This window comes from Mus caroli, unplaced genomic scaffold (genome assembly GCF_978045245.1).
Source record: "Mus caroli unplaced genomic scaffold, Mus_caroli_1 scaffold_3, whole genome shotgun sequence".
NCBI lineage: Eukaryota > Metazoa > Chordata > Mammalia > Rodentia > Muridae > Mus > Mus caroli.
The window spans coordinates 73,994,746-74,051,969 of NW_028227258.1; the positions used below are offsets into that span (position 1 = coordinate 73,994,746).

The 57,224-nt window shown below is 52.3% G+C and overlaps 2 protein-coding genes and 2 pseudogenes across 4 annotated transcripts; 1 reads left to right on the top strand and 3 right to left on the bottom strand.

The window, feature by feature from the left end:
• Positions 1–924: 924 nt before the first annotated feature.
• On the top strand, positions 925–14,185 carry Bcan (brevican). 3 transcript variants are annotated; one of them, XM_021158655.3, is made up of 14 exons: positions 925–1,240; positions 3,674–3,784; positions 4,171–4,542; positions 4,811–4,985; positions 5,237–5,364; positions 5,795–6,088; positions 7,170–7,391; positions 7,977–8,564; positions 10,830–10,937; positions 11,323–11,481; positions 12,456–12,538; positions 12,872–13,016; positions 13,244–13,434; positions 13,739–14,185. In XM_021158655.3, the coding sequence occupies exons 2-14, from the start codon at positions 3,694–3,696 to the stop codon at positions 13,832–13,834; spliced, it is 2,652 nt and encodes an 883-aa protein (XP_021014314.1). In that variant the 5' UTR covers positions 925–1,240; positions 3,674–3,693; the 3' UTR covers positions 13,835–14,185. The 3 variants fall into 3 exon arrangements, with proteins under 3 accessions (XP_021014314.1, XP_029331487.1, XP_029331488.1); XM_029475627.2 differs by having other exon boundaries at positions 1,211–1,296; XM_029475628.2 differs by lacking the exon at positions 925–1,240 and adding an exon at positions 3,364–3,497.
• A 7,060-nt stretch (positions 14,186–21,245) lies between these two features.
• Positions 21,246–30,793, bottom strand: Nes (nestin). Its single transcript, XM_029475558.2, has 4 exons — positions 29,866–30,793; positions 28,734–28,858; positions 26,974–27,047; positions 21,246–26,424 (listed from the first exon to the last, which is right to left on the bottom strand). Exons 1-4 carry the CDS (start codon positions 30,649–30,651, stop codon positions 21,671–21,673), a joined length of 5,739 nt encoding a protein of 1,912 aa, XP_029331418.2. The 5' UTR covers positions 30,652–30,793; the 3' UTR covers positions 21,246–21,670.
• Positions 30,794–33,371: 2,578 nt separating this feature from the next.
• Positions 33,372–33,925, bottom strand: LOC110291860 (small ribosomal subunit protein uS11 pseudogene; annotated as a pseudogene).
• A 3,021-nt stretch (positions 33,926–36,946) lies between these two features.
• On the bottom strand, positions 36,947–37,943 carry LOC110290881 (glyceraldehyde-3-phosphate dehydrogenase pseudogene; annotated as a pseudogene).
• Positions 37,944–57,224: the final 19,281 nt, after the last annotated feature.

Here is a 57,224-nt window from a genome sequence, read left to right on the forward strand (position 1 = left end):
GTCCTGTCCTTACAGTGGGCGGCATTAGCTGGAGTCCTCTCTTTAAACTTGTAAGGCTTTGGAGAGGAGTTTGTTTTTTTCCAGAGGTTCTGAAGGCGGGTTTTTTTTTGGGGGGGGGGTGTTTTGGAACTCCATCCACAGCGGGGGGGGGGCGTGATTAGGAAACTGTTCCCTGAGTTGGGGGTGAAGGTATCTGCAGGCAGACAGTCAGCATTTGGGGAATCTAGAAATGGTAAGGTCACAGCCCCCACACCGGCCTGAGGACTGAGGACAAGGATCTGGCTGAGTGGCCTACAGCTGGTGCCAAGGATTTGCCTGGAGTCGCAAGCGAGAGGAGGAAAGTGGGAAGCCTGGGAAAGCAGGGAGAAGCAGCGGGTGAAGTGGGGGTGGGGGGCAGCTGGCAGTCCTTGAGGCCCACCCCCAGGCTCCTGACTGCACACTGGGCAGCCCAGCCGAGGCTTAGCAGACTCTCGCTCTGCACACATTGGTCTGCAACCTGTGACGCCTGCTCCATCACTCACTGTACCACTTGGCACCGCGCGCCTAGACTCTCTTGACTTGTGTTGCCTAACCCGTAGTTCTGCCGGTCGACCTCCACCTGGTCAACCCACTGCAAAGTCAGCATCTCCGCCGGGGAGGGAGAGGGAGCACCAGGGGAGCACAGCCCGATCAACGCTTCCTCAAGAGGGATGGCTGTGCTCATCTGCCTTTTCTCTGGCCTGAGAAAAGGACTTCCCTTTTTCACCCAGCAGTGCCCTCTTTCCCGGGGCAAAGCTCCTGTCGTCCCTCCATCCTCTGCGCGACTAAATTTGAGCCGGTCTTCCTCCCTTTAACCAATGAGAAGTCCCTCCCGTGTTCTAACTCTCCATCCTGCGTCGCCACAGCGCCCTCCATCGCTCCCTCCCCGCCCCTTCTGCCCTCCCCGTTGCAAGTCTTGGGCTCCCGTCCGCGGAACCTTGTCCTACTTCGCTTGTCCTCTCTCTGCCCGCTGTCGCCCGGAACCCGCACAGAGAAGGCAGCGGGTCCCGTGACCGCGCAGAGCCCCCCACGGGGGCGGCAAGAGCCGGGGACGGCGGGGAAGGCGGGGCGCGTGGGAAGAAAGGGGGTTTTGTGAGGCTCCCGGCGAGCTGGCGCCCCTGTCTGGGTCCCGCGCGCCCGGCCCTGCTCGCGCCCGCGCATTGCGCCGCAGTCTCGGCTGCGGCTGCGGGACGCGCGGTGTGCGCAGAGGGGACCTCGCAAGGTGAGTGCGGAGGCCTGGCCCTATCGGTCGCTTGCTTGCTTGCTGTGTGACCTTGGGTAAGTTTCTTGACCTCTCTGAGCCAAAGGATCCGGGCGTGGGCAAAGGCGGGCCGCGAGACTGGCTGCTGTGGGCGACCGAGACAGTGACCCACCGTAGCTTCCTGGGGTCCCCAGGCATTCGGGGGTGCGGTCGGCAGCGGCGCCTCTCTGAAGGTGGGCGCGCAGCGCTCTGTGCCGGCATCGGCACCCTGAGCCACGCGTCTGCTCGCTCACCGTCCTCGCCGCACAGCCTTCAGGAGCCAGGGGACGTCTGAGCTGCGGAGCGACTGAGGATGCCCGGGCTGGAGACGACAGGGGACTGCTGAGCTCGGGTCCTTGCGGTGGCCTTCCTCCGGGAAGTGTCACAGGAGCCACTCTTGGCCACTTGGGTCAGAAATTCATGTCTCAGGGCAGTCGGATCCTCTGGCCTCAGGCTTCCTTCCTCATCCCGTGCTGCCCCAACACGGGTAAAAGAGGTGGCCACAGGGCCGGGCGGGCGTGTGAGTAACTCCTGCTCCCAGCTCCCCTCCTCAGAACGCTCCAGCACCTGGCTCCCTTCATACTTGCCAGCGGTAACCCGAGTGACTGCTCACCCGGCCCGCTGCACAGCACAGGCCAGAGAGCTGCTTAGCAGGGGAGTCTGTCCTGGGAGGATCTGGGAGGACCACTTAGGCTCAGGCAAGCGACTATGAAGGCAGACCCAGTGGGAGATGGAGCCAGTGAGAATATAGGTATGGTCGGTAGGAAATCTTGCCTGACGTTGTAACTGACCCCGGCAGCATCATTAGCCATGTAGTCCTGGGTCCCCGAATACTCCCAAGTCTGGCTCTTTACAGAGTGTGTTCATTGTCTGTGCAGCTTTCCTTCCTGAGGGCACAGTGACCTGGCTCCGGGTTTGGCTCAGAGTTAGCTCTAACCCTCTCTAGTCATCCACCTCTCTTTCCTGGTGAGCCTGTTAGTGCAATGGGATCTCAGAAAGAGAAACTGTTTCCAGAGCTGATGGCCAGGGCAGCGGGGGGGGGGGGGGGGGGGCTGGCCTCTCCCTGTACCCTTCTCCAGTACACTCCAAGTTGTAGGCTTTCACAAAAGATGGGTGGGGGAAGGAGCAACTGGATGGAGGCCAGACTGGCAGGGACAGGGTCTTTGTCCCAGCTGGCTTTTGAGCCAGGAGATCCGGTGGGAAAGCCCGTGCCAGGCAGAGGGGAATGGCTGGGAGCAAAGTGGGAGGGAGGGAGGGAGGGAGGGAGGGAGGGGGCAGAGGATGTTGGGCACCAGGGGAGCTTCCTTACAAGTCCTGGTGGAGAGGAAGCAGAGGGAGAAGCCGCTGTTTCAGCAGGGTTCAGTCTAGGAGGCCCTCCTGGAAGAGGAAGGGTTAGGAAGGGAAGGCTGGAGCTTTACTGTGGGGGAAAGAAACTCCTGGTTGGCACCTGAGGGCTGGGGGGAGGTTGCCAAGGGGGTGAAGTAGGACCATAGTTGCGCTCCCAACCCCACCCCTGCGTCTGTGGGTTTGAGTCTCCAACCCCTAGAGGCTGCCTGGACCTGCAGGTGCCCAAGTCCCTCACACAGAATGATGTCTTTGCATCTCACCTACGCATGTCTTTCATACACAGGAACCTGTCTCTAGGTGACTTATAATTCCTAAGTGTATGCATGCTGTTTAGGGAACAGTGACAAAAATCTCTGTATGTGTTCAGAACAGACTCTTTTTTTTTTTTCCTGCATGTTTGACGGGTGGCTGGTTTGGATGCATAGATTTTGAATACAAGTGCACAGAGAGCTGATTACGCAGTACCACCAGCCACTGTGTTACAAGTATTCGCTGGCATCTGTTATGTGTCTGGTGCTGGCCTATGCACAGGGTATTTTCTGTCGTAGATTATAAATAGGTAAATAGATAATAGACAGTGGTAACTGTGTGTAGATGACAGCTAGACAGGTAGACAGACAGACAGATCACTCAAGCATACAGCCCCATCAAAATGCATAAGGTGTTAATGATGGTGCTTTTTTTTTCCAATTAAGAAGACACAGGCTAGCCGGGCGTGGTGGCGCACGCCTTTAATCCCAGCACTCGGGAGGCAGAGGCAGGCGGATTTCTGAGTTCAAGGCCAGCTTGGTCTACAAAGTGAGCGCCAGGACAGCCAGAGCTATAAAGAGAAACCCTGTCTCGAAAAACCAAAAAAAAAAAAAAAAAAAAAGAAGACACAGGCTCAGAGAGGGTAAGGAACTTGGCTTAGGTCACACAGTGAGTTGACTGAGGACACCTCTTGGTGCTTGGAGATAGGAATCAGAAACAGAGTTAGGGGTGATTCTGGTATGTGCTACCTGCATGGTGGGATAGAGAACGGAAGAAGTGCATTCCGCAGTCTAACAACTTTCCTCTTTCCTCTTCAAGTTCTTCCATCAGTGTGCAGAATGATCCCACTGCTTCTGTCCCTGCTGACCGCTCTGGTCCTGACCCAAGCCCCTGCCGCCCTCGCTGATGACCTGAAAGAAGACAGCTCCGGTGAGTAAGCATCCAGAGGACCATGTCTGCTGCATCTTTCTCAGGACAGAGGGCTGTCTCGGTTTAGCCCCAGCTACATGCTTCCAGCCTAGGCATAAGGAAGGAGATATGGAAGTGCTGTGGGCAAGGGCTGGAGGCAACTGCAAAATAGGGATGAATTGGGGACCCTAGTAAGTAGGGGAATCTTGGGGGTCAGGGTTGCAAAGGAGCACGAGGTAGGAGGCTAAGGGTAGAGGATCAAATTCAGGACCCTGGGCAGTGCTCAGCACCCTGAGCCGGGCAGTGCACCCCAGGCGCCTTGGATCGAGGGGCGGGGCTTGGAGCCAAGCGCACAGGCGCACTACGTCCTGCGTCTGGCTGCAGCCGGCTTTGACCCCTGTCCACAGAGGATCGCGCCTTCCGCGTGCGCATCGGTGCCACGCAGCTGCGGGGCGTGCTGGGCGGTGCCCTGGCCATCCCATGCCACGTCCACCACCTGCGGCCGCCGCACAGTCGCCGGGCCGCGCCGGGTTTTCCCCGGGTCAAGTGGACCTTCCTGTCCGGGGACCGGGAGGTGGAGGTGCTGGTGGCTCGTGGGCTGCGCGTCAAGGTAAACGAAGCCTACCGGTTCCGCGTGGCGCTGCCTGCCTACCCCGCATCGCTCACAGATGTGTCTCTAGTATTGAGCGAACTGCGGCCCAATGATTCCGGGGTCTATCGCTGCGAGGTCCAGCACGGTATCGACGACAGCAGTGACGCTGTGGAGGTCAAGGTCAAAGGTGAGAGGAGAGTGAGATCCCTAGAGAGAGGGAGGAAAGGACTCAGTCCCCCACCCCCAAGGAGTTGATTGTGAGGTGGCTTAGCAAACCCTGCAGGGGAAAGGCACAGGCTGAATAGGGGGCCAGAGATGTGGTGGGGAGACAGTCCCACAAGCTGTAGCAGGAGCACAATCGGACTTTGCCTTTTGTGAACAGGAAGTGACAGAAGAGAGGGGGAGGTCAGTGTGCTGGTGGTCCGGCCAGCTCAGGAGTTCTTTCTTCTCCGCAGGGGTCGTCTTCCTCTACAGAGAGGGCTCTGCACGCTATGCTTTCTCCTTTGCTGGAGCCCAGGAAGCCTGCGCTCGCATAGGAGCCCGAATTGCCACCCCGGAGCAGCTCTATGCTGCCTACCTCGGCGGCTATGAGCAGTGTGATGCAGGCTGGCTGTCCGACCAAACTGTGAGGTGGGCTGGGGATGTAGACCAGGAACTTCTGGTCACATCGGGATGCTTGCTACCTCCACCCTCCATCGAAGTTCCTCAGGATTTCCTGCCTCTGGAAAGAAAATTGGCCTGCGGCTCTGCCTGGGCCTTACTTTCCTGCATCCTGACATCCCACACACACACACACACACACACATACACAGCAGTAGGGTTGACATGGGACAGCCTTCTGGGGGGAAGATGCCAGACATTAGCCTCTTCCTCCCTTTTAGGTACCCCATCCAAAACCCACGAGAGGCCTGCTCTGGAGACATGGATGGCTACCCTGGCGTGCGGAACTACGGAGTGGTGGGGCCTGATGATCTCTACGATGTCTACTGTTATGCCGAAGACCTAAATGGTGATTGGGAGTGACGAGCCCTTCTGCAACATGGCCCTTGGTTTCTTCTGGGTCCTCCACTAGACTTCACATGTCTAAGGGGACAGGCAAATTAGGCAGGCACTTAATGCACTCTTCCAAACACTGTCCCAGAGGCAAGCCTCTGAGCAGACCTAGCAAATAGCAGACAGAGGGGTGGGGGCGGGGCCAGGCCGGGGTGAGGGCGGGGCTGGGGTGGGGGTGGTGAGTTTCAGCAGAGTCCTGTAGAGCGAGGAACTGGGGCCAGGCTCTCTAAGTACTAATTTTCATCTTGGGTTTCATGCAGACTTTGGTACTATCAGGTGGGCAAGGTGACCCCCACGCCAGGAATGAGCTTGCCTAGGAACGTTTAAACGTCTAGGTTGGAAGTACTGCCAACTGCCTGATGACCCAGCTCCTCTTTTTCACTCAGGAGAACTGTTCCTCGGCGCCCCTCCCAGCAAGCTGACGTGGGAGGAGGCTCGGGACTACTGTCTGGAACGTGGTGCCCAGATCGCTAGCACAGGCCAGCTGTACGCAGCCTGGAATGGTGGCCTGGACAGATGTAGCCCTGGCTGGCTGGCTGATGGCAGCGTGCGCTACCCCATCATCACGCCCAGCCAACGCTGTGGGGGCGGCCTGCCAGGAGTCAAGACCCTCTTCCTCTTTCCTAACCAGACTGGCTTCCCCAGCAAGCAGAACCGCTTCAATGTCTACTGCTTCCGAGGTGAGTGGCCTCTGCAGCAGTCAGTGCCAGGCCTGGAATTCAAGCCCTCACCATCTTCTTGGCCATTTGCCCACAGACTACTCCTCAGTAATCTGTATTAGCTTCCTCAATCCTTGTGCCTGCCAGCATATTGGCCAACAGAGGTAGCTGACATTTTTTTCACTTCCATGAACCAACTGTTCTGTTCTTCAGTGAACAAAATGCACGTGGGAGTGGAACGCTCCTTAGAATGTTCCAGATCCTACAGCTTATGGGTGACAGGACTTTCAACACTGAGTGTTGAGGAGGGGGCAGAGGGTGGTACTAGGAAGCCAGCTGAGTGCAGACTCTGAGCCAAGCACTTTGTTCTGAAAGAAGCAGTAAGAGGCATTACTGTGGAGGGACAAGGAGGGGAGATGAAGGGTGTAGGTTTGCTGGTCTGTGGTGACCTGGAGCAAGGGTCACTGGAACAGGTCAAACAGTCCTGTCTGTCTTGGCTAGAGATAGCTCTCTGGGCTTCTCTTGGCCCAACTCTACGTTGGAGTCATTGGTTCTCTACTCTGTGTTCCCTCCCCAGAGGATGAGGTAATTCACCCTGAGCCACTGAGCACCGCACCGAGAGGTGGTCCCTTACCTTTCCTTAGCCTTAGCTGAGCTCCAAGCTCCTCAGACAGTGACCACTGAGCATTCTTCCTGGGGATGGAGTCTATACCCTTCTCCATGCAAGCCTAGCCTGCACAGTACAGAGCCTGCTCCATCCACCCACTCCGTATTCACACTTAAAGGAGCAGCTCACTCAGCCTTTCTAGATCCATCTGAAAGTGAGCCCCCACTTCATCTCACTGCTTCTCAAGTGTTCTTTCTATTGTGCAATGTGTTTATTGCCTATGTCTATTTTCTTCAGGTTTCCCTAGCATTCTCTATACCATACTCAGAGAAAGCTTGGCCTAAAACTAGAAGGCACTCCATTAGCACTCGAGGGATAGGTGAAGCACATTCCAGGACCTGTAGAGGTCTAGCCTGGAGGCTCAGAAGCAGCCCATACCCTGGGAGGATTCAGATGCACACCTAACTTCCCACTGGCCTTTTCCTCTTGCCACAGACTCCGCCCATCCCTCTGCTTTCTCTGAGGCCTCTAGCCCAGCCTCAGATGGACTGGAGGCCATTGTCACAGTGACAGAAAAGCTGGAGGAACTGCAGCTGCCTCAGGAAGCTATGGAGAGCGAGTCTCGTGGGGCCATCTACTCCATCCCCATCTCAGAAGATGGGGGAGGAGGAAGCTCTACCCCAGAAGACCCAGCAGAGGCCCCCAGGACTCCTCTAGGTAACTGAAGCCTTTGCCTTGGGTTTTCACTACCTGAGAGAAGTTGGGGGTAGGAGGGTAAGCCCAAGTGGTCACTAGGGTCATGACTGACATAATTCTGCCTTAGGTATCTCTCCTATCACTCTCCCAAATTTGTTATTCAAGTAAATTCCACACCCAATTCTCTTCAGCTAGAGAAACTTGTGTTTAGAGGGTGCTCTCTGGGAAGGAAATATATTCCTTACCCCAAGATTGGAAAATGTTGGCAGACTGGGAGAGGGAGATGCAACAGCCTTTTCTGACCCAGTAAGAGGCAGTTTGCAGAGCCCTTCAATGCATAGGCCAGGTCAGAGTTCTTCCAGACAGGCAACGTACCAGGCGCTCTACCTCTCCCCCTCCCCTCGGGCCCTCCCCTCGGGGCCTCCCCTCCCCTCCCCTCCCCTTCCCTCCCCCTCCCCTCCCCTCCCCTCCCCTCCCCTTCCCTTCCCTCCCCCTCCCCTCCCCTCCCCTCCCCTCCCCTCCCCTCCCCTCCCCTCCCCTCCCCTTCCCTTCCCTTGCTTGGTCTGGGGCACTGTCCCTGGTGCTGAACTGTCTTGCTGTGGTCAGAATCGGAAACCCAATCCATTGCACCACCTACCGAGTCCTCAGAAGAGGAAGGCGTAGCCCTGGAGGAAGAAGAAAGATTCAAAGACTTGGAGGCTCTGGAGGAAGAGAAGGAGCAGGAAGACCTGTGGGTGTGGCCCAGAGAGCTCAGCAGCCCTCTCCCTACTGGCTCAGAAACAGAGCATTCACTCTCCCAGGTGTCCCCACCAGCCCAGGCAGTTCTACAGCTGGGTGCCTCACCTTCTCCTGGGCCTCCAAGGGTCCGTGGACCGCCTGCGGAGACTTTGCTCCCCCCGAGGGAGGGAAGCCCCACATCTACTCCTGGTGGGGCAAGAGAAGTAGGGGGGGAAACTGGGAGCCCTGAGCTCTCTGGGGTTCCTCGAGAGAGCGAGGAGGCAGGGAGTTCCAGCTTGGAGGATGGCCCTTCCCTACTTCCAGCTACATGGGCCCCTGTGGGTCCCAGGGAGCTGGAGACCCCCTCAGAAGAGAAGTCTGGAAGAACTATCCTGGCAGGCACCTCAGTGCAGGCCCAGCCAGTGCTGCCCACCGACAGTGCCAGCCGCGGTGGAGTGGCTGTGGCTCCCTCATCAGGTAATTCTGCTGAAGGCTCAATGCCCGCTTTTCTCCTTTTCCTCCTCCTCCAGCTCTGGGCCACCTAACACGTTGGCCTTTAATCCACCCTTTTCCCCTGGACCCTCTGGTCCTTTGCCCTCATTCCCTTTCCTGTCTCTCCCCGTGGACCTTCAGTCTTGGATCTTCCATTCTGTCACGTCCGCCCCAATTCTCTGATCCTCTGTCCCCTCCCCCACCCACCACTGACCCTTGGGCCCTCTGCTGTAGCTCACATATCACTGGCCACACAGAATGTCCTCATGCCTCTTCCTGGTGCCCTCACCAGCCTTGAAGGCAGGCCCATTGTCTGCTGTTCCCTCCCTGGGCCCTTTGTTCCATCCCTTTAACCAACCCCCACTGATTCCAGGGAAGCCTGAGAGACCATACCTACCCCTCACCTCTGGGGACCAGAATACTCACCCCAAAGAGCCTTAAGCCACTACTTCTGTGAAGTATTTTTTGACTGTTTCATGGAAAACAAACCTTGGAAATAAATCTGTATTAAACTGCTTTGTACCCAGCTGTTGACAACCTCTCCATCTCCAGCTGTCCTTTCTGCTCATCACTGTGTCTGAATCAGGAATCTCTGGTTCCTTGTACCCTCTCCATCCTCTGTGTCTCCACGTGTCTCTTTACCACTCTTCTTTGGCCAACATCCTTGCTGTCACAGCAGGATGGCAGCTTCTTACTGCTCCCTCTATCTCTCCTTGGGCCATCTACACCTTCCCTTCATACTGCTGGGACCCCAGACTTGACTGTACATATCACCCAAGGGAGTCCTCCATCACCTGCAGAAGAAACCCACACTGCCCGGGTATGATGTGTAGCCTACCCAGGTAGTTCCTGCTTGGAGCTGGTTCTCTAGCTTCCCAAGGCTTAAGCATATCATCTTCCTCGGTGCACCCAGCAAGAGACAGTACTATTATCCCTGTGCCCAGTGCTCCCTCCCTGCACTAACCCTGCACTAATGACCCCCCACTCCAGGAGAAATGGCTTATGTTCTTCAACCCAAAGGACCTGGCTCATTCGGAACAGGGTGGGGCGGGCAGAAAGAAAGGAACTGGTTTCCACCATCTGAAAGAAATCTTCTGTCCCAGAACCCTAAGGTTCCCATCGGAAGTCTTCTCGGGGAAGGCTGAGGCCCTCCCAGGTTCACCTCTCCTCCATGGCTCAAGTGGAATACCACCCCTACATCACAAAAAGCTTGCCCATTTCAGCTATTGCCTTTCTGCCCACTGGCCTTGGAGTGAGTGTAGTAAGGAAGAGGGAACCCCTTAGAGGTCACTGAAGTGCCAGCCCACCTGTAAAGAGAGCCAGAGACCCCCTGGCCTACTGTCAGGAGGTGGGAAAGAAATGCTTTCTGGTTCTGTGGGGTAGAAAAAGAGGAGGGAAAATCCTAAGGGGGTCCCTTACACCGTACTGCCCAGCCAAGGTCCAGGCCCTGTAGCCCACAGCCAGGTTGGAACTTAAAGCAGAAAGGGCAAGGAGTGAGCTTAAGAGTCTGTCCCCCCAGGGTTAGAGGACTGCCCAGGAAGGAGAGGAAACTGGAGAAGCAGAAAGCATGAGGATTCCCGGGGGCTCAAGACTCTGAGACCAACAACCTTCACCCTACTTGAAAAACTGTTAGCAGAGGGATGATCGACATGATAGATGTTAGCTGAGGGATGTTCAAAAGGCTGCTTGGTCAGTGTACCAATTATAGCTGGGGCACTCCAGCAAATTCAATCATCCCAGCTTCTCCTTCCTCCTCCCCTGCTGCTACCACTGGCATGTGGGCTCTGTTCTCAGCAGCCAGTGCTGGGGAGTAGTCTGAGGGACCTAGTCTGCTCTGTTGGTTAAAGGAGCCATTGTCTCTGGTCATCTGGACCAGAATGGAGTGGATGCTGACAGCTCCTTCAGCACCTAGGCGGGGCCCAGAGAGAAGGCTGGATAAGGCGGGTGACCCCGCCTTAGACTGGCAGGAATCCAGGTCTCATAATTGACAGCCCTGGGCTTCTTCCCTTCCTTGGCCTCTTCCCGCTGGTTGCTCAGGGCTCACACTGGTGAGAGTCTGAGCCAGTCAGGAACTGGGAGGTGAGAGTGAGGACAGGCACTCGGAACTTGGGGATGGACTGGAGTGATGGCCAGCTCCAGGCAGAACTGCTTGCCTTCCTGGTTTGGAAGATGTCTGGGCTGGGGGACCCGGGACCCTCCCCTGGAGAGCTTACCCTCAGGCTCCTCCACCTCGCTTCTCTCCCCTGTCAGGTGACTGTATCCCCAGCCCCTGCCACAATGGTGGGACATGCTTGGAGGAGAAAGAGGGTTTCCGCTGCCTATGTTTGCCAGGCTATGGGGGGGACCTGTGCGATGTTGGTGAGTTTGTGGAAGGACGTGGGGGCAGGTCCAAAGCCTGGAGCCTACCCCAATATGCTAGTTCCTGAGGTGGAGGGAGGTCACTGGTTTGGGCCTTGCCATGAATGACTTACGTAACTTCAGGCAAGTTACGTAGCTGGTCTCAACCTTCCTGTCACTGTTCTGTCTCCAGAGCGGGGAGGAGGACATCTTCTCCAGCATGGAGGACTGCACAGGCCAGGGGTGGAGAGCCAGCTGATCTAGCCACTGCCCAAGAGCCCTCTAGGCTCAGGCCTCTGGCTGCACTTGAGTGGCTCTGAGTCCTCCCCTCCTGCTGCTAAGCAGCCAGCTAAAGATGCCAATCTAAGACCTGGCAGCCCACGCCGCTTCCTTCCCTGTGCTCCAGGCCTTCACTTCTGCAGCCCTGGCTGGGAGGCCTTCCAGGGAGCCTGCTACAAGCACTTTTCCACACGAAGGAGTTGGGAGGAGGCGGAAAGTCAGTGCCGAGCGCTAGGTGCTCATCTGACCAGCATCTGCACCCCTGAGGAGCAACACTTTGTCAACGGTGGGTGGGGCCTGGCTTCCTGCGCATGCTCCAGGCCCTTCCCTCACCTTTTACCTCTCACTCACCCGGAGACCTGCTGTGGGGAGACTGGGCCCATGGTGTCCGACATTTGCGGGGCTGCCTAGGCTGCGGGGGGGGGGGTGGTCTCTCCCTGCTTTCCCGGATGCAACTGTTTCCCTAACTCTGTGGTAGCAAGGTTTGCTCCTCTTCTTTCCCTTCCAAAGTGCTATTCTCCACCTGCATGCCCTTGCGCCATGGGTGTGAAGGTTACTTACGAAAATAGGGAGACAGGCTAGAGAGATGGCTCCATGGTTAAGAGCATTGGCTGCTCTTTTGAAGGGCCCAGGGTTCAATTCCCAGCACCCACATGACAGCTCACAACCATCTGTAATTCCCGTTCCCGGGTTGCCCCTCTGATGCCTTCTGGCCTCTGAGGACGATGCCCACAAGTGGTGCACAGACACAAATGTATGTAAAATACCCATATACATAAAACAAAAATTCAAAGCTTTCAAAAGAAAAGAATTTAGGGAGAGCCTTTTTTTTTTTAAGATTTTATTTATTTATTATTTGTAAGTACACTGTAGCTGTCTTCAGACACTCCAGAAGAGGGCGCCAGATCTTGTTACGGATGGTTGTGAGCCACCATGTGGTTGCTGGGATTTGAACTCTGGACCTTCGGAAGAGCAGTCGGGTGCTCTTACCCACTGAGCCACCTCACCAGCCCCTAGGGAGAGCCTTTATGATAGCAAATTTGATTGTCTTCCCTGGTTGGGGGGGGGGGAGAAAGATAGAAAATATGGGTGAACGCGGTCCATCCTTGGCTGCTTTCCCAGCAGAAGAGGCTAGATCTGAGCCGACAGCCACAAACCAGCAAGATTTGGGGAGGTTTTTGGATGGACTCCCCAACAGGTCATCACTGGCCCAGAAATACTGGGCTTCCTGCTCACTGCACCTCTGGCTTTTCTCTCTAGATCGATACCGGGAGTACCAGTGGATTGGGCTCAATGACAGGACCATCGAGGGTGACTTCTTGTGGTCAGATGGTGCCCCTCTGGTGAGGACTGTCACTGCACTGTAGTCTAGGTCACTTCTTGGAAGCCTTTCTGCCCTCAGTAACAGTCACTGCCTCTTCCTCCCTTTCTGGCTGTTTCGTTCCCCTTTCCCCTGGACCCCTTCTTTCCGCGTGCCTCTCCTCTCTGGCTCTTGTCTCCTTCCTGGAGAGCCCCTGTCCTCTTATTCCCCCTCCCTGCCTGTGCCAGTCACCAGACCCTGCCCCTCCATATCCTGGGATACCCCCCCAAGTCCTCCCTCCAGTTCTCTGGGGGCATTTCCCCTGGTACTTATTGGGTTCAAGCGTCTCACCACCTCCTCCACTCCCCCTTCCCAGCTCTATGAAAACTGGAACCCTGGGCAGCCTGACAGCTACTTCCTGTCTGGGGAGAACTGTGTGGTCATGGTGTGGCATGACCAGGGACAGTGGAGTGATGTGCCCTGCAACTACCATCTATCCTACACCTGCAAGATGGGGCTTGGTGAGGGCTGCCGAGGGAAAGGGTGGCCGGGACTGCCACGAGTGAGAGGAGAGCAAAGCTACCCAGAAGAGCCTGTCAGGGTGTACCCCAGACTGTGGGGGGGCTGACACACTACACTGGCCCCCCTTATTGGTCAACTGTGGCCACGCCTTTCCTCCCCGTCAAGTTTCTGGGAGCCATCATCCACAAAGCCAGGCTCCCAGCTTCTAAATGTGTACCCCTTGCAGTGTCCTGTGGGCCTCCACCACAGCTACCCCTGGCTCAAATATTTGGTCGCCCTCGGCTGCGCTACGCGGTGGACACTGTGCTTCGATATCGGTGCCGAGACGGGCTGGCTCAGCGCAACCTGCCATTGATCCGCTGCCAGGAGAATGGGCTTTGGGAGGCCCCTCAGATTTCCTGTGTACCCCGGAGGCCTGTAAGTGACAGGAGGAAACAGGTAGGGGGCACCAGCTACTTGGTAGCCCTAGGCTCAAAGACCCATTATGCCTGTCATTCACTGACTGAGCTTGGAGTGACCACTGCCTCTCGCTGAGGCTAAGAGAAGGAAATAGGCTGGAGCTCTGGAGACCTCGTGGGTGCAGATGGCTGAGAACCTGCAACCACACTTGGGCTCCTAAGGGCAGAGCAAGTGTTTTGAAAAGGTCAGGGATTAAGCAGCAATGACCCAGGTTATTAAGGAGGAGCGCCGTGCAGAGGATGGGTGTGTTTGTCTTCCATAGGGCCGTGCTCTGCGCTCCATGGACGCCCCAGAAGGACCACGGAAACAGCTCTCGAGGCACAGGAAGGCACCGTTGACACCGCCCTCCAGTCTCTAGGGAGCAGGCCTGGAAGACTGCTGCCCCCAGCAAGACCCTCTCACATCAACTGCCAGTGCTCTTCCCCGTGATAGGGAGTGACATGAGAGGGGTGGGACTGAAATTCAGAGGACAGCGCTCAAAGGGGTTTCTGGGAAACACTTGGGTGGCTCCGCCCAGCCTAGGCTCCGCCCCCTCACATAAGGGCCTCAGGTTTTACCCGGTAAGTCCCTAAGTGCCTCAACTGCCCTCTCATGTCAGCTGCCTCCTTGTCCCTCGATTTCGTTAGGGGACACTGTGCTATTCGTTCTTGATTTTCAAAGAGTTTTTAGGATGGAGTTGCCAGCAAAACCAGGTGGGAATAAAGTTGTCTGAACCCAAAGTTTGATGCTTCTGTGTACATGTGGACATTCAGACAGTGTTAGGCAGACCCTCCAAAGGTAGGTCCCGATGCGATTATTACCTTGCAAAAGGTCAGAGAAATCACCAAGAACTTGGAGAATAGAGCAATGCCTGGCGCAAAAGGGTTGCCCAGCCGGTTGAGGATTCACCACTGCCTGCATCAGATCACCAACCGAATGAAGAATTGGGTCTGGGGAGAGGGGGACCCCTGGTGGCCTCATTTTGAGCTCCTGAGAGTGCCTCCGTTCCTGCAGTGCTGAAGAGAAGGTTGAGCAGCGACAAACAGAGGAGGCGGAGGAGGCGCCAAGGGGCTCACAGGCTGTGACCAGTAGAGGGCGCTGCAGATACAGTTATGTAGCTCTAGAGGGCGAAGTGGATCCGGACCAAAAAGGAGCCAGGAGGCCACCAGGGGGCGTCGCGGTCTTTCTGACTTGCGGGGCAGACCTGGTAGGCGTGCGGGGCAGAAAGTTGTGCGGCGAATGCAGGACTTCCGGCTGGCTAGACTGGGCTGGTCTTGGCTGAGTCAGCGGAGGCTGTAGCGATGAGGTCACTGCAAGCTAGGAAGTGGATGATCAGTGCCTGAACCAGCCAGAGCTCCTTTCATTGGCTGGAGTCCCATCATGAGGGAAGGCAAATCATGGCTGCATATCCTCACACCTGGTTCACTCAGCATTGAGGGCCACGAGGACGCATGCCTTATACCCATTAACCCACCTGGCCATTCTTAGTCCTTTTCTAAAAGCCAGGCGACGAGAACAAAAACAAATGGCAAAAGACACTGAGTCCCAGACAGAGGCTTGGGAAGGTAGCACTTAGGACCTGAGACTCTGCTGGCCCTTCTTTCCTAAGAAAGCACCGATTTCTCAAACCTCACCACCTTCATCATCATCCTCCTTCCTCCAGCCCCTGGGCTCATCTGCCTGCCCACACAGCCAACGCAGAATAAGCAGAGAGTACAAACTGGTTCTTAAGGATCTACAGGGAAGAGGCTGGGGTCAGAGTGGACCCTGCTTTATCCTGTATCGGCTCACAGTTGCTCATTCAATGCGTTCTGGGGGTTGTCGGGGCATTTAGCTGGAACTGTAAGTGGATGAAGACCCAGGATGATGGATCCTGAAAAGGAGCAGGCTAGAGAAGAGCCAGAGTCTGTCTTTTGGGTTCAGAACTCACTGGAGCACGGTGGGTGGATGATTTCTATGTAGCATGGTGGATTTGTGGCAAACTGGGCTTCCCGGCCCTTTCTCCAAGATTTTCATCATCAAACCTCTCACTTGGCACAGGTACATCATCTTCTCTGCTCTGTGGGTAAGGAGAGTCCCAGAAGTGGATGGGAGACTAGAATCAGAATCCTCCCTCACCTGCTGGGCCTCTCTGGCAGGGCAGCAAACAGGAAACCTCCTCCTGGCTTGTTGAGCTTCCTGGGGAAGGGGGGGGAGGGGAGGAAGAGGAAAGGGGGTGTCCTGGAATAACTCAGCAGTGCCCTGAATGGACAGTAGCTAGCTAGTGCCTCGGGAGTCACACATAGAGCACCAGCATACCTCTTTGGAGACTTGGAGTAGGGCCACACCCCGGCCACAGCTGCCAGCTGTCACTGTCGGGACCCTGACTGTGTGCCCTGGCTCTCAGCCTCCTCCACATATGAGTCGAGTGGGGTTCCCATCAGGATGTCTTGTTCCCCGTATTTAAGAGGTATTGGAAAAGAGAGACCCACCCAGGGCAGTAGGTAGCAGCTTGAGCGTTGGTTGCCCAGTGGGCACGGCGCTTAGGAGCCTGTGATTTGGCCTTCTGCCAGGTTCCTGCTGCCTCTGGATGCTCTGACACATCCCACCTCCCAGTTCTTCACCATACCCTTGCCTCCCACAGCACTGCCTGACCTCACTTGGGGCCTTTGTCCCAGCCGGGAGGCCCTGGCTCTGTCTGTCCGCCTGACTCCGGCGTGGAGAGAGAAAGGGTCCTATTGTCCTAGTGTCCACAGTGACTTAGCAGTTCCCGAAGACCTTCTAAAAATTCACCGCCCTGTCAGAGATCTTTTTCAGGCTCTGTAGTCAGATCCTGACCCAGAGAGCCTGCGTAGCTGCCTCCTCTCTCAGAGCCTGATGCAACTGGCTCTCTCTTTCCCAAACGGAGGTCCTTCCTGATGTCTGACTTTTATTTGGCTTGCTGCAAAATAGCTAGCTTCCTCCTGGGCAGAAGAACTGAAAAGTTCATGGACAGAGCATGAGGGAAGGCTGGGAAAGAGGCAGATAGGATGTGAATGCTCTCCCACTGGGCCAGTGGCTCAAGTGATAGGCTAAGTGGGTGGACCCTGAGTCTCAGGCTACCCAGATGCCTTGGTGTTTAAGTGGATTGTTAACAGAGAGAAGGCTTCTGACCACTTAAGATTGGAATTAAATACTACTCATATTTAATACTTGTACTGGCTGGTTTTATGTGTCAACTTGACATAAGCTGGAGTTATCACAGAGAAAGGAGTTTCAGTTGGGGAAATGCCTCCATGAGATCCAACTGTAAGACATTTTCTCAATTAGTGATCAAGGGGGGAGGTCCCCTTGCGGGTGGTGCCATCTCTGGGCTGGTAGTCCTGGGTTCTATAAGAAAGCAAGCTGAGCAAGCCATGGGAAGCAAGCCAGTAAGTAACATTCCTCCATGGCCTCTGCATCAGCTCCTGCTTCCTGACCTGCTTGAGTTCCAGTCCTGACTTCCTTGGTGATAAACAGCAGTATGGAAGTGTAAGCTGAATAAACCCTTTCCTCCCCAACTTGCTTCTTCGTCATGATGTTTGTGCAGGAATAGAAACCCTGACTAAGACAATACTCAATGAAAAGCAGCCCAAAGCTCCCTGGTCCATGTTCTGCTGACCCCAAGAGGCATCTGGAGACACTACATCATTAACTAAGATATGTCACTCTGTGCCTCAGTTTCCCCAGTTAGAGTCAGCTGAAGTTCCCTCTAAGGTGTCTGGAACTCATAGCCATCCTGGAGAGGCAGAGCCATTCTGGATGCCTGGGGAGAGGGGAGAGAGGCAAGAGAAGGGAAAGCTGAAGGGATCATTTTGTGCTGAGTGAGGTCCATTAGTGGAAACACAGGGCCCCAGAGAAACCAGGGGGATTTCAGAGCTAGCCAAAGTCTCCTGAGGAGGCACCCCTTTGGGGCCTAAGGCCAACAGATTGTGAGCAGCTGATCCCACAGCTGCAGGGAGGGGGTTCCTCGACAGAGGCCTCCTGGCACCTGCCTCAGTTTATTTATGGAACCGCCGCCGCTGAGTTGTAAGGGTGAGGAGGGAGGTTCATGATTGAAGGGGACTCTGAAAGGGAAGAAGAAGTGCCAGGACCTGGAGTTCAGACACCTGGGCCCCATCCTTTTGGGACAGGGCATACAGAATGGTCACTAGATTATGGGGTGGCAGGAGGAGCCCCTGGGCACCAGGGCTGGAGAGGGCTGAGGCTAGAGGCAGGTTTACTATTCCTGACCTGCTGGCAGATGTTGAGTTAGGAGGTGGTGTGAGAGGGTTCAGGGTGAAGAAAGCAGGGGAAGCTAGAAGAAGAAGCACTAGTTCCTTTGCGTACCAAGGCAAACTGCTGGAGGCGTCACGCCTCGGCTCCTCTGCCCCTGAACCAAGCGGTGCCCACGGCTCTATGGCAGCTTCATGCTCTAGTGTGTTCCTAAGGTGGCTTCTGGGCTCAGAGACAGCTGCTGGCAACCTTTCTTCACTACCTGAACCAGGGTAATTCAGGCTCTTCTCCCTCCTCTCAGGAGGACTCACTGCTAACTTCCAGCCTTCCTGCTGTTGTGCCCACCCTAGAATTTAGCCCCCCCCCCAACAGATGGGGTGGACGGCATACAATAGGAACTTGGGGCCTATCCCTACGGCCAGAGTCTTCTCTGGTTTTCTGGGCTGGGTGGGCTCCCCTTCTACCGGTAGTACAGATAGCACATTCCAGACGAAATGAAACTACATTCCTTTGTCCCCCACCAGAGAGGCTGGCAGGGCTGACGGCAGCTGCATCAGCAAGGGTCAAGTGGCAACAGCTGGCATCCCAGGGCGAGGCTGGGGTGTGGAGTGTGGGCAGCACAAGAATGGAGAAGGGGGATTTTCTTTCAGACAATGAATGAATTCTGGGTTGGCTCCCCCACCCCCACCCTGGAGGCTGAGCGCTGAGGAGGGGATCGAGGGTGATGTCATTCATCTGAGAAACATTTGGAGTCTCTAGGAAGAATTCCCTTCACCCAGTACCTTACAGGTAGAAAACCCAGGCTCTGAGGAATCAAGGGGCCCAAGAGAGTCCCACCCAGGATGGGTGTCCCAAGGAGGACGGCGGAGGGAGTGCTTTAAGAGGCCACGCTTGGCTTGTGCCTTTGGCTGTAGTACAAAGCCTAGACTTTGATTTCCTTTGGAACTCTGGCAGCTACAGGGACAGCATCAGATTGGGCAGGAGGGAGCCTCTGCCCCTGACCTCACCCTTGGAGGCGCCTCAGCCTGCTCAGCCTTATAAGGAAGTGCCCCAAACAAACTGAGGAAGCCACCTCCGCTGCGCCCCCCCTCCCCCCGCCCGACTCCAACTAGCTCAGAGGCTATATTTACCAACGGAGGCCCCAGAATAACCTCCCACTGTCTCATACCGTGGGTGTGTTGGGGAGCATTTCCTCTCTTGCCCCTGCCTCACTCCTGGGGGTCCTCTACCCTCAGAGGCATGTACAGTTGTCACTCAGGGGGCTTCCAGACATCAACTGGACTTTGCTTCCCTGAAGCACTCAGGTCGTGCTGGAACCTTCTGAGAGGCCTTGGCCCTGTTTTTGCCCTCTTGGGCCACATGGTCAGCCTTCTGGGGGTCCCCAGGGCCTCCGTGGGCCTCTCCTCACTCTATACTGCTCTGCTCTATTCCAGCTCCTGCCCCTGCTCTTTCCCGAGTCACATGCATACTCTCTGCTGTCATAGCTCTCTGCTTGCCTCTCTGTCTTGGAAAAGGGCACCGCACATCCAGTTGCTTGCATGCAGCCCTGGGACATGCCTGTCCTGTGTCCGGTCTCCTACACAGCTCCCAAGAGTTTACGTCATTCCCCCATCTTACTGTCCCCTCCTGCACCTTAGCCTGTGCCTGCACCACTGGCAGGCTCCCACTGGTCCCTGCTCAGCCCTTCTCAGGAAGCAGAACTGGGGGGGGGGGGGCATGACACCTGTGCATAAACCTTTCAGAAGTTCATCTTTCTTAGGAAGAATCCATTGCTTCCTGGCTTCCTGGTGAGGACTTTGCCCCTCTGCCAGGGCTTCCTGCAATCTCACCAAGGCTTTCTCTGCTTCTTCCTCCCTTCCCACCACCCTGCCTGCTTTGTCTTCCACAGCCCTAGATCTCATCTGTTCTAGGTTCCCCCCACCACACACACACACCCTAGGAACACCCCTCACCCCACCACAGGCCACTCAGAGTAGCCTGCCCTACTCTGCGCTCCTACTCAGCATGCATCTGTCTCCAGAGACCATTTCAAGTTGGTGGCCTTTGCTCAGGAGTTCCTATACAAAGAGCTGTGTTGCAAGTTGTCAGCGTCCCCAGAGGCTGCACTGTATGGACGGACGGTCAGTAGACTAACAACCACACTGAGGGTCACAACCAGGGTGTCCCTGACACTGTCCAGATCTTATGTCTCTTGCTGCTTGGACACTGGGCCATTTCCACGCATACATACCTCCTGCTGTATATCCTCTTAGGGAAGTCCACCCTTCTGTCTAACTTACATCCCAACCCCTGTATCATAGGGTTATTAGCATCAGTGGCCAGCTGGGATAACTGTAGAGGACCACAGGCTTGTGAGGAAACAGGAAGGGGATCCGGTACAAGGCAGGGCTAGTTGGCTTAGCTCTGTCCTTGGTGTCCACCCAAGCAGTGGTACTGAAAGGCCTGGAGAAAGAAAGCAGAGGATGTCTTGTCCTATTAGAGGGGCAGGCCTTGCCTGCCTGATGCCAACATGCTTGTGTCTGCCTGTTAGCTGGCAAAGTAGACAGGAGGACCTTGTTGTTAGTGTACAGGAAGGAGAGAATGGAGGCTAGGGCTTCCAGGAGGGTGGAGAAGGAGAGTCAGGATCCTGGACCCCAGGGCAAGGGTGTGGATGAAATGGACCCCGGAACCAGAAAACGGGTATGAAGGAAGGGTGTGCACAGTGGAGCCCACAGTGCCAGCTGGCAAGACAGCCCTTGTCCACCCTCCTTGGGAACTCTTAGTCCTAAGGAAAGGGGCCTACTTGACGCTTGTGATGGCCTTGTGGGGAGCAACCAGTCCCTTCCCCTTCAGAGTATCTAGATGAGGGTCTGAGCATTGGTCTTCCTCCCAGCAGTGTTTACCTAAGAGGTAATTTTTCTTTGGGTACCCCAACTTTGAGGACTGTGGGTACCTAAATCCAGGAACCTCTAGAACCTCCCTACACTGCATAGATGTCGGGAGAGAAGGCTATTGTGGGACCTGGTTCTGAGTCACTCCGGCATTGTGTAGCACACCGCACCTGGCAGCTCTCTTACCTTCTCCTGGCCCTGCTATCCACACTTCTTCCCTCTCTCCTGCTTCAGTGCCGTGGGAGGACTCAGTTGTCCAAAGCAGAGGCTTCCTCCGGCCCCTCCCCTGTTCTCCCTGCCCCAGGCAGCCACCCAAAGCTTCCTCTGTGTGGGGCTGGGTTTGAGGTTCAGAGAAACTGTTGACCTGAGGCTGTTGACCAGACTAAAGCTGGCCATGGCCTCGTTCCTCCCTGCCCCCACTCCAACCCAGTCACTCATCACAGGCTAGACAACTGTTTGGGTTTGGGAACCAGGGGGCTAATTATGCTGGAGTCACAGAGGGGCTAGGTAGGAGGACATTCAGTGAGAGGGCCCTGTAATCAGAGCTATGGGAGAGATGCCAACCTGGCCTCCCTGAAAGGCGGCCCCCTTCCCCACCCCACCCCAGGCCTAGCTCATGCGTCCTCTCCCAGCCTCTCCACTCCATTGCTTCTCAGTCAGAAGAGTCCCTGAAGGCTAGAAGAAAGCAGCCAGACTTTGTAGGTAGGGATACAGCTTTATTCAAGGGAGGAAGAGAGAAACAAGATCTAAGCAGGCTGAGATGAGATGAGAGTCACTCATCATTGCTGCCCTCAGCTCCTCTGGGCATGCACCAGACCCTGTTGCAGGTGGTGCTACTGTAGACAGGCAGGGCTAGCAAGCTCTGGCCAGAGCAGCCTCGTGGGAAAGCTCTGGGCCCAGGCCTCTTCCAGCAGGTGAGCCACAGAAGAAAGGGGGCGTTGAACTATAGGCTCAGCTGACCTGAGCCTTCAGGGTGATCCAGGCAGGATCTCACCTGTCTCAGCCAGCCAGACCTCTCCAGGACAGATACCACAGGTCAAGTTATCAAAGCTAAGAGTGCTGGCCCAGAGCAGGGAGGGACATTCCCCCCACCCCCACCCCCCACTAAGTCCTCAGTGCCAGAGGGGCAGTTTCTAATCTTCCCCTGAGGACCAGGAGTCTCCATCTACCCCACTCAGAGTGAACTTCAGCGGCTGGCTTGGGCCTAGACGCACAGGAGACCCTACTAAAGGGGCCTTTAGGGTAGCCTGTCCCTGTAAAGGGAGGCCTTGATCCTTGTCCCCATCCAGAAGCACCTGACCCTCAGCCTGCTCTAGCCCATTCTCCATCCTGCCATTCACTTGCTCTGACTCCAAGCTGGGGCCCTGGCCACTGATATCAAAGGTGTCTCCTGCCCCTGGGACCATGCTGGTCACCTCTTGGGGGGCATCTAAATGGTCAATCGCTTGACCTTCCTCCCCCTCCAAGGAAGCAGACTCAGACCCCTCTGACCCGGAAGGCTCAGCACTGTCCTGAGACACCGTCTCTAGGGCAGTTACAGGAACATTAGCTGCAGCCCCACTCAAGCCATCATCCCAGAGGCCACTGTCACCTACAGATTCATGTTCCAGGTCCCCTCTCTGGGTGATATCCTGGACCTTGACACCTCCACCAGAGGGCCCTGGCCCCCACCATTGAGCCCCTGACTCTGCTCCTTCTTCTTCATCAGCATCTTCTTCCTCTCCCTCCTCCCCACTCTCTTCCTCATCAGCAAACCCATCAGACTCCCCACCCTGATCCCAGCATGCAGGCTGCAGTACTGGGGGCGCTTGGCCCAGATGATTGGACACCTCTTTGGGAAGCCCTGGAAGAAGAGAGGCCTCAGTCCCTAGGTCCTCAAATTCCTCAGATGAGAGGTCAGAGTCATGGCCCTGCTGCTCTTCCTCTGGTGGGTCACTGAGACCCTGGGCAGCCAGGACAGCAGGACTCCAGCCTTCCTTCCTGGCCTCCCCTTGAGGGAAAAGCCTCTGTTCTCCAGCCTGCTCCCATTTTGGGGAGGCAGGAGACTTCAGGTAGAGGCCCAGGGGAGTAGAGTCAGGGAGAGTTTCCCCTAACTCATCTGCCTCACTGTCTTCTCTGCCCTCCTCCCAATCCTGGAGGCCCTCAGGAATCTCCCCACGACCAAACTCTGGCTCATCTTCTACTCTTCCCAGTGCTTCAGTCCCAGCTTCCGGCTGCCACCCAGCCTCCTGGATCCCCTCAGCCTGGGGCTGCAGCTCATGGGCATCTGTCAAGATCGGGATGGGTGAACAGGGTTCCAGAAGCTTGGGACCAGGGACTGTTAGCGCTGCCTGTACACCTACATCTTCCTCTGTCTTAGGGGACCTGGGCTGAGGGGCATGGCTGCCCTCATGGTCTGAGGTCTCCAGCAAGGCCTCCTCTTCTCCCCAGCCCTCCCCAGACTCTTCCCAGCCCTTGCATTCCAGAGTCTCACTGCTAGTCTTGGGTAATTCAGGGATGCCTGAGTCCAGAGCACCTGCCTCTTTTGGTTCCTTTCCAGGCTCTTCCAAGCCCTGAGCTATCTTTGCCTTCACACTTTCCTCCCCCAGGGATGGGTGAATGGACTCCTCCCTGGCGAAATGCCTTGGGTCCTCTAGCCCTACCACTTCCTGCTCGAGTTCCAGTCCAGCTCTGGCAGCCTCTAACCCAAGGGTCACCTCTACGGAGTCTTGTTCACCTGCTTGGGCTCTGTCCTCATCTTGCTCTGTCGCCTCTGGCATTCCCTGAGCAACTGGGACCTCTAGGGCTCCCGTCTGCTCTGGTTGTCCCTCCAGGTCATCGAGGGGCTCAGCAGGGACCCTCTGCTCCTTGGGCTCCGAGCTCCCCAGACTCCAGGCCTCCCCCACAGCATCTTGCAGCAGCTCTCCCTCCTCTGCAGCTTCCTCCTCCCCACCTTGGCCCCTCAGATGCAACTCTGCCTTATCCTCAGTTTCCACTCCTGTAGCCCCCAGGGATGCTTCCTGATCCACTTCTCCATCTTCCACCACATCCTCCCACCTCTGTTGACTTCCAGATCCAGGCAGCTCCCACTCCACCTCTCCCAGAGACCTCAGAGACTCTTGGTGCTGCTCCCTCTCTGGGCCCTCTTCCACTTCCAGGCACTGCTGACTGTCCTCCACCCCTCCTGGTGATTCCACAGTCTCTGGGTTCCACTTGCCCAGAGATCTCAGTTCTTGACTCTCCCTTTCAAGGGGTGTCAGCGCATCTTGGTTCTCATCCACACACCCCAGTGGTTCTTGGGCCTCATCTTCTAGAGGTTCTATTGTCTCACTAGTCACTTCCGTAGACCACAATGGCTCCCGAGTATCTACAGACTTCCCTCTTCCCAGGCACTCTTCCACAGTCTCCAGTGATTCTATGTTCTCTGTTTCTGAAGACTTCACTGTCCCCATACCTCCTTCATTCAGTGACCCTAGTGACTCTTCATTCTCTTTGTCAAGAGATCTGACTACTTCCTGGTCATTTCTAAGAGGCTTTGGTAACTCTGGATCCACCTTTTCTGGAGGGTTCGCTGCCATCTGCTCATCTTCTATAGCCCTCGGTGGCTGCTGGGTCTCTTGTTCAAGTTTCTGTTCCTCTTGGTCCTGACCTGCTAGAGAACTCAGGGACTCTAGATTCTCTTTTTCCAGAGACCCGAAGGTCTCCTGGCTCTCATCTTCAAGAGACTTCCCGGAGTCCTGACTCTCTTTCTCTAGCTTGCTCTCAGCAGCCATCCGCTCCTCTTTCACCACAGAACTCAGTGGGTCATGGTTCTCTCCTTCTAGAGATCTCGCCATCACCTGCTCTTCTTCTTCCTCTGCTTCTGGAGACCTCAGAAACTCCTGGCTTTCTTTTTCTAGATGGTTCACAATCCTCTGGTCCTCTTCTTCTGGAGGCCTCAATGAACCCTGGGTCTCATTTTCAGGTGGTATAAAGTTCTCCCCATTTCTATCTTCAAGAGATCCCAGGGTCTCGTGAGGCTTGTCTTCTAGCAGGCTCTTAATCATGTGGTCATCTTCATCCAGATACCTTGGTGACTGCACATTCTCTTTTTCGAGAGATTCGAGGGAGACCTGGCTCACTTTTTCTAGAGGTTTCACAATTCTCTGCTCCTCCTCTTCTACTTCTAGAGATCTCAGTGGCCTCTGGTTCCTGCTTTCTAGCGGTACAATTGTCTCCTGGTTTTCATCAAGAGACCTCAGAGATTCCTGATTCTCTTTTTCTAGAGGCTTCCCACTCCTCTGGTCCTCCTCTTCTGGAGACTTCAGGGACTCCTGACTCTCCTTTTCTATCAGTCTCTCAAGCATCTGGTCCTCTGCTTCCTCAAACCTTTGTGGCTCCTTATGCTCTTTCTCCAGAGGTCTAAATGCCTGCTGGTCCTCCTCTTCTGGAGACTTCAGGGACTCCCGACTCTCCTTTTCTATCAGTCTCTCAAGCACCTGGTCCTCTGCTTCTTCAAACCTTAGTGGCTCCTGATTCTCTTTCTCCAGAGGTCTAAATGCCTGCTGGTCCTCCTCTTCTGGAGACTTCAGGGACTCCTGACTCTCCTTTTCTATCAGTCTCTCAAGCACCTGGTCCTCTGCTTCTTTAAACCTTTGTGGCTCCTGATTCTCTTTCTCCAGAGGTCTAAATGCCTGCTGGTCCTCCTCTTCTGGAGACTTCAGGGACTCCTGACTCTCCTTTTCTATCAGTCTCTCAAGCATCTGGTCCTCTGCTTCTTCAAACCTTTGTGGCTCCTGATTCTCTTTCTCCAGAGGTCTAAATGCCTGTTGGTCTTCTTCTGGAGACCTTGGGAACCTCTGATCCTCTTTCTCTACCAGTCTCTCAAGCATCTGGTCCTCGGCTTCTGGACCTCCCAGTGGGTATTGGCTCTCCTCTTTAAAAGTTATCAATGATTCTAAGTTCCGTTCTTCTGAAGACCTCACTACTTGATTTTCCTTTCCTAGAAATGAAACTGTCTCTAGTGTGTGTTCAGGAGACATTAATTCTTGATCCTCCATTCTTAGTTCTTCTTCTCCTAAAGGCTTAGATAGTTCAAGAACCCCATTTTCTAGAGTTTTCTCTGCCTCTACATTCTTTTCTTCTAAAGACTTCAGTAGTGTTTGTTTTTCTTTTTCTGGGCTTTTTACTGTCCCCAAGTTCTCTTCTATAGATGAATTGCAATTCTCCTTCCCTGGGGTCTCATGGTTCTGGGTTTTCAGAGACATCAGTGGCTCATCTCCTAGAGCCTCCAGGGTCTCCTTCTGCAAAGGTCCCTGGGAATCCTGGATTTCTTCTGTGTCCAGACCACTTTCTTGTATTTCCTGTGCTAAGCTGTTTTCTACTTTTACCTCTGTGGCTGCTTCTTTCTTTACAAGTTCCCAGATTTGCCCTTCTTCTTCCTGGAATATGCTAGAAACTCTAGACTCACTGGATTCTCTATCTTTATCCTCTAAAATAGAGTGGTGAGGGTTGAGGAGGGGTGGGGCTAAGGGGGTTGGATCATCAGGGAAGTGGTCCGGCTGCTCACCCCCAGGCTCCTCCAGCTCTGGGAGGACACCAGTAGAACTGGGCACTGTGGCCTCAGCCCAAAGAGGCTCTGGAGCCTGTTGCCTCCCACCCTGTGTCTGGAGCAGGGAATGGGGGACATCCTGGGCTCTGACCTCTGCATTTTTAGGACAGGGAGCCTCAGACATAGGTGGGATGGGAGTGCTGGCCAAGGTGGGGGTTCTGGCCTTAAGGAATTCCTGTGTCTTCAGAAAGGCTGTCACAGGAGTCTCAAGGGTGTTAGGCAAGGGGGAAGAGAAGGATGTCGGGCTGAGGACAGGGAGCACAGATCCCAGGTGCTGGTCCTCTGGTATCCCAAGGAAATGCAGCTTCAGCTTGGGGTCTGGAAAAGCAGAGTAAGAAGCACTGTAAGCGGGCTGGTGAGATGGCTCAGTGGGTAAGGGCACTGACTATTCTTCCGAAGGTCCTGAGTTCAAATCCCAGCAACCATATGGTGGCTCACAACCACCCGTAATGAGATCTCACGCCTTCTTCTAGTATGTCTGAAGACAGTAACAGTGTACTTATTTATAATAATAAATAAATCTTTGGGCCGGAGTGCATAGGGACTGGGCGAGCAGGGCAGACTGGAGCCAGCAGAGGTCCTAAATTCAATTCCCAACAACCACATGAAGGCTCACAACCATCTGTACAGCTATAATATACTCATATACATAAAATAAATAAATAAATCTTAAAAAAGAAAAGAAACACTATAAATATGTCCTGACTTCACCCAGAGCAGCCCTCATTTCAGCCATTTTATCCGAGCCCCACTGGTTAGACTGGGGACATCAGTACTGTGGGGACAGGGAGTGAAGACTTGGACTGATGCTGCTTAGGGAAGAGCTTCCAAGGAGAGCTTCCAGGAGCAGTCGGCTCCGCCTCTTACCGGGAAAGCCAAGAGAAGCCTGGGAACATCTTCCAGGTGTCTGCAACCGAGAGTTCTCAGCCTCCAGCAGAGTCCTGGTGGGGAGTGGGGGAGATGGGGTCAGGCCCAGCTGAGGTTGCATGTCCTGCCACTGCAGGATCACTCTTTATTGTGACCATTGTCATATGAAAGCCACACAGTCATATACCCGCAGATATATACTTGGTGAACCCATATTTGAGACACAGGGAGACCCCACATGCAGATTCCCACAGTCGGATGCAGGGCCAAGTGAATTGCTAACACTTAGATCAGACTCCTCAGATCATTCTCCGCCTCCCCACCCAAGGCCAAGGCCGATGACCTCATCCTCCGAGAGGGAGGCTGATTCTCATGCTAATTATTGCCTTTTGTCCACACTACCATCTGGAGGGCCTGAGAAGGAGGGGCTCCTCAGGGGACGTAGGAATTCTCAGGCTGTTCCCATGGGATGGCTCTCTCCTCGGCCCCCAGAGCTGGTGACAGACAAAAGCAAATGAATTCAGCTCCCCTTCTCCAAATCCTTTTCAGACCTCAAACACCAGTGCTTACATTCCTCAGAGCTGCCCGGACCCTTCCCCTCGCCTCAGAAGACTGACTGGGGCCAAGGCCCTCATCTTAGGATCACAAATCCTCCTTCAGGCCAGAGGTCTTTAGGTTCAGAGCTGATGGGAGGAGATGTGGGGAATCCGTTCACGAGGGATTCGGAACTAGTCCCTTGTTTCCACTCATGGCCTCTGAGCACATCTGGTTCTCAAAGTAGCCTTTCCTCCGTCCTCACAGCGTCCTGCCTTGTACATTCGGTCCTTCCTAGACACTCACTGGCTTCCCTTCTCTGGACTCTACCCTCCAGCTCCTCTCCTAGACCTGTCTCTGGTCTTGCCTCTTTGCCAGTGGATTCTGGAGAAGGGCGACATCCTGTCCTGGCCCCATACTCTGGCGGGATATCCTCAGCCCTCAACAGTTGGACTCCAGTCGGGACCTCTTCCGACAGACAGAGGCTGGACACAAACCACCCACAGCTGTTCCACTCAGCCTTCCCGAGGCAGCCAAGAAAGGGGCAGCAGGGAGCTGGGCAGGGCCAGTGACACGAGGGCTTGAAAGGAAGGCAGAAGGCTAGGCGCCCAGCTCTTACCCCAGACACAGATGAGGCCCGGGCCAGGGGACTGGTGAGCATGACCAGGCAATCCTGCAAGGTCTCTCTCCTGAGACCGCTCAGGTGTCCCTGGGATTTGGCATAGACACTGGAGATTGCCTGCCTTTCAAAGAACTCGAGTGCAGGTGACTGTACCCTCTGGTCTCCTCCCTGAAGACTGAGGTGTCTCTTTAAGCATAACCATCTCTTCTAGTCCTGAACCCGGGAGCAGGTGGGCTCAAGTTTATGCCTACCAAGCTGCCAAGCCAGACAACCTCTTTGATCTCTGGGACTCATAAGCCTCCATCACAGACAAAAACATTACATAAATAAATGTAATAAAATGTTTTAAGCGAATCTGAGGGCTGGACAGATGGCTCAGTGGTTAAGAGTGCTTGCTGCCCTTGCAGAGAACAGGGGTGTAGTTCACAGCACCAATGTGGAGCTGCTCACAGCCTATAACTCCAGCTGCAGGGGACCCAGTGTCTTCTGGGCTCTTAAGACACCTGGACACATGTGGCCTATACACAAATACACATAAATAGAACAGTTTTACAGAGTCAAGTTTCGGGGCCCTTCAGCCAAGGAGACAGTCAGCACTGTGTACCTGTATGTAGCCACTTCCAGACTAAGGGACATCTTGAGGTGTGCCAGTTGCTGCCCACCTTCCAGGATCTGAGCGATCTGACTCTGTAGACCCTGCTTCTCCTGCTCCAGGGCTTCCACAGCCAGCTGCAAAGCAAGCAGGCAGAGTGAGTGGGAGGGGCCTCAGCTCTGGGCCAGGATGCTCTTCACTGCTCACATCTTTGTAGGGCAGAGTCCTGTTCCTCTACCTGTGTCCTCGCTGTCTGGAGCACTGTGCTGGACCCCCAGACAAGCACAGAAAACACTCCAGGCCTCTCCTAGACCAGGCTTCTTCCTAGGATGCTGATTAAATGGTAACACATGCTATTGAGAATCTAGCTCCCACGGGAGGAGATGGGATAAAGGAGAGGAGATGGGTTACACAGCGGAAGAGGAGGCAAAGTGGAAACAGAAGGAAAAAGCAATTTATCAAGAGTCGCCTCGGGAGGGCTTGGAAGGAAAGCAGCTGGGCCACCACTGCCCCCCCCCCCAGGCTCCTCATAGCAGGCTGGGTTCCTCCACTTCCCACGTGTTCTGGAATCCTTCTCCCCCAAGAAGAGTGGGCAGGTGGCCACGTCGGGACTTCTGTCTGGGCCAAGCAAGAGGCTGTTTTCTCAGCTGTTGGTCACATCTGTGCAATATGAGGGGGAGGGTGCCCCAGGCCTTTGGAATGTGCTTCAGGGGGCTGAGAAGCCTTGACACAGAGAGGGGCTAGTGGTCTGCCGCGGCTCACACCGCCTTCCTTCACTATGGTTGCTAGGGACCTTCTGGTGCGGAGAGAGCATGTGTTGGGCACCTTCTGATTGACAACTGCATAGTGAGGGGCACAGGGAGTCACCCTAGAGAGGGATTGCCATTCAAAGAGTGAGGAGCAGCTACAGTGGGTATTGGCCTGCGGGCCTTTCAAGGGGGCTGTGCTAGGAGGTCTCAAAATTCCATCCATCCTGCCTGTCTGGACAGGGAAGTCTAGGACCTGTGCTTGCTCTGAGCAAGGACTCCTGAATACAGTCGCCCTTGTCCCCACCCCTTTCCTGAAGGTCTCTTGTCATCCTAAGTACCTCCTAGGGCTTGGTTTTTACCAGGGATAGGGTGGGCGTGTCGGTGACCCTCCTCACCTGGAACTTTTCAGTGGCCTGCAGCCGGTCCTGCCAGCGGCCTTCCAATCTCTGTTCCAGCGCCTCTCTGCGCTCCTGGAGGCTGTCGCGATCAGCCTGCAGCTGCTGCACCTCTAAGCGACTCTCCCGAACGCCCCGCACGGCTTGGCCCAGACGCTCGCGGGCCTGGCCCAGCGAGCTCTCCATGTGAGCCACGCGCTCCTGGTAGTCACGCACCGCACCGCGCCACACTTCGCCTAGGCGCCTGGCCAGCTCCTCGACTTCAGGGGCCTGGACGGGGGATGCGTGGGCGGGCGCGGGGGGTCGGCGCGGCGCACAGGCGGCCTGGGCGTTCAGGTGCGCGCGCTCTTCCTCGTGCGCCGCTCGCAGAGCCTCTAACTCGCGCTCCAGCTCGGCCGCCTGGGTGCTGAGCCAGCCCCGCGCATTCTTCTCCGCCTCGAGCGCGCGCCGGCTGCAGGCTGCCTCCTCGATGGTCCGCTCCCGGGCGAGCCGCACCTGCTGGCACCGGCCCGCCACGCTCTCCAGCTCTTCGGCAAGGTTGTCGCGCTGCACCTCAGCCTCGTGCTTCTCCCGCCAGCGCTGATCGACGAGGACCCGCAGGGCTGCCAGCTCTTCGTCGGCTCGGGCTCGCCAGGAGGCGTCCCCGGACTGCGCCCGGAGTCCCCCAAGCTCGGCGCTGAGCAGCTGGTTCTGCTCCTCCAGCGTCTTGACCCGGGTCAGGTAGGCCTCCAGGCGTCGATTGAGCTCCCACATCTGAAAAGATTCTTCCCCGACGCAACCCTCCATGTCGCTGGTCTGGCCCCCCGAGGGCGAGCGGACGTGGAGCACTAGAGAAGGGAGTGGCCCTTGGAGCTTTTAAGGGGGTGAAAGGGAGTAGCGGCGACAGTGACCCAGCGGAAGCGGAGGATTCCAGCAGCGAGCTGGAGCGAGGGTATTCATACTCCCGCCGGCCGGGCGGAAAAGGGGCGGCCCCTAGGCCTTAACCCTTTAGAGTTCAGTGCAACACACAGCCCGGGTCCCTGCATCATTCCGGCTGAGCAGAGAAGAATCAAATTGTAGCCTCGCCCTGGGGGGGATCCCGTCCGGTGCGGGTGATTTTCTGAAAGAGGCTTGAGATACAGCCAGACACCCCAGAACACCCTAAGATGCACAGAACTGGGCCCCAGGACCTCCTTTCTCTACACCCTTACTCAAATCCTCTAGGACTCAGCTCCTCATTTATAAAATGGCTTGGTGTTGGAAACCTCGTGATCTGTTGGAAAAACGGACGGTGCAGTATTTTGTGTATAACAGTAAATACTCACCCCCAAGAGAGGCAACATTGCAGAGAGACACTGCCCGAAGAAAGAAGAGCCCACTGGTACTGAGAGAAGCCTGCCAGTGCTCCGGAGGCTGAGGTAGGATTGACACGAGCCTGGGTAGTAAACACCACCACCACCCCTTTTCTTCAGATGGTTGGTATGGCTATGTAGATCAGGCAGGTCTCAGGGACGCTCCTGCCTTAGCCTCCCCAGTGCTGGGATTAAATGCCTGTGCCAGTACCCCTGCCCAGTTGATGTTAGCAGACACAATGCCCAGTTCGTACCCGCAGAGAGACGTCCTACCCTACCCTACCCCGCACCAGGAAAAGGAGACTGGCAAGGGAAAGTTTTTCTCCTTTGAAGTTCGTTCCCTCTTGTCATTTAGTGAGGAAGTTACGCGGCTCTCAAGAGAGCCCCCTGGTGGCTAAGCATGAAGTCTGGCGAAGAAAGAAATGAAGCTGTGGATTTTCTACAAGGGACCGATACTTAGGCTCAAATATTTGAATGCTTGCTCCCCAGGTAGAGGACCTGTTTAAGAAGGATTGGGGCCGGGCAGTGGTGGCACATGTCTTTAATCCCAGCACTTGGGAGGCAGAGGCAGGAGGATTTCTGAGTTCGAGACCAGCCTGGTCTACAGAGTGAGTTCCAGGACAGCTACACAAAGAAACCGTCTCAAAAATCCAAAGAAAAGAAAAGAAAAGAAAAAAAGGATTGGGAGGAATGGCCTTGTTGGAGGTGTGTCACTGGGGGCAGGCTTGTGCTTGTGCATTGAGACCTGAGCACTCAGCTGCTGTTCCAGTGCCATGACCGCCTGCCTGTTGCCACACTCCCTGCCGTGATGTTCAGGACCCGCATAGTGAGCTGAGGAGAGACTGATTCCCACATGGCATACTGTGACATGGTGCACCTGTACACACACACACACACACATACACACACACACACCAATAAGAAGAAGAAAAACAATAATAAATCTAAATTCTTTAAAATAGCTGTTTGAGTCAATGACATGAGTTTCATCAAACTTTGTTTAGTGAGGCCAGTTTAATCCCTTTAACCCCAGCACGCAAGAGAAAGAATAAAGCCAATCTCTGAGTTTGAGGCCAACCTCTACATAGCAAATGAGTTCTGGGCCACCCAGGATTACATAGTCAGATCCTGCCTTAAAAGGAAAAAAAAAAAATAGGGGGCTGGAGAGACGGCTCAGTGGTTAAGAGCACTGCACTGACTACTCTTCCAGAGGTCCTCAGTTCAATTCCAAGCAACCACATGGTGGCTCACAACCATCTGTAATGGGATCTGACGCCCTCTTCTGGTGTGTCTGAAGTCAGCTACAGTGTACTTACATATAATAAATAAATAAATCGTTCAGTGAATTTTGGCTTGGGATTAGGACAAAGTTTCCAAAAATGTCTGCAATGGTCCTAAACATACTTCTATGGGCAGAATCATTCATACAGATTGGCATTCTCAGCCCTGATGGTTATGAAATCAGGATATCTGGGCTGGAGAGACAGACGCTCCGTAGTCAAAAGCACTTGCTGCTCTTCCAGAGGACTCAAGTACCATTCCCAGCACCCACATGCAGCTCCAGGGACATCAAAGCCTCTGACCTCTGCATGCATCCACACACAGATATACACGCCCATGCACATACATACACACACACACAAATAACATTAAACTATTTTTTAAATTAAAGTATAGATCAATTCTGAAAATGTTGATGGTGTTCCACCATGGACCTGAAGTACCAAATGTTCAGGCAAGATTAAGCTCTACATAAGAATAAACAAGCAGCCGGGCGTGGTGGCGCACGCCTTTAATCCCAGCACTCCCAGAGGCAGGCGGATTTCTGAGTTCGAGGCCAGCCTGGTCTACAAAGTGAGTTCCAGGACAGCCAGAGCTATACAGAGAAACCCTGTCTCGAAAAACCAAAAAAAAAAAAAAAAGAATAAACAAGCAGGCCGGGCAGTGGTGGCACATGCCTTTAATCCCAGCACTTGGGAGGCAGAGGCAGGTGGATCTCTGAGTTCAAGGCCAGCCTGGTCTACAAAGTGAGTTCCAGGACAGCCAGGGCTATACAGAGAAACCTGTCTCAAAACAAACAAACAAAAAAACAAAAAAACAAAACAAACAATAAGCAAGCAATCTGCAATCCTTCCCATTCGCAGGGAAATCTTCTTTCATCTTTTTTTTTTTAGCTTACACAAAGCAATTCATTAACCGAAAATAATTTGAGAAGTCCTGTTCACAGATAGCAACCATGACGACCCCCTTCCTTCCAGTGCTGTCAGAGGGGATGGGGGTGACAACCTCTATCTGCCCAATCTTCATCCCAGAGCTCTGAGGACTGACTGGGCTCCAGGTCCTGGGGTCTTGGTCCTGTTTCCTCCTGTGGCCCGGAGTTTGATACACAGGGTGGTGATGCCCAGCTCCTTGAACCTCTGGGCAACATCCTGGGCAGCCAACATGGCTGCATACAGAGAGGACTCATCTCGGTAAGCCTTTACCTTCATCCCGCCAGTCACTTGGCAGATGGTTTCCTTGCCAGAAAGATTAGTAACATGGACAAGGGTGTCATTGAAGGATGCAAAGGTGTGACAGGCAACAAATACATTCTCTCCTTCAGTCACCTGAGGTCCAAGGCTGATGACCTGTTCTTCCCTCTTTTCCTTCTCCTCGTGAGGTGCCACTTCTGAACGTGCTCCCCAGACTCCTCCACCCCTTCTTTTATCTTTTAAAAATGGAAAGATCATCTGTATACCAAAGATTTGCTCTAACATAAATGTCTTTATGATTATCAGTGTTTGGCTTGTATGCCCGATACATACCTATGACTGTGGATCATGCAAATGTCCCTCAGGCACTGAGGTCTCCAGTGGAAGGAGGCTAAGTGGCCCTTCTCTGCCCTTCCCAGCAGAGTTCCTTGAGCACTGATCATGGCTTACTAAAGCAAACATGGGAGAGGCTGTTTTCCTAAAGCAGACACAGGTGAGAGGATGTTTGGATATAGCAAACACATGAGAGGACTCTTGATAAAGGAGTCTAAATATGACCCCACAGGCAGTAAGAGACGAGCATTGAGTTTGATTTGCTCCACCTTGATATTCTTCGCTAAAGACACGCATGTATTGATTCGTCATATATAGTGTTGTTGGACTCAGCTTGAGAGAAACTTACCCAAGCACTGATCTCAAGGTTCCTGCGGCAGCTTACTGCTTCTGCAGCCTCACCTCAGGCAGGTTGGTGAGCCTGGCAGTTCCTTCAGGATTGAACTACAGCTGCCTGGTGTCTGCTTGCTGAGAGAACTGGACTGTAGCTGCTGGTTCGTGCCTGGTGTCTGCCTGCCTAGAGGACTGGTCTGCAGCTGCTGAATTGTATTTGGTGTTTGCTATGGGACTGAACTGCTGTCAAAGCAGATCGAGCTCGCCCCCAAAGAACTATTGCTGAACAGGTCCACTTCCACCATAGCCTAATAACTTTTCTCTTCTACTACCTTTGCTGGATGGTAGGGATTATTAAAAGTAGGTTGCAGGGCTGGAGAGGTGGCTCAGCGGTTAAGAGCACCGACTGCTCTTCCAAAGGTCGTGAGTTCAAATCCCAGCAACCACATGATGGCTCACAACCATCCGTAATGAGATCTGATACCCTCTTCTGGGTTGTCTGGGGACAGCTACAGTGTACTTACATATAATAAATAAATAAAATTTAAAAAAAAAGTAGGTTGCAAAAAATTTATACCTACAGGGAACCCTCTCTCAACCTTTGGGGGCTGCATTGGTTACAGGATTGCTGTGGTGCGGATGGACCCCAGGACACCATGAATACTGGACAAGTATTCTTTGAGCTGTATTCTTGGCTTTGAGGAATCTGTGAGACTTTCAGCTGCAGTGTTGTGGTTGTTGCTGTTATTGGATTTTTGTTTGATTTTTGGTTTTTTTTTTAAGAGCAGCAAGTACTCTTTTTTTTTAAGATTTATTTATTATTATACATTAGTACACTGTAGCTGTCTTCAGATGTGCCAGAAGACGGTGTCAGATCTCACTGTGGGTGGTTGTGAGCCACCATGTGGTTGCTGGGATTTGAACTCAGGACCTTCAGAAGAACAGTTGGGGGGCTGGTGAGATGGCTCAGTGGGTAAGAGCACCCAACTGCTCTTCCGAAGGTCCAGAGTTCAGATCCCAGCAACCACATGGTGGCTCACAACCATCCGCAACGAGATCTGGCGCCCTCTTCTGGAGTGTCTGAAGACAGCTACAGTGTACTTACATATAATAAATAAATAAATCTTTAAAAAAAAAAAAAGCCGGGCGTGGTGGCGCACGCCTTTGATCCCAGCACTCGGGAGGCAGAGGCAGGCGGATTTCTGAGTTCGAGGCCAGCCTGGTCTACAAAGTGAGTTCCAGGACAGCCAGAGCTACACAGAGAAACCCTGTCTCGAAAAACCACAAAAAAAAAAAAAAAGAACAGTCAGTGCTCTTAACCGCTGAGCCATCTCACCAGCACTGTTGTTATTGTTGTTGTTATTTTCCCCTAAGACCACAGCATACAGCATATGGGCCACATGCCACTACACTAGGTAAGTACAAAACAGATCAGCAGCCATTGAGAGCAAGAGACACAGAGAGATAGAGACAACAGAGAGGAGTGGAGCTAGAGAGAGACAGAGCTACAGGCAGAACCAAGAACAGGACAGAGAAAAGCAACAAAAGATAGAGATAGAGAGAGAAGAGACAACAAGACAGAAAAAAACAGCGGCAGAGATCCCTAAGCAAGCCAAGGCCTCTCTGGGCAACCCAGGAAGAGGCCCATCCTTTTCCCTGACGATTGAAAGTGTGTAGGGTATGGTGTTTCATTGACCGGTGCTGGGGCCTAGACCTGCTGATTCGTGCATGCTCGGCAAGCACTCGACCATGCCGCATGCTTTTATTTTAGCCGTGAATCGAGTAGAAGCCATGTTTATCAGATCTACATTCATGAGAGAAAAAAAAAAAAAAAAGAGAGAGAGAAATGAGCTAGGCCTGCCATTACATCTGTAATCCCAGTACACAAAGGGTTCAGTCAGGAGTACAAGAGGTCAACATGGCTGGAGAGATGGCTCAGCAGTTAGGAACACTGACTGCTCTTCCAGAAGTCCTGAGTTCAATTCCCAGCAACTACATGGTGGCTCACAACCATCTGTAATGAGGTCTGATGCCCTCTACTGTGTGTCTGAGGAGAGCAATGGTGGTGTGCATTATATGCATAAAATAAAAAACCTTTTTTTAAAAAAATCACACAAAACAATAAACTATTTAAAAAAAAAAAAAAAGAGTTCAAGGTCAACCTGAGTTCATAGAGACACAGTAAGTTCAGAGCCAACCCGGGCCACTATGGAGACCAGTCAACAAACAGCGATAGGTGGCATTTTGACTTTTTATTACATTTTAATATATTTTGTGGATTCGTGTGCAGGTGTGCACGCTTGTTACAGTGTGCATGTGGAGGTCAAAGGACAATTCGCAGGATGGACACTCCTGCCACCATGTGGGTTCCAGGCCTTCCCCGGGGTTGCCAGGCTTAGCCACAGACCCCTGCCCTCACTGAGCTGGCTCCACACTTCCAGGTGGTATTTTCTTTTGGGTGCAGCGAACTTTATTGATGGTATTCAAGAGAGTAGGGAGGGCTCCCTAGTCCCCTCCTGTTATTATGGGGGGTCTAGGATGGAAATTGTGAGGGAGATGCTCAGTGTTGGGGGCCGAGTTGGGAAAGGGACTCCTCAGCAATCGAGGGCCTCTCTCTTGTTCTCAGTGTCCTTGCTGGGGTGGGTGGTCCAGGGTTTCTTACTCCTTGGAGGCCATGTAGGCCATGAGGTCCACCACCCTGTTGCTGTAGCCGTATTCATTGTCATACCAGGATATGAGCTTGACAAAGTTGTCATTGAGAGCAATGCCAGCCCCGGCATCGAAGGTGGAAGAGTGGGAGTTGCTGTTGAAGTCGCAGGAGACAACCTGGTCCTCGGTGTAGCCCAAGATGCCCTTCAGTGGGCCCTCAGGTGCCTGCTTCACCACCTTCTTGATGTCATCATTCTTGGCAGGTTTCTCCAGGTGGCACGTCAGATCCATGACAGACCCATTGGGGGTAGGAACACGGAAGGCCATGCCAGTGAGCTTCCCGTTAAGCTCTGGGATGACCTTGCTCACAGCCTTGGCAGCACCAGTGGATGCGGGGATGATGTTCTGGGCAGCCCCACGACTATCATGCCACAGCTTTCCAGAGGGACCATCCTCAGTCTTCTGAGTGGCAGCGATGGCATGGACTGTAGTCATGAGCCCTTCCACAATGCCAAAGTTGTCATGGATGACCTTGGCCAGGGGGGCTAAGCAGTTGGTGGTGCAGGATGCATTGCTGACAATCTTGAGTGAGTTGTCATATTTCTCGTGGTTCACACCCATCACAAACATGGGGGCATTGGCAGAAGGGGCAGAGATGATGACCCTTTTGACTCCACCCTTCAAGTGGGTCCTGGCCTTCCACATGGTGGTGAAGATGCCAGTAGACTCCACAACATACTCAGCACCGGCATCACCCCACTTGATGTTAGCAGGGTCTCACTCCTGGAAGATGGTGATGGGCTTCCCGTTGATGACAAGCTTCCCATTCTTGGCCTTGACGGTGTCGTTGAATTTGCCATGGGTGGAGTCATACTGGAACATGTAGACCATGTAGTTGAGGTCAATGAAGGGGTCGTTGATGGCAACAATCTCCACTTTGCCATGTGGAGAGCAGATGGCAGCCCTGGTGACCAGGCACCCAATATGGCCAAATCTGTTCACACCAACCTTCACCATTTTGTCTACAGGACTAGGCTGGCACTGCACAAGAAGATGCGGCTGTCTCTGGAACAGGGAGGAGCAGAGAGCCCCAGGTGGTATTTAATAGAGACAAACGGAAACTTTCACTTTAGTTTTTAAAAGTCAATAGAAAAGAGAGGAAAGCAGTGAAGAGAAGGATAAAGATGAGTAGCTTGGGTGAGGAGCTGGAGTCATAGGAGGCCGTGAGCCTGCGCTGACCTTACACGGGGATGTGGCTTTCTAAAAGTGGAGACATTCCCTCCAACATTGAGTACCGCTGTGGACACTGTGAGCAAGGGTCTGGATGGGTTGGTTTCATCTCAGATGGCAGGGTGGGCACTTGGAATAATGTGTAATGTCTCTGACTCGAGTGTGTCTCAGGGCTGTGGCTAAGATCCAGACCTGAGTATAGTGGCCTCCAAGTACCGTACTACTCTCCTGATGAGGTTGGTTATGGGGTTGTTTGTTTCGTGGTGGTGGTGGTTAAATTGACACAAGCTAGGGGTCTTCTAAGAAGAGGAAATATCACCTGAGGGTTGTCGTAGAGGCAAGTCTGTGAGGGTAATTTCTCTTCTTTCTTTTTGTTTTTGAGACAGAGTCTTCCCTTATGGCCTTAGCTGACCTGGAACTCACTCAATAGACCAGGGTCCACCTGCCTCTACCTTCTGAGTGCTGAGATTACAAGTGTGCCCCCTCTACAGGGTGGTAGTGGCTCACACCTTTAATACCAGCACTCTGGAGGCAGAGACAGGTGAATCTCCGTGAGTTTTAGGCCAGCCTGGTCTACAGAGTAAGTTCTAGGACAGCCAGGGCTACACAGAGAAACCCTGTCTCGAAAAACAAAACAAACAAACAAAAAAGTGTGCACCATCCACCATGTCCAACCCACTTTTTCTTTATTAATGATAAGTGTTGGAGGGGTCATTCCACAGAGGGCAGTGCCACCCTCAGGCAGGTGATCCATGGTTTTATATATATATATTTTAAGCAAGCTGAGTTACCCATGAAGAGCAAGTCAGTCAATAGTGGTCCTCCATGGCTTCTGCTTCAGTTCCTGTCTTGAATTTCTGCCCTGACTTCCCTCGGTGACAGAGTGTAACCTGGGAGTTATAAGAGGACATAAACTGTTTCCTTTTCAAGTTGCTTTTGCTCATGGCGTGTTTCAGAGCAACAGAACTCTAACTAGGGCAAATGTCCTCAAGAAGTCTCCAGGCCTGTCTGAAGGGCTCTTACCCCACCAGGCACATGAGGGACTGAAAGCACCAAGGGGCCATAGTGGCAGTGCTGGAGCAAGGGTGACTGCTGGGTCAAAGCCAGGGCAGCTATTGCTCTCCACTCCTGCTCAGAGGGCAATGCTACCCTCCAAAGAGAGTGGACACAGTCTCCTACAGAAGGATTTTTGGGGCAGGCCTGTCTGGAGGACTCAAGGGCACAGGCTTGCTTCCCAGGGCCCAGGGAATAGGGGATGGCATCCCAGAAGAGAAGGCTGTGGAGCAAAGGCCTCACCCCAGGAGAGCTGCTGCCAATGGAGGCCAACCCCAGGGCCAGGCAGATGGCACTGTCCCTCTGCAGTGAAAAGGCAGGCAGGCAGGGACAAAGAGCACAGGATTCACTCTGCCAACCAAGCCTTGGCTTAAAAAAAAAAAAAAGAGAGAGAGAGAGAGCTTTCTTTTATTTGTTTTATTTTTGAGACAAACTAAGCTCTAACTCACCACCATCCTCCTGCCTCAACCTCACCACCCTCCTGCCTCAGCCTCACCTCACCATCCTCTTGCCTCAGCCTCCATAGTGCTGGAATTACAAGTGTGAACACTGGCTCCTGGCAAAGTGCCTTTGAGTAGGACTGGAGATCGAGGTTGTTTGTTTTGCTTGTTTGTTCTTCACATTTGTAGCTCTAAGGCATGGACATGCTAAAGGACTATCCAGGATGTTTCTATATCCCAAAGTGTCCGGATAGTTCTGCAATGCGCCAAGAATGACACCAGGGGACAGGGGAAGGCAAAACAGCAGAGCATTGCTGCTGGCAGTGGGCAGAGGGGTCTGAACTAGGCCTGAGTTTATCCCCTCCCCCACGCTCCACCGCTTCACCTCAAAATATAGGGCCAGGGTCCCAGAGAGGTGGCTGACTGTTAAGGGCACTTGCTGCTCTTGTTAGGGACCTGGATTCAATTCCTAACACCCACCTAGCAGCTCACAACTAGCTGTAACTCTAGTTCCAGAGGATCTAACACCTGTCTTTCTAGATGTCAGAAGAGGGTGTTAGATCCCCTGGAGTTGCAGATAGTTGTGAGCCACCTGCCATGTGGGGTGCTGGGAATAGAACCCAGTTTATCTTTTTTTATTTGCTAATTTACAAAGAAATAGGTTTCATTGTGAGATTTTCACACACACACATATATATACATCATTGTAGGTAGTTCTTATTTGTCTTCATCTACACACATATACACTGGAGCTTGCACATACACACACACACACACACACACACACACCCTGCTTTCCTCCTCTTCCTCTCCCTCTTGCTGGTCCTCTTCCTCAACTTCCTTAGCTTGAGAGATGTTACAGAGTTAGCTAGAGCATACCTCTAGGTCTGTCTGGGAGGCAGATCATCCAAGAGGCTGGAGTAAGGTGGGACAAAATGGGAAAGAAAAGAAAGTCACCAGGTGTCGGGCGGTGGTGGTGCACGCCTTTAATCCCAGCACTTGGGAGGAAGAGACAGGAGGATTTCTGAGTTCGAGGTCAGCCTGGTCTACAAAGTGAGTTTTTATTTGCAAACACACACACACACTGCTTTCCTCCTCTTCCTCTCCCTCTTGCTGGTCCTCTTCCTCAACTTCCTTAACTTGAGAGATGTCACAGAGTTCGCTAGAGCATACCTCTAGGTCTGTCTGGGAGGCGGATCATCCAAGAGGCTGAGGGCTAGATGTAGCCCTAGATGTCCTGGAACTCACAGAGGTCGTTTCAAAATACAAACAAACAAACCCCCAAATACAAACAAACAAACAAGTCAGTAAGAGAGGGGCTGTACCGATGGCTCATTGGTTAGGAGCAGTTGCTGCTCTTTCAGTAGACCTACCTGGGTTGGAGTTCCATCATCCACGTGGTGACTCACAACCATCTGTAACTCCTTTTCCAGGGGATCCAATGCCTTCTTCTGGCCTCTTCAGACAGTAGGCTTGCTTATAATTCACAGGCATGCATGCAGGCAAAACATTCACACACACACAAATCACACACACATGGGTGGGGGGAACAATGATGAAAGTCAAGTCCAGGCTGAAGGGTAGGAGCTAGGCTGATGTACTTGAATGACAGCTGCAGCCACACACACACAGGAAGGATGGAGCTTAGTGCCTGATAGCTTTTTTTCTTTCTTTCTTTCTTTCTTTCTTTCTTTCTTTCTTTCTTTCTTTCTTTCTTTCTTTCTTTCTTTCTTCCTTTCTTCCTTCCTTTCTTTCTTTCTTTCTTTCTTTCTTTCTTTCTTTCTTCCTTCCTTCCTTCCTTCCTTCCTTCCTTCCTTCCTTCCTTCCTTCCTTTCTTTCTTTCTTTCTTTCTTTCTTTCTTTCTTTCTTTCTTTCTTTCTTTCTTTCTTTCTTTCTTTCTTTCTCTTTTTTTCGAGACAGGGTTTCTCTGTATAGCCACATAAGGGCTGGTGAGATGGCTCAGCGGTTAAGAGCGCCGACTGCTCTTCCAAAGGTCCTGAGTTCAAATCCCAGCAACCACATGGTGGCTAACAACCATCCATAACGAAATCTGATGCCCTCTTCTAGAGTGTCTGAAGACAGCTACAGTGAACTTACATATAATAAATAAATAAATATTTAAAAAACGTATAATAATATATATGTGTCACAATCTCACAATAAAATCTATTTCTTTGTATACTAACAACTTTTTAAAAGCAAAACAAACAAACAAACAAAAGAAAAGTCAAAAAACAAAACAAAAAAACCCTCAACTGTGTTTCAGAGAGCTACCGCCAGAGGGAGGGAGAAGCCTGTTTGGGGATAGGTTTAGGGAGCACACAGCGGCCTCGACCGGAGACTTGGAGATACTCCTCGGTTCTCTGTCCTGGTCCCGCCCCGGGCAATAGTCAGAGCGGGCTTTAGACCTCAGCTACAGTGGGAGCTGCAGAAAGAAGCGGGCGGAGGGTGGGGGACGAGCGGAGGGCTCTGGGCTTCCAGCCCGGGCTCCGCCTACCCCAAGCCCCGGCTTACCGGCCGGTAGAGCCTAGCTCAAGCAGCTCTGAGAGGGGAGCACCGCTGGGTACAGAGCAGCTGCGGGGAGGGGGCCTTCTAGAAGTTACCTCCGGAGCTGATGGCATTCGGAATAAGTGGGGGCCTGAGAAACCCAAACTCTCATCTTTCCAGGCCCGGGCGGGGCCAGCAGTGAAGACTGTGCCCTGACCCGCAGGGGCTGCTCTGGGTCCCCACCGCCGGGGGTGGGAAGGAGGAGGGAAGACCAGAGTCGGCAGGAACAATGCTGGCTCCCTGCCAGGAGCAGTGAATTGAATGGGGGATTAAGTAAAAAGTAGGGTTGGGAAAGAGAAGACAGAGAGAAAAGGGAAAGTCGTGGAGAAATTTTCTGCCTGTCCGCACGCCTTTCTTCCTTATCCTCTGGGTTTCACCTCGCGGAGGAGCTGAACCTTTAACCTGAAGTCAACCTTTAGGAAAGACTTCAAATTTGAGAAGGCTGTAGGAAACCCGAGGCATCTGCTGGGCTGTGGGACTTGTTCTTGCCCCAAGATGGTGGTTCTGAGCCTGATGTCTGTTTCCACAGTTCTTGCTGATCGGAAAGATCTTTAAGGGAAGGTCTCCCTAAAAGATTTAGCCTCTTCCCCGCTGTGAAGAAGGGACAGAACGGGAGTCAGGCAAGCTCGTCATTGGAAACCTGACAGAGTGGAGAAAAACTTGCCCTTCAACAGCACCACAGCGCCCGCCCTGCAAGCCCCCTGGCTTCAGGGAGTAGGGAAGGCAGGAATGTTCCTGACTGTCCTTACCAGGCCCGAGGGGAACCATTACTTCAATGAAAAGTGGGGGAAGAAGTGGAGACAACAGATTACCACTCTGCCCACTTGAGCCCAAGGCTAGCCTTCCCTAGTTCTCCTTCTGGGGCAGGGCCAGGGAAGTTGGTTTTGCTACACCAGTAGGTCAGGACTTCAAATCCCCCCTGACCCATCAACTGGTGATTCCCCCTTGAGCTTGAAGGACTGTCCTTGTGTGGCATCCACAGGCAGAGTTGCCTGCTTCAGTGGGAAGGACCTGGGATTGATTGGCCACCGTGCCTTTCCACCACCCCTCCCCACCAAGTCCTCCCCTTGCTGGAGGTGAGGAAGATGGAGGAGCATATCTACCGCCATCTCTAGGACCAAGCTGAGTTGTCGGGAACCGTGTGATGTGATCCAGAGTTTCCCTGACATCTTTACGGTTCCTTTTCTTTCACACTAAGGAGAGACACAATCCAGGGATCCCTTTCTTCTGGGACTCTGTTCTCTGGTTCTATGATCCCACTGCTGGGAACTCGATCAGCCCAAGACCGTGCAGCTGTGGGCTGCTGGGGTCTGAGTCACCAGCTGGAGTCCCGGCCTGGCCTGACACACTGGGTTACCTCAAAGGGTGGAGATGGAACCAGGCTAGTCACTGCTCAACACCTACACCCCGGATGCTTCTAGAACAGACCTCTGCTGCCACTCTAGCACCCCCACCCCACCCAATATGGCCAGATCCCTCAGGGAAGCTGGGAGCAGAAGGCTAGCCCTACTGTTGGTTAGGAGAGGAACAAGGAGGGGGCCCCCCGGGCATCAAACTGACAAAGTCAGAGAGTGGCAAGATTTTTGATGAGGAAGAAGAAAAGTAGAGTTGACCTTTCAGTCTTTTCTCTAAGGAGGGAGGGGGCTGCTGTTCCAAAGAATAAGAAAAAGGCTAGGCTGTCCTGGAAAATGAATGATGGCTCACAAAGAGCCCAGGGTGGGGGTGGGGGCTGGGGTTAAGTAAGGTCAACCCTTCAGGCCAGTGTCTATGCAAGGGGCTCCCCTGCCTGCTAAGGGAAGCAATTATTACAGCAGCCAGCTATGGGGAGCTAGGGAGAGGCTAAGGAGTTCAGGCAGCTACTGAGAAAAGGAAGCCACCAGAAGATGTGCCTGGCTTTGGGACACCCAAGGAAAGGCCAAGGGAGGGCTCTGTCTTTTTCACCTGTTCTGAAGAGCAGACAGGTTCCAGGGAGAGGCCAGGTAGACATGTGGACGTACTTCTGGGGTATGGAGCTAGAGGGTTTTTCCCTGAAGCAGGGCACTAGGGCTAAGGGGCTGTGGCTAGCTAAAGGAGGAGGGACAGGGCCTGGGTGGAGGTGTGGTGGGTGTTCTCACAGCTGGAGGTGCTGTCACAGGTGCTGTTGACCTGACAGGTTTCTGCAGTGGCCTGGAAAGAGACGGCTGAGATCCTTATCCAGACAGGAACAGAACTGGTTTCTCGACTAGCAGAGCCAACAGGGAAAAGGCAAAAGGAAGCCAGGTCAGGAGGGCAGTGCCAGGCCCAAAGGAGAGGTGGGAAGACCTGGACGGGGTATCCTGCTGATCCCTGGGACTCAGGTTCTCAGTAGCCTCTGCAGGGGCCTTCCTCTGCCTTGGTTGCCCTCATTTACCTATAACTCAACGGGTTTCTCTGTAGTTACTCTCTCAGCCCTGTCCCCTGCCCTGCTCAAGTGGGACAGATGGCCCAGCCTGGAAAAACACCTGGCTGGACTCAGCCCATTCCTCAATTCTCACCAACACAGAAGTTCCTTCAGGGAAGAAAAGGATAGGGGTCACTCCTGCCCCCACGCTTCAGGCCCTCCTTAGAGTAGCGTCCTTTCTTCTCCACTACAAAGGCCCTGGCATCCAGTCCCATCCATCTTGGCCTGCAGAGGGCCATAAGCTCTTTGTCAGGCCCTGGGGTCATAGGCCCTGGCCCTTTCTTCCCTCACCCTGCCCTTTTAGAGAATCTCAGGCCTCTAGGTCCAGACCTCTTTACTTTCTCTGATCCTCCCTAGCCCCACCACCCAGCCCAGCCTTCTATCTTATTCTTTGTCTCTTTCCCATTCTCTGGCTCTCCCTCTAGGTGGTGTGTGTGTGTGTGTGTGTGTGTGTGTGTGCGCGCGCGCGTCTGTGTGTGTGCTCAAGCCGTGCACACTTGAGCTTGTGCTCATATCCACACATGAGTGTGTATGTACATGCACATGCACATGTGGGCCCACATGCAATATTTACTTTTACATAGTATTGGTGTCTGGTGCTGGGGACCTCAGAGGTCCACTGAGCCCTGTCCTGGATCTTCCCTTGTCTCTTCCTGTGTCCAGGATCTCTAAGTTTTGTCCTTAAAGTGCCTTTCCCTTAACTCAAAGCTCCTGTCTCTTGGAGGGCAGGAGTAGGAAGAAGTGTCTCCACTTCTCTGACTTCTCCCTATGGTGTTGATAGACACTGCGGTGCCTGGCAGTACCCCAGTCATTTCTTCACACAGCCCCTTGCCTTGTCTCTGCTCTATCTCTCTCTGGCTTCCTGGATTGGAGGCTTGGCTTTCCTGTGGTTACACTCTTAGCAACATGGGCTTCAGACAGAGAAGGCTTTACCTACAGAGACCACACAGATTCTCAGGGATGTGGTGGGTGGGGGACCTGAGAGGCCCTCGTTCCCACCAGCACTGTTGAGCAAGGAAGATTTATTCAGGTCAGGTAGGGAAAGAGGCTCTGCTGGTTGTGGCGACTGTAGCAGGGCAGGAAGCTGAGCAGCTCCTTGACGGCTGAGTCAGGTGCGACTGTGGGAACACCCTGATCCCATCACCCTAACCAGGGCCGAGATTCCCCTCTTACCCTGGCTGTGACCAGAGCCCAGGGAACAAACCTCCCAGGGAGCCCTTGACTCTGAGGAGCCTATGATCAGATTGAGGAGCTCAAATCTATGGATCCAGACCCCAGGACACCAGGGGAGGGCAGCGTAGAAGCCATGTTGAAGGCTGGGGACACACAAGGTAGGAAGAACAAAGAAAGCGAGACCTGAAGCTGAGTTGTGGACTCCAACAAGGAACCAGTTGGGAGAAAGACCCTTTTATGCAGCCAGTCCTCAACAGACTTTTCCCCATTTGTGAAAAGACCAGAGTCAAGTGTCCCAAGGCCTTGCTCAGCACACAGCACCCCCAAGTCCTCCCATCTGCAGAGGGAGTCCACATTCTCCACCACTCTTTCTCTACCATGGTGTGGGGCGCCACCCCACATCGTCGCCATTATAAGATGGCGCCGACATCGCCTGCCTCTGGAGATGAACAAGTGATCCGCGCATGTGCTGGCATTAACCGTTCATGGTGCCAGTTGCCCGCCTGACAACGTCACCTCGGGTGACAAGAATTTGGCCTATAGAGAATCGCCACGTCCGAGGCGAGAGAAATCTCCTATATAAGGGAGGCGGTTTTCGGGCTTGGGGTCTCCGCCTTGTGAAGCTGATGCTCTCCCTCTCAAGACGCATTAAAGCTTGCTACAGAAGGATCCTGTTTGTGTGCCGCGTTGTTTCTTGCTGGCGGGAAAATCAGCGCGGGACATTTGGTGCCGAAAAACCCGGGAATTGTGACCAGACCATCGTCAGCACCTTCGGAGACCCCTCGGCGACGGGGAGGGTTCAGAACTGTGGCTAGACTACGCATCGGAAAGGTATGCCTGAACATGAACTCTTTTCTTTAACTCTTTCCCAGGTATTGGGTTTGTCCGGATTGTGGTTTAGATTTCCAGAGGCCATTATCATCGCTATTTTAGCTCTTCTACTCTTCCTCCTGGCCAGTTATATCTGTGAACATAGGCGGTGGTGTTAACAAGTTTCCAACAGCACATCAGTCCGTTGTAGTTGTCGTTGTAGTTGTAGTTGTAGTTGTAGTTGTAGTCCGTTGCACTCCATCGCGGCGCCAAATTAGTCTCTTGTAAATGAAAGAGCAGAAAGGCGAGCCGTACTTTCGGTTTCTCGCTGTTGCCGTAAGTCGGACGTAGATAAGCCGTGGGCCGCGCCAAGACATCTTTTTGATTCTAACAGTGACTTAAGGCGGACGTAGATAAGCTGCGGTTACTTTTGACCCGTTATGGGGTCGTCACAGTCAATCCAAACATCACTTGAAAATCTCCTTAAGAAAAGAGACCTAAAGCTAGGGGACAAGGTTCTTAAGCACTTTGTTGAGGAGGTAGATAGAGTTGCCCCTTGGTATGCCGTTTCTGGCTCCTTGACCTTGGCCTCATGGAAAAAATTGGGGAAGGATCTTGATTTGTGCCCCGACTTACGTATGGGCACCAAAGCAGTTTGGAAGATGATCAAAAACTGCCTTGAGGATGAAACATGTGAGGAAGTCAGAAAAAAGGGACAAATAGCTTTGGAGACCGTTCAGGATGGCATGTCAGAATCTGAGCGTAGTGAGAGGATGGGTGCACATGCACAAACTAGGAAGAGGATCCCAAAGAATAAAAGTGAAAAAGGACCTCCCAGGAAGCCTAAGAGGGCGGGAGAGAGGGGAACAAGCAGTATACCTGCCTCCCCACATGAGGAATCGGACTCCGAGGGAGTACCGATTTTTCAACCTATATCTAAGCCTGGGTTGTACCCAACCCAAGAGCTTGAAGCACTCAATATTCAAAGCTCTGAAGAGTCATCCGGAGCAGAGAGTGGGAGACTAGATACAGAGGAAGAGGAAGAACTTGATGAGGAAGCAACCAGATATGAGAGAGAGAGGTATTATCCTGATGAGAGGCCGTTAAATAAACGGACCTCTAAACCTGCCATTTCAACAAAACCTAATGCTTTACCCAGGAATCCCGTACAGACAGTTCCCTCTGCCCCACCACCTTATGAGATACGCCCTAAAGCTTTCTCATTGTTACCTGAAAAGGTGCATCGCAAGCTCAGGCTCGCTTACCCTGTCTATGAGCAAGATGGTGGGAGAGTATATGCTCCTGTTGATTATAACCAAATAAAGGAGCTTGCAGAATCAGTTAGAAAGTTTGGAGCAAATGCCAGTTTTACTCTAATGCAGTTAGATCGACTGGCATTAACCGCCCTGACGCCCAGTGACTGGCAAACAGTGGCGAAAGCTGTGCTACCAAGCATGGGACAATACATGGAATGGAAGGCCCTATGGCATGAGGCGGCACAGGCCCAGGCTAGGACTAATGCCGCAGCCCTGACCCCAGAGCAAAGAGACTGGACCTTTGAACTCCTTACAGGACAGGGTCCTTATGCAGCAGATCAGGTCAATTATCATTGGGGAGCTTATGCCCAAATATCCAGTACTGCTATACGAGCATGGAAATCACTCAACCGTAAAGGAGAAACTAGTAATCAGCTCACCAAGATTATACAGGGACCTCAGGAACCATTCTCAGACTATGTGGCCAGGATGATGGAGGTAGCAGGAAAGATTTTCGGGGATCCTGATTGTGCCGGACCCTTTATAGAGCAATTAATCTTTGAACAAGCCACTCAGGAGTGCAGAAGTGCAATAGCGCCGAGGAAAAACAAGGGATTGTCAGAATGGCTTAGAATATGTAGAGAGATTGGTGGACCGTTGAGTAACTCTGGGCTCGCCGCAGCCATTTTACAGGCACAAAGGCGACCTCCCCCTACGGGGGGCAGCAGTCGCACCTGCTTCAACTGTGGGAAATCAGGGCATCTCGCAAAAGATTGCCGAGCACCTAAGCAAAACCAGAGAACTCTTACCCTATGTTCCCGATGTAGAAAGGGTTACCATCCAGTCAGTCAATGCAGATCAACTAGAGACATTAAAGGCAACCTCCTCCCGCCTGCTATCCCTGTTAGACAGGAGCCAAAAAACGGGCCTGCGGGCCCCCGGCCCCGGGGCCCTCAAAAATACGGGACCCAATTCGCTGGGACCAGTCCCCTGAGCGAGGAGGCAGATCAAGCCAAGGCACAAGAATGGACTTGTGCGCCACCACCTCAATCTTATTAACACCTCAGATGGGGGTTCAACCTGTCCCTGCCATGCCCTTAGGGCCTCCCATACCGGACAACGCGGTGGGACTTATCATTGGCCGTGGTGCCCTTACCGCATGCGGACTAATAGTCCATCCAGGCATAACAGATAATCAACACATCCCAAATATGCAGATTCTATGCTCCAGCCCTCATGGTGTATTTTCTATTAAAAAAGGGGACAGGATTGCTCAGCTCCTCCTCCTCCCGCTGCTGGGAGAATTACCCAATCAAGATAAAAAACTTATGGGATCTTCAGAAATGGATTCGGCCTATTTGACATTGTCACTTGATTCACGCCCGAAATTAATCCTTAACATAAATGGTAAAAATTTTGAGGGCATTCTTGACACCGGAGCTGATAAGAGTATTATTTCCACACATTGGTGGCCTAAAGCTTGGCCAGTGACAAAATCTTCTCATTCTTTACAAGGCCTGGGGTATCAATCCAGTCCAGACATTAGTACCAACCGGCTGGTCTGGACGTCACCAGAGGGTTTAAAAGGATGCTTTTCCCCCTACGTTCTACCCCTACCTGTAAATCTCTGGGGGAGAGATGTCATGACAGATTTAGGACTGACTCTGACCAATGATTATTCATTACGTCTTAGAGAAATGATGGAGAAAATGGGTTATCAAGAAGGCCAGGGTTTGGGACGCCATGAACAAGGCGAACCGCGCCCAATCTCACACAAGGCCAATAAGGACAGAGCAGGCCTGGGTTTTTCCTAGGCGCCACTGAGGCAGTATGACCTATACCATGGAAAACGGAGGATCCTGTGTGGGTTCCTCAGTGGCCGCTAACCTCCGAGAAATTGAGCGTTGTAACACAAATTATTGCAGAACAACTAAAACTCGGCCATATTGAACCCTCTACTTCCCCCTGGAACACCCCCATATTTGTAATAAAGAAAAAGTCTGGCAAATGGCGTCTGTTACATGATTTAAGAGCTATAAATGGACAGATGTCCCTGTTAGGGCCTGTACAGAGAGGATTACCTATGCTGTCCGCCCTTCCTAAGGGCTGGAACATCCTCATTATAGACATCAGAGATTGCTTTTTTTCCATACCGTTACACCCTGCGGATAGACCTCGCTTTGCCTTTAGTGTCCCCTCTATCAATCATACAGAACCAGATAAGAGGTATCAATGGAGAGTCTTGCCCCAAGGGATGGCCAATAGCCCTACTATCTGCCAACTGTATGTAGACCAAGCACTCGCCCCGATAAAGAGACAATTTCCACAAATAGTGTCTATCCATTACATGGATGACGTCCTGCTTTGCCATAAGAATCCATCTGTACTGCAACAGGTTTTTCCTGTGTTACAGAAAACATTAGAGCAATGGGGGCTACAGATAGCCACTGAAAAGGTGCAATTGGCAGACTCTGGACAGTTTCTAGGTTCTTTTATACAGCCCAACATTATTAAGCCACAAAAAATAGAAATCAGGATGGATAATTTACATACTTTAAATGACTTTCAAAAATTGTTGGGAGATATCAATTGGCTTAGACCTTTTTTAAAAATCCCTTCAACAGAATTGAAACCCCTGTTTGATATCTTGGAAGGGGATTCTCATATCACCTCTCCTAGAAAATTGAATCCTTTGGCAGTGGAGGCACTTAATAAAGTAGAAAAAGCAATAAGTCAAGCGCAGCTTGTTAGAATAGATTATTCCAAGCCGGTTTTGTTATGTATCTTGGACACTCGAGGCTTACCAACTGCTGTCATTTGGCAAGAGGGGCCCCTATGCTGGGTTCATCCACAAGCCTCCCCTGCAAAGATTATCGATTGGTATCCGGCCGCAGTAGCACAATTAGCATTAAAGGGATTAAAAATGACAATCAAATACTTCGGCCTTGAACCTAATATCATTGTCATTCCCTATACCCCTAATCAAATACAGGTGTTAGCTGCTGCTTCTAATGATTGGTCCATTCTATGTGTCACATTTAGTGGAAAATTTGATAATCATTATCCAAAGCACCCATTGTTACACTTTGCCCTGACCCATCCATTAGTTTTTCCCAAAGTAACAAGTCATTTCCCACTTAAAAATGGTCTTGTAATTTATACAGATGGCTCCAAAACCGGGCAAGGGGCCTATGTAGTTAATAACATTACCCATATCAGACAATATTCGGAGGTTTCCCCTCAAATTGTTGAGTGTTTGATAGTATTAGAAGTTTTACAGCAATTTGATTGCCCGCTCAATATTATTTCTGATTCCTTGTATGTGGTTAATGCAGTTCGCCTGCTAGAAACTGCGGGCCTAATAAAACCTTCTAGTAGGGTAGCACAAACCTTTGAACAGATTAGAAACCTTCTATTACAAAGAAAACATCCCTTTTATATCGTACATATGAGAGCCCATTCTGGACTCCCTGGCCCCATGACAGAGGGTAATGAGCTGGCAGATCAGGCTACGCGACTTGTGGCCACAGCACTATCCTCACCACTAGAGGCCGCCAAAAATTTTCATAGTAAGTTTCATGTTACCTCTGAAACACTTCGCCGGCGCTTCTCTTTAACAAGGAAAGAAGCCCGCGAGATAGTCACACAGTGCCAAAACTGTTGTCAGTTTCTGCCCACACCTCATTATGGTGTCAATCCGAGGGGACTCTCCCCCCTACAAGTTTGGCAGATGGATGTCACTCATATTGCATCTTTTGGTAAGACGCAATACGTTCATGTGTCTATTGACACTTGTTCTGGTGTGTTATTTGCAACTCCACTTTCAGGAGAAAGGACATCTCATGTAATTCAACATTGCCTCGAGGCCTGGAGTGCCTGGGGTAGACCAAAATGTCTTAAGACAGACAATGGACCTGCTTATACCTCAAATAAATTCAAACAATTCTGTGCACAAATGCAGGTGACCCATATCACTGGACTTCCTTATAACCCTCAAGGACAAGGCATCATTGAAAGAGCTCATCGAACGCTCAAATCCTATTTATTTAAACAGAAAGGGGGAGCGATAACAGAGTTGCCCCCTGGCCCAAGAGTGGCACTATCCATGGCACTCTTTACTCTAAATTTCTTAAACCTGGACGATGCAGGAAGGAGCGCTGCAGAGCGCCACTGCTCGGAACCAAAGAGACCAAAAGAATTGGTAAAATGGAAGGATGTGTTGACTAATCAATGGAAAGGCCCGGATCCTATCCTAATAAGATCCAGGGGAGCTGTTTGTGTTTTTCCACAGAGTGAACAAAATCCTTTTTGGATCCCGGAGCGGCTAACACGAAGTATAAACCAAGAAGATGATCATTCTCCTGACCTTTCTGTGGATAACCCTAGCGCCAACGATAAGGACACATGAGTTTCGATGGGGAATCATGTCAACCTTCCCACTTCCAATGCCGGTGATGTATAACGCCCAAGTTTTCCCTCGCTTGTTTACTACTGATAAAGAATTAGGCCTTCCGTTTTTGCCCTGGGATTCTCAAATAGAACGAGTAGTGGATAATAGAACTCACTACCTTCTGGGTAGCCTATGCTTTAGCATCAATGGGACGGTGCCCAGTTATATTGGGTTACATACTCAATCTATGTCAAATATTATTAATGGATGGACAAATGCTACACATTGGGGCGGGAATTTTACAGAATTATTTGGGCTAATTATTCTGAAGGTCTCAGACAACCAAAGTTGGCCCCGTTCTGCCATGCAAAGGAGGACTCGCATTCCCCTTTGCCTTGGTCAGGATGCCAATATGCGTATGGCCCCCTTTTCTTTAGATTGTTAGTAATGCTTCCTTGCCAAGTAATTCCGATAAGCTTGATTGTATGATGCAACCATGTTATTATGTTCTGTGCTGGAATGCTTCTGAGTTCCCCTTGGCCCTGGTAGCACGCCTGCCCCGATTTGTGCCTGTTCCTGTGGAGGCCCCAAGTTCAATGGCATTATTCAGAGAAAGGAGAGATTTTGGAATTTCTGCCGTAATTGTGGGCATCATCGCAGCCACCGCTGTAACAGCATCGGTTACTGCTTCGGCCCTGACCCTTTCGGGCACGGTGCGGTCGGCTGCCACCATAAATAAATTGTCCTCTACGGTGACCACGGCCATGGAGGCTGGACATCTAGCTTATACCCAGATTCAAGGCAGGTTATTGCTAGTGAATCAACGCATAGATTTAGTCCAAGAGCAATTAGATGTTTTGTGGCAAGTTGCCCAATTAGGGTGCGAAAGAAGATTGCCAGGTCTTTGTGTGACCTCTGTACAGTATGACAATTTCACACGGGCTGCTAATCTTTCTAAAGCTTTATCCCAGCATTTGTTACAGAATTGGACAGTTGAATTTGACCAGACCCTGCGGGAACTCCGAACAGCGATATTACAAATCAACTCCACCCGCCTAGACCTGTCCCTCACCAAAGGCCTCGCCTCCTGGATTTCTTCAGCATTTTCTTATTTTAAAGAGTGGGTGGGGGTGGGAATGTTTGGAGCATTTTTCTGCCTCGGACTGGGCTTTATGCTTTGGCTAATTTGCAAAATTTATAGTAAAAGCAAGAGAGAAAAAATTATGATAACTCAGGCACTCATGGCCTTAGAGCATGGAAGGTCAGCGGAAGTCTGGCTTGCGGCACTAAAACGGCAGTAGATGTTAGCAGCCGGTCGCCGGCCAGGCAGCTCTTGCACCCTCAGCATCTCTATGCGTCGCACGAGGATGAGTGCCCGGTTTGAGCAGCCCATGAGGGTTGTTGAGCTAAGCATCGCACAGAGAGATACCCCCGCTCTCTCTGGGAAGCATGCCGTCTTGAAAAGGGTTGCCTGTCCTAGTGTCCCTTCCTCAAGAAAAACGACAGAGAGATCGGTCAGGAGTATGTCGGGTCCCACCTAGAGCCTAGACAAGACCCCTGCACATATCTTTTGTTTTTAAATTATCTTTGGGGATTCGGCCTCTACTTCCGCCCTCCTTGAATGGGTGGCTGGCTTGCCTTTGTATAGAAAAGGGGGAGATGTGGGGCGCCACCCCACATCGTCGCCATTATAAGATGGCGCCGACATCGCCTGCCTCTGGAGATGAACAAGTGATCCGCGCATGTGCTGGCATTAACCGTTCATGGTGCCAGTTGCCCGCCTGACAACGTCACCTCGGGTGACAAGAATTTGGCCTATAGAGAATCGCCACGTCCGAGGCGAGAGAAATCTCCTATATAAGGGAGGCGGTTTTCGGGCTTGGGGTCTCCGCCTTGTGAAGCTGATGCTCTCCCTCTCAAGACGCATTAAAGCTTGCTACAGAAGGATCCTGTTTGTGTGCCGCGTTGTTTCTTGCTGGCGGGAAAATCAGCGCGGGACACCATGGGCCCAGACAATGGCCTCCTTCCTGTTCTTCCTGCTTTCATTTCTCTAATCCAAATCCTTCCAAGCAGCCAAATAAAACACCCCAAGCCCCTTTACAAGCCTGTGACTTGGTCCTGACTCACCCTGGCCTTCTAGGAGAGGAAGCCATGGAAGTTCAAATGGCAACACCAACAGAGAGGGGCTGTTACACTACCCAGAGCCAACCTAGGGAGACAAGTGGAGAGGGAGCTAGATGTGGAATGGGTAGGGGTCACTAAAACTCATCGAATACCAGTTTATATTTCATGTTGGACATGAAAGAGGTAGCTAAGGTAATTTTTGTTTGGTTGTTTTATCTGACCTTATTTCTGTTTTTGGAGTGCTGGTGATGAAAACCTGGGCTTTGTACATGCTAAACATGGGCTCTATCACTAGCTTAGATCCACCCCAAACCCTTGCTAATTTTTCAGACAAATACTGAAGTAATAACAGTTATGCTTTTCAGGATTTCCCTAAAATTGTGCAGAGTGAACTAGAGATGTAGAACACACACACACACTTTTGGTATCCTGAAAAATACCATGTGCTCCTTTTCAGTTTTAGCATACGTGCCATCCAAGAGAGCGGTTTTATTTTGTTGTTATGGTGTGTGTGGTGGGTGGTGTGGTGTGTGTGTGTGATGTGTGAGTGAGGGATGCCATGCACACATGTGAGGGTCAAAGGACAACTTTCAGGAGTTGGTTCTCCTTCCATTGTGGGTCCCAGGAATCAAGCTCGGGTCATTGAGTTTTCACGGCTACTGCTTTTACCCATCCGGTTATCTCATTAGCCCTCTTTCATTTTGGAAATTTTATTGTTTTGAGACAGGGTCTCTTTATAGCCCTGGCAGTCCTGGAACTCCCGATGTAGACTGCTGGCCTTGACCTCACAGAGATCCACCTGCCTCTGCCTCCTGAAAATTGGGATTAAAGGTGTGTACCAACATACCTGTTTTTTTTTTTGTTTGTTTGTTTGTTTGTTTTTACGAGACAGGGTTTCTCTTTTTTTTTTTTTTTTTTTTTTTGAGGGGGGAGATATTTTTTGAGCCAAAGTTCCCCTATGTAGACCAGGCTGGCCTCAGACTTGCAAGGGATCCCTTCTGCCTTAGTTTTCCATATGCTGGAAATGCAGGTTTGCATCATTAAGCTTAGCCAAATCCATCACTTTTGGTTTATTTTTGTCCTGAAAGAGTCTTGTGCAGCCTAGGCTGGCCTCAAACTCCTGGTCTTCTGCCTCCACCTCCATCACCAGCAGGCCTGGCTCTAAACCATCAGCTTTTAAAGGCTTCATACTGCTGAGAGTCATGTGTTTATAAACACTGCTTTGTGGGTTAGGAACTCTGGGATCATAGTGACCTTCTTCGTGGAAGAAATTCCTTCCTACCCTTTGGGTTTCTGAGGAATGAGCAGAGTCCCGCCTGGTCCTTAGCAACGTGTGTCTCAAGGCCCAGACTTGACTCATTACTGAATAGCAACTAGTCTAAGGATGGCCCTGAAGTCTAAGCAGCCGCTGATCAAGGCTTGGGACCTGAAGAGATGAACCCAGGTAGAGAGTGTCCCTTGTCAGTGTGTCTCAGGCTATGTACCTTTGTAAGCTTGGTGGCATATGAAGCTTCTTTTGACTGGGAAAAGTGATTTGTGACAAAGTTGGATGTGACCAGTGCAAGGTAGGGGGACAAGGAAAGACAGTGATGTCTTTGAGGCTTTGGACCCAGCTAATCTAAAGCTCAGTAGATCCGGGGAGAATTTACTAGTACATAAGCCAAACAGCGTATGAGTTTGTGGGGTTCATTTTGGGTTTTGTGGTGGTGAAGATGGAACTTGGGGCCTTGCACATGTTAGGCAAGTGCTCTGTCACTAAACTACAGTCCCAGCTCCAATTCTGTGATCTGCCCCCAGTACTAGGGATTGAACCCAGGGCCTTGTACACAAGGCAAGCACTCTAGCGCCAGGAAAGCCATGTCCAGCCCTGAGTTGTTTTGGGTGGTGGTAGTTCATTCTCTCTCTCTCTCTCTCTCTCTCTCTCTCTCTCTCTCTCTCTCTCTCTCTGTGTGTGTGTGTGTGTGTGTATGAAGGCAGACACAGACCATAACACAAGTGGAGATCAGAAGACAGCCTCATGTGTCAGTTCATGTCTTCAACTTTCTTTGAAATATGTTCTCTTGCTGTTTTGCTGGTCACCACTCTGTACACCAGGCTAGCCCATGAACCTACAGGGATTCTTGTCTATCTCTGCCTCCTACCTCCCTGGAAGAATGCTACCACATTCAACCATACTGTTTGAGTTCCAAGGATCCAAACTTGGGTGCTCATGCTCCCACAACAAGCACTTACTCCCACCAAGCCATCCCCTGAGTCACTCTGAGACCAGTCACACTGTGCTCAGGCGGGCTTCAAACTCACTCACTGCTTCAGCCTCCCAAGTGCTGGGATTAAAGGTATAAGCCATCAAGCTTTAAAACAGTTTTGTGGGCAGTAATGGTGCCACACACCTTTAATCCCAGCACGTGGGAGGTAGAGAGAGGTAGGAGGATATCTGAGTTTGAGGTCAGCCTCTCCAGTTCCAGGACAGTCAGGGCTACACAGAGAAACCCTGTCTCAGAAAACAAAAACAAAACAAAAGTGTTAGGGGCTGGAGAGTTGGCCAAGTGGTTTTAAAAGCATGTGTCCTTCTTGCAAAGGACCCAGGTTCGATTCCTAGCACACACATGGAGGCTCCCCACCTCCTGAGGCACGCATGTAGCAGACATACATGCAGGCAAGACACTCATACACAGAAAATAATAAAATAAAATAAATTTAAATGAAAATCAAAACAAAACAAAACCAGTGCTGTTTTAAAAAGAAAAACAGGCACAAAGATGCTTGGTAACCTGCCTGTGGTCACACCTGGAACAGCTCA

What these genes read in the sequence shown, in the direction of transcription:
- Bcan (XM_021158655.3), top strand. Translation starts at nt 3,694, where the DNA reads ATGATCCCACTGCTTCTGTCCCTGCTGACCGCTCTGGTCCTGACCCAA. An exon ending in GGCTGTGGCTCCCTCATCAG is followed by an intron (nt 8,565 to 10,829) that starts GTAATTCTGCTG and finishes CTCCCCTGTCAG; the next exon opens with GTGACTGTATCCCCAGCCCC. An exon ending in CCTGTGTACCCCGGAGGCCT is followed by an intron (nt 13,435 to 13,738) that starts GTAAGTGACAGG and finishes TGTCTTCCATAG; the next exon opens with GGCCGTGCTCTGCGCTCCAT.
- Nes (XM_029475558.2), bottom strand. Translation starts at nt 30,651, where the DNA reads ATGGAGGGTTGCGTCGGGGAAGAATCTTTTCAGATGTGGGAGCTCAAT. An exon ending in AGGCCACTGAAAAGTTCCAG is followed by an intron (nt 28,859 to 29,865) that starts GTGAGGAGGGTC and finishes CTTGCTTTGCAG; the next exon opens with CTGGCTGTGGAAGCCCTGGA. An exon ending in GGCTTCTCTTGGCTTTCCCG is followed by an intron (nt 26,425 to 26,973) that starts GTAAGAGGCGGA and finishes CTGCTTTTCCAG; the next exon opens with ACCCCAAGCTGAAGCTGCAT.